The 71,479-nt window shown below is 42.4% G+C and overlaps 5 protein-coding genes across 6 annotated transcripts; 3 read left to right on the forward strand and 2 right to left on the reverse strand.

The window, feature by feature from the left end:
• Positions 1 to 1,288: 1,288 nt before the first annotated feature.
• Positions 1,289 to 27,782, reverse strand: LOC122034156 (carbonic anhydrase 2-like). The gene is made up of 8 exons (XM_042593279.1): positions 27,414 to 27,782; positions 2,575 to 2,627; positions 2,453 to 2,501; positions 2,201 to 2,317; positions 2,061 to 2,114; positions 1,848 to 1,933; positions 1,601 to 1,706; positions 1,289 to 1,507 (listed from the first exon to the last, which is right to left on the reverse strand). Exons 1-8 carry the CDS (start codon positions 27,780 to 27,782, stop codon positions 1,379 to 1,381), a joined length of 963 nt encoding a protein of 320 aa, XP_042449213.1. The 3' UTR covers positions 1,289 to 1,378.
• Positions 27,783 to 44,396: 16,614 nt separating this feature from the next.
• LOC122033496 (GATA transcription factor 19-like) lies at positions 44,397 to 46,197 on the reverse strand. The gene is made up of 2 exons (XM_042592535.1): positions 44,949 to 46,197; positions 44,397 to 44,857 (listed from the first exon to the last, which is right to left on the reverse strand). Exons 1-2 carry the CDS (start codon positions 45,393 to 45,395, stop codon positions 44,564 to 44,566), a joined length of 741 nt encoding a protein of 246 aa, XP_042448469.1. The 5' UTR covers positions 45,396 to 46,197; the 3' UTR covers positions 44,397 to 44,563.
• A 416-nt stretch (positions 46,198 to 46,613) lies between these two features.
• Positions 46,614 to 51,682, forward strand: LOC122035083 (1,4-dihydroxy-2-naphthoyl-CoA synthase, peroxisomal-like). Its single transcript, XM_042594464.1, has 9 exons — positions 46,614 to 47,910; positions 48,897 to 49,019; positions 49,473 to 49,574; positions 50,199 to 50,237; positions 50,317 to 50,415; positions 50,572 to 50,619; positions 50,768 to 50,863; positions 50,998 to 51,120; positions 51,282 to 51,682. The coding sequence occupies exons 1-9, from the start codon at positions 47,650 to 47,652 to the stop codon at positions 51,396 to 51,398; spliced, it is 1,008 nt and encodes a 335-aa protein (XP_042450398.1). The 5' UTR covers positions 46,614 to 47,649; the 3' UTR covers positions 51,399 to 51,682.
• A 3,337-nt stretch (positions 51,683 to 55,019) lies between these two features.
• On the forward strand, positions 55,020 to 56,339 carry LOC122034698 (alkylbase DNA glycosidase-like protein mag2). The gene has a single exon (XM_042594032.1). It carries the CDS (start codon positions 55,055 to 55,057, stop codon positions 56,051 to 56,053), a length of 999 nt encoding a protein of 332 aa, XP_042449966.1. The 5' UTR covers positions 55,020 to 55,054; the 3' UTR covers positions 56,054 to 56,339.
• Positions 56,340 to 61,063: 4,724 nt separating this feature from the next.
• Positions 61,064 to 63,246, forward strand: LOC122035357 (zinc-finger homeodomain protein 6-like). Of its 2 annotated transcripts, none has more exons than XM_042594762.1 (2): positions 61,064 to 61,927; positions 62,012 to 63,246. In XM_042594762.1, exon 2 carries the CDS (start codon positions 62,048 to 62,050, stop codon positions 63,161 to 63,163), a length of 1,116 nt encoding a protein of 371 aa, XP_042450696.1. In that variant the 5' UTR covers positions 61,064 to 61,927; positions 62,012 to 62,047; the 3' UTR covers positions 63,164 to 63,246. The 2 variants fall into 2 exon arrangements, with proteins under 2 accessions (XP_042450696.1, XP_042450697.1); XM_042594763.1 differs by having other exon boundaries at positions 61,064 to 61,889.
• Positions 63,247 to 71,479: the final 8,233 nt, after the last annotated feature.

Raw genomic sequence — 71,479 nt, forward strand, 5'->3', positions numbered from 1 at the left:
GTCGTTAAATTTGAAATAGCGTCTGTTACGTCGCCAGCGGATATCCGCATATCACATCAAACGTGCGGCGGCAAAAAGTGAGACACGTGGTGTTTAGCTAGAGGAAGACATTAATGAGGCTTAATTAAAAGGTATGGTCGTGTGCTCGACCATAATGATCGAAAATTTACACGGTCTTCAAGAAATTTGGATGACGACAGGACGCTCAGCCGAGGGAGCGCAAGGAAAGGAGAAAATTTGCCAAGTGTTGCCACTCATCATCTTGATCGACACAAATAATGGATTGTCGATATCCTTCTGGGAGATAGTGTCGCTGACACGAGGTATGGTCGACAGGCAGATCGTACGACGGAAGTTTCTACTATCTTGTCAAAGATTTGCATGTCCTGTTAAGGTATAGTATTAGAGGAACTTTCCTAACATGTCTCTTCATAGGATATATTGGAGAACATGTCCACGCCTCGAGAAGCATGCACGCCGCCCACTAGGACTCTATATAAAGGGGGGTCCATCACCGACGGAGGTACGCGTTATTCACTGTTTGCGCTAGGGTTACCATTGCTCCACTTTCTTCCATTATTCCGGTCACTGACTTGAGCGTCGGAGGGCCAACACAGGGGACTCTTTCCCTGGATCGGCATTGATGTTACTTGTTTTACAGAGTGGAACGAGATCTACAGTCAGTCAGCGAAGTCGTCACATCCCTAACTTTCCACCTTCTCACTTTCTGACAAGATTAACGACAAAAATAATTTTTTTATCGGTAATGTTACCGACGGAGATTAACTTCCGTCGCTATATTTAGCGACTGAATTTTAATATCATTGCTAATATTAGTGGTGTAAATTAGATTCTGTCGCCGACTAAATTATTTGGTCGCTAATCGATCCCTAAATACGACCGAATATTTCAATCCCCATTTTAGTGTTATTTGTAGTGAGTTCGTCCGTTCCAATCAGTACTAGCATTAAGTCATTATATCCCTTTTAAATATGAAAATACTTGTTATTTTATATGAACCACTAGCATCATTATATTACTTAAAGAAAATGTTGGCAAACATATGGTTCCATTGGAGCTGAAAATTGTTTTATTATCATTTAGCTTAGTCACTAATGATGTTAATTAGCTCTAATCTAGATACTTTGATGACTTTAAAATCTTAATTAACAGGTATTTTGCTAAGCCAACCAAGTGAATCATGATTAATAGAATAATAGAATAAGACACACAAAACATTACATTAATTCAGAGAACATCAATTTTAATACTATGAGTGTTCGTAATTATTAGATATAATAAATGTTCTTATTCCGTCCTTCCATGAACTACTGATACCACTAATTAGTTATATTGCAGGTTTGCCTGTTTCATTCATTCACCATATCTCGAATTTCCCATTCACAAAGTCGTAGTATGCTCCGAAGAGCTTCAAGGAGCCCTTCTCCACCGCGTCCTTCACGAAGGGGTACGTCTTCAGGTTCTCCAAGGAGATTTTCACAGCCGCCTACAACGAGAACAGTATCCAATGGAGTTAATTTAACACTGGCTTCAAGAAGGATATATAGCAGAGGAGAAGAAGAAGAAGAAGAAAGAAAACCTTTTCACATTCGGTGCACTGTTCAGGAAAAGACGAGGACGCGAATTCTTCATTCACCTTCTCCTTCGCTGGTAAACATACTTTCACCCAGTCCTCAATGAACTCGCTGATATATATTATAATAAGATTCAGCACAAGGAGAATAAGGAAGAATAGAATCCACCAGTTACAGGGAATCTCGAGCAGAGAACTAAATTAATGAACTCAATTCCCAACCTTTCCCTTCAATAATTATTAAGTTTCTTACGTTGTGGTATTCCCATCCTCTTTGATGGACATGAGCCCCTTGATCCCACCACAGCAGCTGTGGCCAATCACCACAATGTTCTCCACCTGAACAAAAGATCGATGATAATCTCTTTACATATATAGTAATTATTGTAATCCAGAGGCAATTTAATTTGGATCTTCCCAAATAAACACATCTTTATATATATAGATCAAAAAGAGATCGGATCACCTTGAGATGAAGAACAGCATATTCAATGGCGGCTCCAGAGCCACTATACCTTTTCTGCATCCACAGATCACAAATCGAAAGGTCAACGGCTACGGACTCCTCGACAAAAGGAAGAGAGAAGGAGAGGATCTAAGCATTACTTGGTCGTAAGGCGGAACCATGGCGGCGATGTTGCGGACGCTGAAGGCCTCGCCGGGCTGGAACCCGAGCACCACCGACGGGCACACGCGCGAGTCAGAGCAAGCGAACACCATGTACTGCGATCAACAGCCAAACTCAAATACAAATCATCAGTCAACCTCAACATGAAGCCTCCTCGAAATATAACATTAATTAATTAATTAATGTCGATTTATTTCATGATCATATGTAATCTGTGATTCCTCACTCACCTTGGGGCTTTGTCCCTGCGACAACTGCGAGAACAAGTCTGTGTTTTTGCTGTCAGAGAATTAAAGAAGAATCGGTCATTGCGGGATTCATAGGAATTAATTAAATCAATTTGCAGACTGACTCGTAGACGTCGTTCTTGAAGTTTTCGAAGCCGGAGGTCAACCTCTCCATTTCCTGCACATCCACAGACGACAGAATCAAATTAGAAATCCAACGTAGATTTCCGAATCTATCTATATACGATCTAACGAGGGATCATTGTGTCGAGTGGATTGAAGAGGAGTAGAGATTGTTTCTACGAACCTTGCTTTGGCTGGATCGAAAGATTGCCGAGGGGGGAAGCGTTTCAGATCGTGTGGCTGGTGATGGTAACTAGGAGGGGAGTTATATATAGTTGCCGTCCGGGGAAAGATCGTTTCAAGTGACTCGCAGGAACAAGATAAGTGCCCGATTCTAGGAGAAGGTTATAAAGGCATAATTACTCCAAAATTTAATATTTAATTTCCATTTTTATCTTATTGTTACTATAATTGGGAAATAATTATATAACAAGTATGTAGCAATGAGCATTTAATGTTTTTTTAAAAAAAAAAAAGAAAAGAAAATCCTAAATTCAACGACGTTACCATTTTAAAAAATAATTTTATCGATGAAAAGAGATGCACGACGAAGGCGTAATTAATTAGCAGTACAAACTCAGTTTGCCAAGTGTCAAATCCTCCTGCGACAATGAACGGTTCAACCGCTAACGTGGCGGTTCCACTTAGATTTCTCAACGGTCCGAGTTAAAGATCAGCGTGTCAGCTGACTCGGCTGGATTTTGGGTGTTTGGACCAAAACCTTTGGTGGATCTGAAGTTTCAAACCGGAATCCAAGGAGAAGCCGTGGTCCATATTGTGATTTGGATAACATGCGTATAAAATTGAAGGATCAGATCTCTCTCGATTCTGTCAGCTACTTCATCCACGATTGCATTATGATTAGAATTAACTGAATTTTTGGCCTTCAAATAATCTGCATACCATACTAAGTATTCTTCTGCACTCAGTGCATGATAAACAACAGCCAGCCAATGTCCATATTTGCTAAATTCTATGCTACTGAAAAGTTCATGTGTTTCATCTGGGGATTCAACCTTGATACGGCAACTAACGTGGGACCCTGAACTCGACGTCAAGAAAATTCATTGATAGGATAGTTAAAATTTAGAAGGGTCAACTATCAAATTACATCAGTGTTATATCGAAATAAGTTCAGTATCATCATCGAATACTCAGGTCAATCAGATCAAAGGATCGATCGAACACACTAAGCATATCATCCGGTTAGACCGGACTCTATGTTAAGTAGCGGTCAAGTATATGATGAACTCCTAACATAAAATCCGACATGATATCTTGTCCGAGCAGATGCCAAATCCCCAATATAAACCCTATCGGACTTAGCATTGGTCGGACTTAGTACCGGTCAAACTCACGAGATTCAGCTCCCCACTTTGTAAAGGTAGGGATCCTAGTCTACAGCCTGTCGGCCCACCGCCGATCAAACTTATGGAGTTCTGCTCCCTACTTCAATGTAAGGTTCTCATCATAAATTCGATTGGCCCCAATACCGATCAAATATTTGGGGCTAAACTCTCCACTTCTTCGGAGCATGGCTCCTAGTATATTCTCAATCAGCTAAAGAGTCGGTCAGACTCCTTTTTTGGAGACAACATTGTCAGAGAATCGTAATAACCTATTAGAGAATATATCATTACTCTGGCATATATATGCAATAGAGTCTTCCTCCGCTTATAGGAAGATTGTCGTACATACTCCACCACTTGACATACTCTAACACCAAATATTTTCTGCTACCTCATTAATGCGGAGGTTATAAGAGACAGTATAAAAAGGAGGATCCTCTTCATTGGTCAGGTACACACATGAATGTATACGCATCCACACACTGTCACATTTATACTATTGTTCTAATATTCATTGTCTTCTCAATTTCGCTCAGCTACTGTTTTGACTTGAGCATCGGAATGTCTACGCTAGAGACCCCTTCCCTGGTTCTTGCTTTAACGCTTCCATTGGCTCTGTCTATAGTGTGCGCAGGTTCGCAACTCTTAGCTTTAGGATCGCTTAGAGTCATCTTCTCCCAGTTCAAAGTGTTGGGGTTGCAAGGTTGCAAATATAGTCCCACATTGAAAACACATGAGAAAGATCATGGGTTTATAAGAGAAAAGATATCTCCATTGCCATAAGGTCTTTTGGGGAGAGCTCAAGAGCAAAGTCATGAGGGCCTAGGTCCAAAGTGGACAATATCATGTCATTGTGGAGATATCAAAAAAAATTTCGATCCTATAATTGGTATTAGAGCCTGGACTGCTATGGTCTGATTGAGCCATGTGGGTACAATATTGATCTCGAACAAAGAAAGTGGAGACTCTTATGTTCGGATCAAGAGGACCAGACACTAGGCAGGAAGTCCTAGTTGCAGTTAGGCAAGGAAGTTCTAATAGGTCGGGTGGCCAGTATTTCCCCTGGGCGGATAAGTGTGTCATTCTCGCAAAATAATTTGGAAGACAGACTATCGAGTCACTTTCGCCCTTTGACGATCAGAGAATATGGAGGAGCGATTGACCCAGAAGATCCTCTACTTATATTTGAAAACACAATCATCCTTCATCAATACACAAATGTTGTTAAGTGTCAATTGTTCCTTACCACTCTTTCCAACTCGGCGCAAAGATGGTTCAGCCGACTCCGGGCTGAGTCCATTTGCTGCTTCAAAGATTTTTACAAAGCCTTCCTACACCACTTTGCAAGTAAAAGGAGATATCAAAAGACCAGCCTGAGTTTGTTCATGCTCAAGTAAAGGGTCAAAGAATCCTTGCAAACATGCATCTGGTGATTCAACCAAGTGACACTAGAAGTTCCTTCCGCCACTTCCGAGATATTAATAAACGCTTTCTCCCAAAGCCTTTCAGAAGGAGAGTTTTTTTTCAAGCCCTTGTCAGAAAGCTCCCAAAGGACTTCGACTACCTATTAGGAAAAACGGTCAAATACATTAATATAGAAGAAGCTCAGGCAGCCCAAAAAGAGGTGACTGTCTCAGCTCCGATCGATCAATCCGGTCAGAAACCACCACCTCCAGAACTCCCCAGAGATTCACACTTGAATCGTCCTCCAATCTGGGAAGAATGGGCAGTGCGGGAAGTGGATCAATCACTCCATGAAAGACAAAGACATTTTTGTGAGACTACCATCAATCTCCTCATCATGCTACCAGTGAACGTCATCAGTATGCCAAGAGGCTTCGTCGAATGACTAAGTCAGGAGAAACGAATAAAGGATCATCCTCGCTCTCCTCCCAACTATCTCCTTCAAGAACATAGTAGGAAAGGCCTAGCAGACACTCCGATTAGACATCCAATTAGCATCTGCACATAAAGTCTAATCGGCATCCTCAAGTAGGAGCCGATTGGCAATTAAAATCTGAGTGGCAAGTTCAATCTGTAGCTCGACCATATCGAGTGAGTCATCCATCCCTGCGCAGTAGCTTGAGATTATCTGCTCAGGCCAGCTCAAAAGATAAGTCTAAAATTTGAATTTTATATTTTAAAGTTCAAAATATATCCCTATTTTTAGCAATATAGAAATTCCAGACTCTCGCATCGTTCGGCCGAGTTATAAGTGAGCATGTCCTCGCGCTCATGTTCCAAGACATTCAGGTCATACACTGTGCCTCAAGCTCTCTAAGGTATTTAGGTCATACACTGTGTCTTCAATTCTCTAAGGTATTTAGTGTTGGCACTGGGAGTTTCATTCTGTGTAAATCCCCTGTACAAAAATTTGTACGAGCACAGAACCTTTCTTAGCAACCCACATGCTTGATCATACATGTGTTTGATCAATCAAGCAAATTCTTGATTGATCAAAGTGCACCTTGATCGAAGCACAAGATCGCTAGCCTCTTGTGTTGGTGTTCAGGATCCATACAAAAAAAACAAACTAATTGCGCTGCGGAATAAGAATTAGTTGTACCTTTCCTCGTATGCTAAGACCTCTTGATTTTCTGCTGTATTACTCTCCTCCTCTTGGACGTCGTGTGGGTGACGATCTACCAAGACAAAACCACCCGACTCCTTTTTCTTGTTTCCAAACTTTCGACCACCAAGAGATGCTAGAATAGGATGTCTCCTTCTCTTCTTCTTCTCCTCCAAGCAATCGGCCACAAAGTAAACTCTTCTCCAAAGGGGTGATGGCCCTAATGAAGAGGAAGGGAAAGATGTCGCCGACCCTAGAGAAAGAAGCAAGGGGAAAATAAGAGAGGAAGGGCGCCGGCCACAAGAGAATAGAAGAGGATTCTTAGGTTAGTTTTTGGGCACCACCCTCTTTTTTTTTTATAATCTTTGATGGCATCTAAAAAGGAAAGATTTTAACAAAATTCTGTTTTAAATAAAATTTCCCTTTTATTCCTATTGTGGATGGTTACAAAAGGAAAGATTTTAACAAAATTAAAATCTCTCTTTTAAACTGATCCGGCGGTAAAAATCCGGAACCCCATAAGGAGTCAACGCTGAAGGGAGGTCAAAGGGTCTAGTGGTTCGCCAGAAAAGGGCAAGCCGACCGGACTCAGAAGAAAGGGAAATCTGATAGTAAAAGGCACCCTGGTAGGGACCAGGGTTCCGACGCTCAAATAAAACAGTGTATAATGACCGAGCGGAAGGAGGTGCCGCCCGGACGGCGCAAAGAATCAAGCCCGTCCGGACGACGTTCATCGCCCGCTCGGCGGGCCGGGCACCCCCGTCAGACGGTGGGTAAAAGACGGGGACGTCTGCTGACAGCCGTCAAGTCGTATGGCTATGCCATACTTCTAGTCTGACAACGGGTGGTCCTGCCGTCCCATCAAAGAACATGCTCATTGTGGCGGCATGGTGTCGAGTAAGCTCTCGACAAGTGCATACCGTGATAGGGGTTCTGACACGTCGCACCTCGGTGGCGTGCATCGTTCCTTCTCCATCCTATATAAAGAGGCTATTACTTGGCAAGGTACATAATACAAATTTGGCAGCCACTTTCTCCACCACTTACCTGACTTGAGCGTCGGAGGGTCGTCGCCGGGAACCCCTTCCCGGCTAGACTTTTGTGCAGGATCGCCGGAGCTTCGTTTGACCAGCCGGAAGTTCACTCCAACGATTGGGAGCGTGCCGTGTGCCCAGTGTCCCTTGGTTCAGCGATTCGGACAGGATTAAATTGGCGCCGTCTGTGGGAACGCTCCTGCATCCGATCGGAAACAATGGACGAGGCTGGACGACAACACACGGTGACGCTTTCTAGGGAAGAACTCGACGCTCTGGTCGAGATAAGGGCCGCCAAGATTGTTGAACAAAAACAGAAAGCAGCGGCCGAACGGCCGGAGCAACAAGCAACATCTGCGTCGGGTGGTCGAGCGGAAGCACCTCCAGCCACCGTCGCATTCCACCGGGCCTTATTTCGCACCCCTGAAGCCGGACCAGCTCGGAGAGATAGAGACTCTTCTTCAGACGAAATGCCAAGGCGAGACGACAGAAAAGGGAAAGCTCCCCGGGCGGACCCATCTCCCGAGCGGACCAATCGCCAATTCTCGGAGGCTATTCTACGAGACCCTCTACCCAAGCACTACGTGCCTCCGACGATCGGCGAGTACAATGGAACAACGGACCCGGATGACCATCTGGTAAGTTTGACAACACACCACGCTCCACCAATACACCGATGGAGTGAAATGTCGCGTCTTTCTTACCACTCTCTCGGGTCCGCTCAACGGTGGTTCCGGAGGCTGCCGGACGGATCAAGGAATTCCGAACGGCCTTCCTCCACCACTTCGCCAGTAGTCGGCGGTATCAAAAGACAAGTGTCAGCTTGTTCGCCATCAAGCAAGAGCCGAGAGAATCGCTTCGAGCTTACATTCAGCGATTCAACCAAGTGGCGATGGACATCCCAACGGCCACTTCGGAGACGATGATGAACGCCTTCACGCAAGGCCTTGCGGATGGGGACTTCTTCCGGTCGCTCATCCGAAAGCCGCCCCGAGACTATGATCACATGCTACATCGAGCCAACGAATATATAAATGTGGAAGAAGCGCAAGCCGCTCGGAAAAAGGAAGCTCCAGCCGAGCGGGCACTTACTCATGCCGAGCGGAAACAGCACAGCAGCCACCTAGAGGACCGAGGGCCGATGCAATCCGATCCCCATGCCGGATCTCACGTACAAGAGGTGGCTCCGCTCGGCCCAAGCCAAAGAAGAGGTGGACCCCTATGTTCTGCACCTTCCACCAGACGGATACGCACAACACGAGGGATTGCCGAAGCCTTCCCTTTGTATCCAATCCTGTTCCCAAGAAAGCCGAACAACGGTCTCCTCCCATCGACAGGAGACATAGGACCCATGAAGCTGACCGGACCCGCACCGAGAGACGACATCAGCAGACACCCGAGCGGCACCGATCTCCGAGGCAGGAGAATCCGTCGAGCAGTCCCGAACGTCCGCTCGGGAAGAGGAAAACCGAACAATACTTCCGGGCGAGATCAGCGTTATTGCGTGGACCGGGAGGAGACTCAATCGAGCGGAAAGGCGTCAAGCAGTGCAGATCCACGCGGTCGGCTGTAGCCAAGAGCGAGCAAGTGGACCGGAAATCACTTTCGGACCGGGGACTTGGAAGGAGTAGAAGTGCCCCGACGCGCTGCTCATTAAAGCGGTAATAGCAAATTACACCATTCACCGCATATTTGTTGACACAGGGGCTCGGTCAACATCATATTCAAGAAGGTGTTCGATCATTGCAAATTGATCGAGCCAGTGCTGCCCATGTGACCAGCTCTGGGTTTACAACAGGTTGGCTCGGACAGATCCGGCTAGCCACCTCATGGGAGAGGAGCCGCTCAGGAGGACCAGGACAATAAACTTCGTGGTGGTCGACTCTCCATCATCCTACAACGTCATTTTGGGACGACCAGCGCTCGGCGAATTCCGAGCGGTTGTCTCAACCTTCCACCAAAAGATAAAGTTCCCCGTGGAGGACAAAGTAGGAGAAGTGCGTGGAGATCAGCTAGCAGCCCGGCGGTGCTATATAGAGATGATCCGGGCAGAAGCTGGCTCCGCTCGGAAGGCGCCCCGAATCGAGGTACACGCCATAACCGAGAAACCTCCTGCTTTAACTTATGATGAAAAGGAGGAAGTTCAGATCCATCCGACCCGACCGGAGGCCACGACTTTTATCGCCTCGGATCTGAAGGAAGAGCAGAAGGAGAAGCTGATCCAATGCCTCCAGCGAAATCATGATGTCTTTGTCTGGTCGACACATGAGTTGCCCGGAATTTCGCCAAGCCTGGCGCAGCATGAGTTGCATGTCCGACCAGACGCTCGGCCAGTGAAGCAGAGAAAAAGGGACTTCAGTGCCGAACAAAATGTCATCATCCAGCGGAAGTAGAAAACTTCTGGAGGCCGGCGTGGTATTGGTCTCAAGCCGGGCGGCAAGTGGAGGTGCATCGACTTTCGAGACCTAAACAAAGCATGCCCCAAGGATTTTTATCCTCCGCCTTGGATAGATCACTGGTGGACTCTACGAATTAATTGCATGCTTGACGCTTACCAGGATATCATCAAGTGCCGCTCCCGGGAGGATCAAGAAAAGTAAGCTTCGTAACGGTCGACGGCACATATTGCTACAAAGTGATGTCGTTCGGATTGAAGAATGCCGGGCCACCTATCAACGCTTGATGAACAAGGTGTTCAAGGAGCGATCGGGCGGAACCCGGAAGTTTATGTGGACGACATTCTTATCAAATCCGTCCGAGCGGCCGATCTTTTCAAGGATATGGAAGAAACCTTCCGAACACTGCGCAAATATGGAGTCAAGCTAAATCCCGGAAGTGCCTGGAGCTAAAAGAGGGCGTTCTTGGGGTATATAGTGACCAAGGCGGGAATCGAAGCAAATCGACAAGGTGAAAGCAACCGCAAGACATGCCGCCCCAAGAAATACAAGAGAAGTGCAAAGGTTGACCGGTCGGATAATTGCTTTATCCAGATTCATCTCGAGCCGTGAGCCAGACTGCCATTCTTCAAGATCTGCAAGGCTACTAAGTTCGATGGGATGAAGAGTGTGACCGAGCATTTAAAGAGTTGAAGACATATCTAAATTCTCTGCTGTCTTGCCAAGCCGATCGGGGTGAGTCACTTTATATGTATCTGTCGTCAACCGAGCATGCTGTAGGCTCAGCACTTGTGAGGGCGAGCGTATTTTCTAAGCCACATTTTAAAAGATGCTGAATCTCGTTACACTGGGCTCGAGAAGTTGGCCTTAGCTTTGGTTCTAGCCGCTCGGTGCCTTCGACCGTATTTCTTGGCTCACACCATCATTGTCCGAACGAACAGTCCACTCGGAAGGGTGCTGTTGAATCCAGAAGCGTCCGGACGGCTTATCAAGTGGACGACAGAATTAAGTGAATTTGACATCCAATATCAGCCCCGCTCGGCGATTAAAGCCCAATCCTTGGCTGATTTTGTGACCGAAGTGCAAAGACCAGAGCCGGAAGCTATGTGGAGAATATATGTGGATGGATCCTCCACTCGGCTCGGAAGTGGGATCGGAATATTACTACTCTCACCTCAGGAGGAAAAAATGCACCTATCCGTCCGACTAGATTACAAAGCGACTAACAATGAAGCCGAGTACGAGGCCCTTATAGCCGGATTGCAGGCCGCACGGCATGTGGGGGCCGGTCGGGTGACACTTTATTCGGATTCACAGTTAGCCGCTCAGCAACTTTCCGGCACCTTTGAAATCAACTGTGTTCGGCTTAAGCTCTACGCTGAGGCCTTTGAAAAACTCAAAGCTACTTTCCGAGAGGTGTTTATTCAGAAGATTCCCCGAACGGAGAACCAGGCGGCCGATGAGTTAGCCAAACTCGCGAGCTCAATAACGCCGGTCGCCATTCAGCAACCAATTGAAAAAACGCTGCTGGTGGCGCATGTCGACCGGATGCAAGGCCTCACGTTTCCAAGAGACTGGAGGACACCTATTATAGAATTCCTCCGTTCGGGCACCACACCATCCGATGAATATGCAGCCCGGCTCCTCAGAAGAAGAGCCGGTCGGTTTACACTCATCGGAGATCAGCTTTACAAGAAAGCTTTCTCGCGCCCTTTGCTGAAATGTGTAAGCTCGGAGGACTCAGCTTACATCCTCCAGGATGTACATCAAGGATCATGCGGAGGTCATCCTCGTTAGCCAAGAAGATCCTCTTGGCCGAATACTTTTGGCCAACTTTACAAACAGATGCCGCTCGGATAGTAGCTACCTGCCTTTCGTGCCAGAAGTATCACAACTTCTCCCATCGACCGGCAGAGGAGATGAAGGCATCAATCGTCTCATGTCCGTTCGATCAATGGGGAATGGATATTGTGGGTCCATTTCCGATGGCGGCCGGGCAGAGGAAATTCTTACTAGTGGCGGTAGATTACTTCTCCAAGTGGGTGGAGGCCGAGCCGCTCGCAAAGATTACTGAACAAATGGTTAAAAAATTCATCTGGCAACACATCATTTGTCGGTTCGGCATCCCTCGCCGACTAGTGTCCGACAACGGGCGGCAGTTCACGGGGAAGATGTTAGAGGATTGGTGCAAGAGCTACGGCATTGAGCAACATTTCACATCGTGGCCTATCCTCGAGCAGCGGTCAGTCAATCGGGAAATTCTTCGTATTCTGCGTACTCGGCTCGACCATTTGGGAGGGAGTTGGCCGATGAAGTGCCGAGCGTCTTGTGGGCCATCCGAACGACGCCAAAGAAGGGACGGAGTCACACCGTTCCATTTGGTATATGGCGGTGAGGTGTCATTCCGGTCGAAGTCGGAGTCCCGGATCCAGAGCTACGATGATGACAATGCCGAACGAAGAAACATGGAGCTGGACTTGGTGGAAGAGGAGAGGGCAAAGGCGTCCGTTCGGCTGATGGCATACCGTCAGCGGATGAAGCAAAACTACAACCGGCGCGTCATTCCCAGATCGTTCCAAGTCGGCGATCTTGTTTGGAAGAAGGTCAAGCCGGTCGGTGACGTCGGCAAGCTTGAAGCTCCATGGGCGGGTCCTTTCAAAATCATCGAAAAGCTCCGCTCGGGCGCGTATTATCTGGAGGATGAGGACGGGCGGCAGCTAGATAGACCGTGGAGCGCGAACCACCTCCAGCCTTACCGGGCGGGGTGAGAGGTGTATCACTGAAAATCACCATGTGTACATTTTTCGACTGATTACTGAAAATGCAGAAATGAAAAGTCAAAAGAGCGAAAATAAGGCATTATCATCGAAAAACGAAGGCCCCGTGCCGCTCGGCCGGAGGTATATGGGTCGAGCCAAGCGCTCGAAAATCGAAGGCCCCGTACCGTTCGGACGGAGGTAAATTATCTGAGCCAAAATGCTCAACGAAATAGACCATGAGCCGTTCGGCCAGGAGTACGTTCTCCGCGCGGGGTGACAGGTGCGCTAAATATAAATGTATACACTTTTTCGTCGCCTATATGCTTGCGATGCAGGAAGCAAAAAGATAAAAACACATTGAGCATTCTCCGATGAACGGTTCACCGTTCGGCCGTGAGGTTCATATCCGAGCCAGGAGCTCGGACTCGAAGACCCCAGGCCACTCGGCCGGGCTGCGTATAGAATATAAGCACCGTTCGAACTTGAAGACCCCGAGCTGTTCGGCCGGGCTGCTTACTAGTGTGGCAGGAAGGAAAACCAAAACCCTGCGCTGATCAGGGCGATAGAGGGAGGTTATTGCCTGGAACGAAGGCCTGAGCCGTTCGGCCGGGTGTGTAGTCTCACTGGGACGCGCCGACGAGCCCCGTCGATAAAAATCGAGAGCCGCGCCGACCGGCTATAAATATCTGCGTCGTCGAGCTCCGACGATAAATATCGAGAGACGAGCCGGCGTCTATAAATAATCCGAGCGGACGTACCGACGAGCCCCGTCGTTAAAAATCGAGAGCCGCGCCGACCGGCTATAAATATCCGCGCCGTCGAGCTCCGACGATAAATATCGAGAGACGAGCCGGCGTCTATAAATAATCCGAGCGGAACGTCGACGAGCCCGTCGTTAAAATCGAGAGCCGCGACCGACTATAAATATCCGCGCGACGAGCTCCGACGATAAATATCGAGACGAGCCGGCGTCTATAAATAATCCGGGCGGACGTACCAACGAGCCCCGTCGTTAAAATCGAGGCTGCGCCGGCTATAAATATCCGGCGTCGAGCTCCGACGATAAATATCGAGAGCGAGCCGCGTCTATAAATAATCCGAGCGGGCCGGCGAGCCCCGTCGTTAAAAATCGAGCCGACCGGCTATAAATATCCGTGCTCGGCGAGCTCCGACGATAAATATCGAGACGAGCCGCGTCTATAAATAATCCGAGCGGACGCACCGACGAGGCCCGTCGTTAAAAATCAAGAGCCGCCCGACCGGCTATAAATATCCGCGTCGAACTCCGACGATAAATATCGAGAGCCGCGCCGATCAACAATCGGCGGACGTCTGGCGAGCCCCGTCGTTAAAATCGAGAGCCGCCCGGATATAAATATCCGCGCCGTCGAGCTCCGACGATAAATCGAGAGACGAGCGGCGTCTATAAATAATCCTAGCAGACGAGCCCCGTCGTTAAAAATCGAGAGCCGCGCCGACCGGCTATAAATATCCGCGCCGTCGAGCTCCGACGATAAATATCGAGAGACAAGCCGGCGTCTATAAATAATCCGAGCGGACGTACCGACGAGCCCCGTCGTTAAAAATCGAGAGCCGCGCCGACCGGCTATAAATATCCGCGCCGTCGAGCTCCGACGATAAATATCGAGAGACGAGGCGGCGTCTATAAATAATCCGAGCGGACGCGCCGACGAGCCCCGTCGTTAAAAATCGAGAGCCGCGCCGACCGGCTATAAAGATCGGAAGACGAGCCGGCGTCTATAAACGTCCGAGCGGGAAGCCAGGCGAAAATCAAGCAAAAACCCCTTTGAGGCGAGGCGCGAAGTAAAAGATGGTTAGTCAGAATTAAAAAATGCGAACAAGTGAACGAGCGCCATCAGTGGTGCCGAGCGGAAGAGTTTAAAAAAAAAAAAAAAAAACACTTAAAGTTGGGACGAGGGAAAAATTTCTCGCTAAAATAGGAAGGAACCGAAGATTGTCTAATATGCAAGCCAAAAAAGTCATTACACAGATAATCGGGGCCGAACGGCGGGAATTCAAAAAGAAGTTAAACAGAAACGCTCCTCACACATCAAAATCAAAAAGAGCGTCGGGGATGGTGTCCATCACGCTCGCCAGGTCCTCGTCGGGGATGGTCAGCTCGGCAGGCAGATGACCTTTGGTCTTCAGATAGCCCACCGCCGCCTTAATGGCCTCCTCGAACGTGAAGGATATCTTGTCGGTAAACTTCTCTCCGAAGTCTTCCGAGCGGAGGAACGCCTTCCTCACTTCGTCCGAGCGGGCCGACTCCCCCTCTTGATATTCCTTGAGCGCGGCATGGGCAGCGTCGCTAGCAGCTTGGAGATCCTTCAAGTCCCCATCGAATCTTTGGAGATCAGCCGAGCGGCTCTCTTTTTCGGTGGCCAGCAAAGCGTCGAGGTCCTTGATGCGTTGCTCCAGCCCACGGATCTCCACCTTCATGTGGTCCATATCGTTGATGGCCTGTCGCTTCCGAGTGGTCGCCGTCTGGATCTCCTTGTCTCGTTGTTTAATCATTGTTTCGAGCCGAACGACCTTGCTCGCCAGATCAGCAGCTCGTTTCCGCTCGGCTTCTAGTGATTTCTTGGCCTTCTCCAGAGCGGCCGTCGACTGCCTGGCATCCCCCGCCGTTTTTTGTTTCTTCAGTTCCTCCTCCAGCTCGGCCAACCGATCGCTAATGGCGATCTGCTCCACCCAGTTCTGCTAGCAAACATGAGCAGGTTAAAAACTTCAAATAAGAGAGAAAGGAAGGGGAGGGGCTATACCCCGGTAGCCGATTGAAGGTTGCTGTCGCCGAGCTGCCCGGGAGTCAACTTGGCTATACGACTCCGAGCATCTATCCAAGCTTGCGCGAGAGGACCCGTCAGGGTGATCATCTGCTCAGGAAACACCGGCCGATCGGCGGCAGCCATGTACGCCTCTGAAGGGAGGCGCAGAACGGTTTTAAGGCCCGCCCTGAGATGGCCCGCCAGCAGAAGAAGTGGGTAGCTCGCCTAAACGCCTGAGACGTCGTCTCGAAGGGCCGGACGGCGGCACTTCCAAGCTGGCCCTCAGAGAATCCTGAGGGGTAGGGGTACTCTCGACGGAAACTGTTCCGGACAGCACCGGCGCATCTACACCCTGCTCAGGTTGTGGCTCATCAAGTGTAGAGGCAGGTGCAGATTCCGGTCGCCGGCGTTTCCGAGTGCGCAGCGGCACATCATCGGCCGAACGGCCCTCCACTTCAGCTTCATTCGCAGGTTCCGTATTGCCCGTGGCCTCATCAGGAGGGGCGGGGGCGTCCGGGGCTTCTGGGACCGTTGGCGTCCCCTCACATTCTTCGCCAGCCGGATCAGCCGGAGCAAGACCCCGTTCGGCGGCCTCCTTGCTCGTCACCGCCTCAATCCGAGCGGCCTTCAGTTTGAGCTTCTCGGTGGCTCTGGCCTTCCACATGACCTCAGCTGCAGAAGCAGAGAATAAATAAGTTAGAATAAAATAAAGGGGGAGATAGGGAAGCTTACTCATGCTACAAGGCAGATCGGCTGGTGTAGAAGACAAGCCGAATATATGCATTACTCCTGGGAGAAGCATCTTGTCAATGTGATAGCGCTGACCGACTAGCTGTTCGGCTGCGTGGAGATAGTCTGCGTCACCTCTAAACTTGCCGAGCTCCGGTTGCGCAGGCATAGCCGTCTGCCACTTGGTGCGGAAAGTGGGCCGCTCGGGAAAGCGTATATAGAAAAAATGCTCCTTCCAGTGTTTGTTGGAGCTCGGCATATTATCGAAAAGGACGAAGCCTATCCTAGATTGGAAAACAAAGGTGCCCCACTCGGCTTGCTTGGGATAGTAGAAGTAGTGGAAGATTTTTGGGGTTAAGGGAATGCCGTTCAGTTTGAACAAAACTACCACTCCGCTCAGCAATCTAATAGAATTGGGAACTACTTGGCCGAGCGGAATGCGGAAATAGTTGCAAACTTCTAAGAAAAATTTGTGAGGAGGAAAACGTAGTCCGGCCAGGAATTGATCACGGAAGAAGACAACAGTGCCGGACGGAGGATCATTAGGCCGATCGGAAGGCATGGCTAACACTATTTCGTGGTCGGTCGGTAGGTCATATGCTCGAGTAAGGCGCATGGCGTCTTCCTCGTCGAACCGACTTTCCATGTTCGAGTACCAAAGACCCGGAACACCGCCGGTTGACTGCGAGGTACTGGTCATGATCGAAAGGCCAGAATGCGGGATAGAAGAAAATGGTTCAAGCGATGGAAGAAAACCGACTGACAAGGATGATTAACAGAAAGAGGAATGCGTCTGGAGCGAGAAAAAGGATCTTACAAACGAGGGAGATGATCGGAAGTTGCCGTGTGATCGTCGGAAAATCTGAGCACGAAGTCGCCGGCGAAGGGAGGAGTGACAGGAATCTGGAAACGAAGAAGACGAAATGCGGCGGAAACGGAGTCAAGGGTCTTATATCGCCGCCCGGAAACGATCTCCACCGTCCGTTTCAAACAGCGGTTGTCCCATCGGAAGTGACGCAACCGCCATACTCTGACAAATGCACGGTCGTCACGTGTCAGCCGGTTACTAGCCGCATTTAATGAGCTCCTCTTACCGTGCGCAGAGCGCGTGATGGGTAGTGTGGGAGCACAACGGACATCGATTCCAAGAAAATACAAGGCCTGGACAAAGTATCGCCGAACGGACAGATATCGCCGCTCGGATGAGCATCCTTATGCATGGCCGAGCGGCCTAAGGCAATGATCATTATTCGACAGATCGGCGGTCCAGTCAGTCGGACTTTGCCTCCTTCGACTAGACTCGAGGGGAAGGCAAGTGATCCGGCGGTAAAAATCCGGAACCCCATAAGGAGTCAACGCTGAAGGGAGGTCAAAGGGTCTAGTGGTTCGCCAGAAAAGGGCAAGCCGACCGGACTCAGAAGAAAGGGAAATCTGATAGTAAAAGGCACCCTGGTAGGGACCAGGGTTCCGACGCTCAAATAAAACAGTGTATAATGACCGAGCGGAAGGAGGTGACGCCCGGACGGCGCAAAGAATCAAGCCCGTCCGGACGACGTTCATCGCCCGCTCGGCGGGCCGGGCACCCCCGTCAGACGGTGGGTAAAAGACGGGAACGTCTGCTGACAGCCGTCAAGTCGTATGGCTATGCCATACTTCTAGTCTGACAACGGGTGGTCCTGCCATCCCATCAAAGAACATGCTCGACTGTGGCAGCATGGTGTCAGGTAAGCTCTCTGACAAGTGCATACCGTGATAGGAGTTGCTGACACGTACGCACCTCGGTAGACGTGCATCAGTTCCTTCTCCATCCTATATAAAGAGGCTATTACTTCACCGAAGGTACGCATAATACAAATTTGGCAGCCACTTTCTCCACCACTTACCTGACTTGAGCGTCGGAGGGTCGTCGCCGGGAACCCCTTCCCGGCTAGACTTTTGTGCAGGATCGCCGGAGCTTCGTTCGACCAGCCGGAAGTTCACTCCAACGATTGGGAGCGTGCCGCGTGCCCAGTGTCCCTTGGTTCAGCGATTCGGACAGGATCATAAACCATTGTAAATAGCTATAAAAATAAAAATTTTAACAAAATTCTGTTTTAAATAAAATCTCCCTTTTATTTCTATTTGTTAGGACCAAAAGTAGCTAGAGGGGGGGTGAATAGCTCGTCGCGTTCGCTTGGTGCGCTTCGTTGCTTGGCGTTGCTTGTTTCTTCTTGGATGTGCAGCGGAAAATAAAGAAACAAATACAACCACGCTAACACTAGGATTTTACTTGGTATCCACCTCCAAAGGAGGTGACTAGTCCAAGGATCCACACCACGCACGCACCCTCCACTATGAAACACTCCTTTTCGGTAACTACCGAGGGCGGAGAAGCCCTACAAGACTCTCAGTACAAGAAGAAGAAAGGGTAGTAATGATTAAGTACAAGCTTACAAGAAATGCAGTGAAAACCCTAACCCTAACTTCTTCCTCTTGCAATGGATCCGCCTCTTGACTTGGAAAGCCTCCAAGAACCTTCAAGAACTGGCGATCACGTGCTTGTAGAGAGCTGTGGAGAAGCTGATGAAGAGCTGGAATGAATCGGTTAAGAGATGCTCGCAGCCATCGCACGCCTGCAGCTATAAACGACGCCAACGGTCGGATCCCGATCGATTCAAATGTTCCGAATCGATCGGGGAGGCTTTGGATCGATCCACGGATCGATCCAGAGCGCCTCTGTGCTCTGGAATCGATCCAGCGCTTATCGCGCGAAGCAGCATCGTCCCGATCGATCGGCTGATCGATCAGGACCTCTGGATCGATCCACGGATCGATCCAGAAGCTCTCTGTTCGCTGGGAAGAATCTGGATCGATCCACTGATCGATCCAGAGCCTGGATCGATCCACGGATCGATCCAGCACTTGGTTTTTGCCCAAAACCAAGTCCCAAAACTCCCTAACCAACATCCGGTCAACCTTGACCTGTTGGTACATCATGCCTAGCATCTGGTCACTCCCTTGACCTGCCAGGACTCCCCACCAAGTGTCCGGTCAATCCCTTTGACCCACTTGGACTTTTACTCGTCGTGCCAAGTATCCGGTCACTCCCTTGACCTACTTGGACTTCCCAACACCAGATGTCCGATCATCCTTGATCCATCTGGATTTCCTTCCTTGCCTGGCTTCACTCACCAGGACTTTCACCTAGCTTCACTCACTAGGGTTTTCCATCTGCCTAGTTTCACTCACTAGGACTTTCACCTGGCTTCACTCACCAGGACTTTCACCTAGCTTCACTCACTAGGATTTCCTTCTGCCTAGCTTCACTCACTAGGACTTTCACCTGGCTTCACTCACCAGGACTTTCACCTGGCTTCACTCACTAGGGTTTTCCATCTGCCTAGTTTCACTCACTAGGACTTTCACCTGGCTTCACTCACCAGGACTTTCACCTAGCTTCACTCACTAGGATTTCCTTCTGCCTAGCTTCACTCACTAGGACTTTCACCTGGCTTCACTCACCAGGACTTTCACCTAGCTTCACTCACTAGGATTTCCTTCTGCCTAGCTTCACTCACTAGGACTTCCCAGTCAAGTATCCGGTCAACCTTGACCTACTTGACTCTTCTTCGATCAATATCTTATTGTCAAACATCTAAACCCAAACCAAGACTCAGCTTGGTTAACCAGGTCAACCTTGACCTGAGGGATGTTGCACCAACAATCTCCCCCTTTTTGATGTTTGACAATACCACAATAACACTTACAATCCCACATGTAAGTTAGGCTAATCCTATAGCCTCCTTCTTCATGCCACTAGGTAATGAAAGCATAAGTTAAGCTCTTCATTCTCCCCCTAAGAGGGCAAACTCCCTCTAGGTAATGAAAGCCTAACTTACTCCCTTTCACAAGCCCTTTCATTCTCCCCCTATTGGCACACATCAACCCCTTACTAATAAAACACATCAACCCATCTTTGGACACACATCAACCGATGCTCCAATTTTGGGCACACTTCAACAAATCCATTGTTGAAAAACTCTCCCCCTGAAGAGTTGCTCATCGTTGTTCACAACATCACTCGTTGTGATCAACACGACAATGAAGGTCCCATACCCTTCATTTATCCTTAACTTCTCCCTCAATGTAGACAAATACCCAACCTTGAGCATTTTCTAACCACTTGAGTTTCCACTTGAAATAATGAGGATATCCACTCCCCATTTTAAGTTCAAAAGCTCGTCCATGAGCATTTTCTTTAAAGAAGGTTAACCACCTTTCAAGGTTCATGAAAAAATAATTTTCATGCCTTTAAAGAGTCCCTCCCCCTAAAGACATGGTGGTAAACTTCTGTCATTGCACCAACAATGACTTGGAATCCCTAAACCTTTAGGAAACCCAGATTTAGAAGTTTTGAGGTTCAAATGTTCAAAATTTGAAACAAACCTCAACCTAAACTTCAATGAAGTCTTCCTTAACCATTCCATCCTCGTTTTCAACACGAAAACACCCTTTTTATGTATACAAATATATTTTAAGGGTTTGGAATGGTTACCTAGACTAAAATAGGTTTAGAGTGCGGAAATCAGACATTCCCAGCCAAAATCAGCGTCCTGGATCGATTGGAGTTGGGTTCCAATCGATTGAACCTTTCTGAATCGATCCACTGATCGATTCAGACTACCTGGATCGATCGGCTGATCGATCCAGCGAGCTTCTGCTCGCGGGAGACTTGCCTTCTGAATCGATCCACGGATCGATTCAGGCGCTCCAATCGATCCATGGATCGATCGGAGCTCTGATAGTTGCTGAAATTCCATTTCAGTCAACTTCAGAAACCCCTAGAAAATTCTACAAAAATTCAAAAATTATGAAATTTCGTGTAGACATTGTTTAGGGCATATATTATCAAGGAAAAATAGTTTTCTATGAAAATACATCATATTTTCAAAGATTGACACAAACTTGAAAACTTGCAAAAACTTTAGTGTTTTCTTCAAGTTTGTGTCTAACTATTCAATGGTGATTACTATCAAAAGATAGCCTTCACCAAGGTTTTCCAAAATCATTTTGAAAACTTTTTCAAACCAATATCCCACCATATTCCTTGGGCTTAATGCACATGACTTGTACATTAGCTTTCCCAATGATGGGAAAACACATATCTATGTGTTTTGATGAAACTAAACTCAAAAGAATGCACTAAATCAACATCTTGAGTTTTGTTCATCATCCTAACATCTCACTTGTATCTAATGTGCACTAAAACACATACAAGTCATCTTATAGGTCTTTGTGAGATGTAGAGATTGGTTTTGCCCTAATCTAGGGATCATGCATACTATCTAGGTATTTTGGAGATATTAGACACCCACCTAGGATGTCACTTGTTAATAAGTGTTGTTAAATGTCTTTTGTCCTTGATTACAAGGAATTAAACTTAATGCATGATAATGTTATGGCATACATCAAAAGGAAATAATTTTCAAAAGAAAATATCCTATAACTACATGATGTATGAATGTCATGACATGGTATTTTTGTATTTTTCATAATAAGTCATGAATGCAAAAGTAGACATAAGATAAAATATGATGTCATGGCATATTTTGAGCAATCAATCATGGCAAGGTTTAGCATAAATAAGATATACCTAGATTACCTATCTAAGTATCGTTAATCTTAGCTAATCCTAAAACTTAAACCTAGATTGCCCTAAAGTGCTTAAAGAAAATGCCAAAGCCTAAATTGGCATTTCTAATTCCCTTGATTAATGTATGCCAATTGAAAGTAAGCATATCCTCAAATGTTGGCATATTTCATTTTTCCACAAGAGTAGCACTTTTAAATTAAGGCCCGGATTGCCTTAAATTTCCTAAGAACATACCAAAATCCCAACTTGGTAGCTCTTATGAATTTCCCAATATGTGCCTTTTAAGATTAAAGTCAAAGTTTCACCACTAGGCACATTTTACTCTTTCAAGGAGTAATTAATTGTTCCATTTCATTTTCGAAGGTTAACAAAAACCTTGAAAATGCTCCTTGAGTGTCAATTTCCTCAAGGTTGGGTTAACTGCCCTTCCAATCGGAGTTGACACTCTCTAACCCCCTCTATGGGGTAGAGAAGATGCTCCTAGGAACCCAACACCTATTGGTGCTCCTTGGATGCTCTAGGTACTCACTAGGGATAACTTCCCTAGATACCTTCCTAGTGACCTTGTTAGGCTTCTTAGAAGCCTTGGTCACATTTTCTAGGTCAACCCTAGGGATAGCCTCCCTTGTGACCTTGTTAGTGACTTTCTTAGTCTTCTTAGAAGTCTTAGTCACTTTGGTTGCAAAAATACTCTTAGGGATGACTTCCCTAGTATTTTTGACTTGACCACTAGACCTAGGGTTTGTTCCATAACTATATGGAACTCTATGGTAACTGGACACATCCTTCTTAGCCTTTGGTTTGTATCCCAAACCTCTATGGCTATTTGATGACTTTGATTTTCCTAACCCTAAGTTATGCTCATTTTGCCCTAATAGGATATTTTCCATCCTTTTTAGGGTCTTTTCCATTTTATCAAGTCTTGATCTCAAGACTTGATTTTCTATCATTAAATCCTTAGATTTTGATTTTCCATTACACCCATGAGCATTTTTGTTTCTAGGCTTATAACTACAATCCTTAGTGTGATTGCCTAGATTTCTATCTACCTCCCTAACCTTAGGTGTGGTAGTCTTAGCATGTAGGGCCACATGCTTTTCCTTAAAGCCCTCATGCTTTCTATTCTTATGGTAAATTGCATTAAAATGATATAAGTTAGAACTAGCATGCTTTTTACCATAATGTAAAGAATTAGGCTCAATAAAAGATACCTTCTTCTTTACCTTGGAGGCTCCCCCTTGACTAGTGCCTCCTCGAGCCTTGACCATCTTCTTCCCCTTGGGGCATTGACTACGATAATGCCCCTTTTGATTGCAAGAGAAGCATATAATATGCTCCTTGCTCTTCTTTGTGTTGGGGATGGTCTCCTTGGGCTTCACCTTGCCCTTTTGTGCCACTTGGCCCTTCTTCTTGGCTAATTTAGGGCACTTGCTCTTGTAGTGCCCATGTTCCCTACATTCAAAGCATATAATATGATTTTTATTATTAATTGAAATATTTATACCTTTGCTCATAGGAGTGGCATCTTTTTCTTTGGATCCGGAGGTAGAAGCTTCCTCTTGATCGGACCTTGATTCTCCTCCATTTGATTTTTCTTGACTTGTGGAGGTAGAAGCTTCTTCCTCCTCTTCTTCTCTTGACCCGGATGTAGAAGCTTCTTCTTCTTCTTGATCCGGTGTCACCAAGGATTGCTCCCCCTCAATCCTAGAGGTGGAGGCTTCATCATCTTGAATATGAAACAAGGAGTATGCTCCCTCCTTGTTCCCTTCGTTGCATTCCCTTGAGGATGAAGCTTCTTGGATTTCCTCTTCTTCGGAGGTTGAGCATCTCTCAACCTCGGAATCCTCCTCTTGGTCTTGCTTCAAAGAGTCACCCTCTCTGGATTCTTCTTGATCTCGTACAGTGGAGGGGATCTCTTCATGAAGCTTGGCCAATTTGCTCCAAAGCTCCTTGGCATCTTCGAATTCTCCAACTTGAGCCAAGATGTGGCTAGGCAATAAGTTGACCAAAAGCTTGGTCACTTTGTCATTGGCCTTGCACCTTTGGACTTGCTCCGGGCTCCATTTGCTTTTCTTTAGAGCTTTGTCCTTGGAATTTGTTGGAGCTTCGAAGCCTTCCGTAAGAGCAAACCATTGCTCTATCTCCATCATAAGAAAGTTTTCGATTCTTGATTTCCAAGAATCGAAGCTTGTAGAGGTGTATGGTGGAGCCACCCTTGTGTCAAATCCAAGTCCATCTTGGAATTGCATCTTGAAGTTGAGCTTGATAAAATCTTGAACTTGAAGAATTTGCTTCAACTTCTTCACCCTCTAGCTTTTCTTGTTACGCTTGACCCTTCCGGCGATGATTCCGGTGAAGAGCGGCCTCGCTCTGATACCACTTGTTAGGACCAAAAGTAGCTAGAGGGGGGGTGAATAGCTCGTCGCGTTCGCTTGCTTGGCGTTGCTTGTTTCTTCTTGGATGTGCAGCGGAAAATAAAGAAACAAATACAACCACGCTAACACTAGGATTTTACTTGGTATCCACCTCCAAAGGAGGTGACTAGTCCAAGGATCCACACCACGCACGCACCCTCCACTATGAAACACTCCTTTTCGGTAACTACCGAGGGCGGAGAAGCCCTACAAGACTCTCAGTACAAGAAGAAGAAAGGGTAGTAATGATTAAGTACAAGCTTACAAGAAATGCAGTGAAAACCCTAACCCTAACTTCTTCCTCTTGCAATGGATCCGCCTCTTGACTTGGAAAGCCTCCAAGAACCTTCAAGAACTGGCGATCACGTGCTTGTAGAGAGCTGTGGAGAAGCTGATGAAGAGCTGGAATGAATCGGTTAAGAGATGCTCGCAGCCATCGCACGCCTGCAGCTATAAACGACGCCAACGGTCGGATCCCGATCGATTCAAATGTTCCGAATCGATCGGGGAGGCTTTGGATCGATCCACGGATCGATCCAGAGCGCCTCTGTGCTCTAGAAACACGCCTGGATCGATCCACGGATCGATCCAGCGCTTATCGCGCGAAGCAGCATCGTCCCGATCGATCGGCTGATCGATCAGGACCTCTGGATCGATCCACGGATCGATCCAGAAGCTCTCTGTTCGCTGAGAAGAATCTGGATCGATCCACTGATCGATCCAGAGCCTGGATCGATCCACGGATCGATCCAGCACTTGGTTTTTGCCCAAAACCAAGTCCCAAAACTCCCTAACCAACATCCGGTCAACCTTGACCTGTTGGTACATCATGCCTAGCATCTGGTCACTCCCTTGACCTGCCAGGACTCCCCACCAAGTGTCCGGTCAATCCCTTTGACCCACTTGGACTTTTACTCGTCGTGCCAAGTATCCGGTCACTCCCTTGACCTACTTGGACTTCCCAACACCAGATGTCCGATCATCCTTGATCCATCTGGATTTCCTTCCTTGCCTGGCTTCACTCACCAGGACTTTCACCTAGCTTCACTCACTAGGGTTTTCCATCTGCCTAGTTTCACTCACTAGGACTTTCACCTGGCTTCACTCACCAGGACTTTCACCTAGCTTCACTCACTAGGATTTCCTTCTGCCTAGCTTCACTCACTAGGACTTTCACCTGGCTTCACTCACCAGGACTTTCACCTGGCTTCACTCACTAGGGTTTTCCATCTGCCTAGTTTCACTCACTAGGACTTTCACCTGGCTTCACTCACCAGGACTTTCACCTAGCTTCACTCACTAGGATTTCCTTCTGCCTAGCTTCACTCACTAGGACTTTCACCTGGCTTCACTCACCAGGACTTTCACCTAGCTTCACTCACTAGGATTTCCTTCTGCCTAGCTTCACTCACTAGGACTTCCCAGTCAAGTATCCGGTCAACCTTGACCTACTTGACTCTTCTTCGATCAATATCTTATTGTCAAACATCTAAACTCAAACCAAGACTCAGCTTGGTTAACCAGGTCAACCTTGACCTGAGGGATGTTGCACCAACACTATTGTGGTTGACCCCTTGCTTAGGCACTAAGCAAGGCTTGGCCGGCCCTTATCTTGGGCACCAAGCAAGGCTTGGCCAGCCCTATGCTTGAGCAACAAGCAAGGCTTGGCCGACCCCTTGCTTGCGTAAGAAGCAGGGCTTGGGTGGATGTGAGACTTTATATATATAGATTCTACAACAGGAACCGAGAGGAGGAATTGGTTTTGGCCTCCTGATGGACTTGAGCTTCCTATGTTCGACCCGAACACTCAACTCAAGTTCATCAATAATAACTCATACCACTAAAGGGTCATTATTGAACTACTGCACCAATCCCATATTACAATATAGGATCCTACTTATCATGAGTGTGTGTTAATCTCCCTGTGTTTAAGATATCGTATGTTTGTTAATTAAATAAGTTACTGACAACTCATTTAATTAACATTTGACTCCAAGAGTAGTACCACTCAACTTTATTATTTTGTCGAACTAAGTCCACCTGCAGGGTTTACATGATAATCTTTATGAGCTTCTCAATGGGGCATCATCAACCTAAATAAATAGAACACAGTTTCCCTTTATAATCAACAACACACCATATAAATGGTATTATCTCCCAACTTATCGGGCCTATTGATTTAACGAATAAATCTCACTCATTGATAAGTTAAAGAAATAAATACTAAATAGATGTGTTTGTTATTATATCGGAATTAAGAGTACGCACATCCATAATAATAGAGGTTCTGTTCTTTTATATAGTTAGTATAAATCGAACAACCTCAAATAGTCATGCTCAATATACACATAGTGTACTAGTGTAATTATATAGTCAAGACAAACTAATATCAAATTATACTACAACCGTTCCAATGGTTTGTACCTATCCATCTTGGTTATGAGCTACTATTTATAATTTATAAGGAACCGATAACATGATCTTCTGTGTGGCATCACACACCATGTTATCTATAATATAAATTAAATGAACAACTGCATCGACATATATATAAATATAAAATACAGACATTTGACCAAAGTGATTCTCATTTCAAAATATTTCAAAAACAGATGTTCATACAAAGGCTAGGCTTATAGTATACATCCCAACATTTAGGTCATACACCGTGCCTTCTCAGCTCTCCAAGGCATTTAGGTCATACACTGTGTCTTCTCAGCTCTCCAAGACATTTGGGTTATACACTGTGTCTCCAGACTCTCATGCTGACTGACCGAGTTATAAGAGAGCATGCCCTTGTATCTATGTTCTAAGGCATTCAAGTCATAAACTATGCCTCTATGCTCTAAGGCACTCGGGCCATACACCGTGCCTTCACTCTTCAAGGCATTCAGGTCATACATCGTGTCGACCGGTTAAGTTATAAGCGAGTCTTCTATCGCTCCTGATATGGATATGGTAGAGGGGAATGGGAGAAATTAAGAGATAGAGGAGGGGCAGAGTGGTCTTTTCACTGTATAGGGTTTTAAGGAGGAAGTGGGAACATTGTACAAGGGGGTTTTTTTTGTTGTTTTCGGCCCGCCGCCGGGAGAGGGGACGAAGGAGTCTCCACCGCAGCCCGTTCCTCACCGGCGTCGATGGTCATTCTTCTCCTCTCCTTCTCCTCCTCTCACCGCATCCACCGCGAGCGGGGGGAGAGCAGAGGCTTCTTCGTGCTGGGTTTTTCTGCCGCCACCGAGCAGAGAGACAGGGAGCTGCTGCCTCCGCCTAGTTCGTCGCCGACCCCACTCACTGCTCCTCCTCCTCGTTTCCGGCGGCGGCCTCCCTTGGTTGACGAGATTGCCTCCTCTCTTCTCTCCCTCTCCTCTCGTCAGCAACGCGTCACAGTAGCCTCTCGTCGCTTGTGGGCTGAGATCGTTTTCTTCTCGTGACGCCGACCACAACATCTCCTTTTCCATCCTCCTCTCCATATCTTTGTCGTCGCCGGTCAGACCGAGGTGTGTTGCCACCGCCATAGTCGCGAGGTGCGGTGCCGCCGCCATAGTTAGCGTTGCCTGGCCTGAGGGTCTCACCACCGCCAGGTCCTTCTCGCGCCACCTATGCCCTTCCTCTTCTCTCTCTCACACAGTTGCCTCCCGCCGTTGCCGCTGGCGCCTTACGCTGCCGACGTCGCCTAGGAGGATCGCCTCCACTTCCAGCAACCATCACCGCAGCCGCCTACATCGGCTGCTGCCATCGCTGCCTCAGCCTCCTGCGGTCGTCGCCACTGCCGCCTCCTACGGGCACCACCGCCATCTCCAGTGGACGCTATCACCCTTCGGGCAGTCACCACCTGCGTATTGTTTGTTTGCTCCGACCTACGAGTCGAGATGGGGTTCCGGCCATCGAGTCGTGTTGTGTTTCGCTATTCATATTGTTATTTTTCTTGTGAGTTATTTGTATCATCCGGCCTGCGAGCCGCTATCATATCCGACATGCGTGTCGTGTGTCGGCCTGCGAGTCGTTGTAGTATTCCGACTCAGGAGCCGTTGTCATATTTCGGCCGACATGCCGCCCCTGGGATCCATGCTACACCGGATTTCATGTTGTCGCCCTCAAATCTGGCTCCTCAGCTAGCTCACACCCATCTACTCGTCCGGGCCGTTACGACTCGATCAGCGTCACGACAAGCTAAACGACCCATCCGAGGGCGCCCCCCGGGGCCAGGGTACGTCACTGTACTCGTCCTGTATTATTTGGTTGTGTTATCATTATTCAGCTGCTTATATATTTGTGGGGCCCACCTCCAGCATCGGGGTACTAGAGACTAGGGCGACCCGGTCATTAGCTGCAGGTAGTGTTGACCAGAGGACATCGGACGACTTGGTCAACACAGGAGGCAACCCACCATCCAGGTCATGGAGATGCAGTCAACATTCCAGACATGTCGTTCCGGTAGGTTCGTCTTCTCAGCTTCCCGACAGGAACAACTCCTATCCCAGATTCTCGTACCGACCGATCGAGTTATAAGCGAGCATGCTCTCATGCCCATGTTGCAAGGTATTCAGGTCATATACTGTGCCTCCACTCTCTAAGATATTCAGGTCATACATTATGGCTCCAGACTCTCGTGCCACCCGGCTGACTTATAAGCAAACATTTTCTCACGTATATCCCAAACTCTCATGCCAACCGCCCGAGTAATAAGTGAGTATGTTCTCATGTATATCCAAGACTCTTATGACGGCCAGTCAAGTTATAAGCGAGCATGCTCTCGTGCCCATGTTCCAAGGCATTCATGTCGTACACTGTGCCTCTATTCTCCAAGATGTTTAGGTCATACACCGTACCTCTAGGGTCTCATGCTGACAAGCCAAGTTATAAGCGATATGCTCTACGTCTATCCCAGACTCTCGTACTAATTGGTCTAGTTATAAATAAGCATGCTCTCACTCCTATCCCAGACTCTTGTGTCGACCGGTCGAGTTATAAGCAAGCATGCCCTCGTACCCATGATCCAAGGCATTCAGTTCATACATTGTACCTCTACTCTCCTATGCATTCGGGTCATACATCGTGCCTCCAAACTCTCATACCGCCAGGCCAAGTTATAAGTAAGTCTGCCCTTGCACTTGTTCTAAACTCTCATGTCGCTCGGCCAAGTTATAAGCGAGCTTACTCTCATGCCTATCCCAGACTCTCGTGCCTCTCGATCAAGTTATACGTGAGTCTCTCTCACACCCAAGTCCCAGACTCTCGTGTCATCTGGCCGAGTTATAAGCAAACCTGCTCTCATACCATTGTTAGTTGCTACTCGGAAAACCTAACGGTTCCACTGTACAAAAATTTTGTACATAGGTCTGAACCTTTTTCTAGCTACCATGTGTTCTTTTAAATTAAACTTGGATCGCCTGCGGAACTTAACACATTTGATCCTAAGTTTAATTTATTTGTTCTTTTAAGTTTAGACTTGGATCTTCTGCGGAACTTAACACGTTCGATCCAAATCACCTAGGTCACGAAGACAATTAAATATCTATTTCCAAAATCGGCTTCCAGTACTGCATGGCGAGGCATATGACCTTCTTGGATATGGGAGCAACCACCACCGACTAGACAAAGCCTTTTAAGGAAATTAAATATTTAACCTTCCCATAGTAACCCTAGGTTAACCACTAAGAACAATCAAATCACAAGGAAAAGAAAAAAAAACAAAAGAACACAACTTCGAAAACTAATTTGAAAAACTAGAATCGCATGCCTCTTGTATTTGGTATTTTTACAAAGAAATAAAACTAGTATGATGTGGAAAATAATTACTAGTTATACCTTTCTTTGTGAACTTTTAATGACCTCTTGATCTTCTACCGTATTCCTCTTCTAACCTCGGACATTGTGTGGGCAATGATCTTCCAAGATGAGAACCACCAAGGCACCTTCTTCTTCCTTCCTTCAAGTTTCGGCTAAGCAAAAACTTCCAAAGGATGAAGAACTTTTTCCACCAACCAAGCTCCAAGGGATGCAAGAAACAAGCCTCCTTTTTCTCCTTTTCTCCAAGCTAGATCCGGCCACTTCTATGTCTCCAAGAGCTGATGAAGTCTCGGCCACAAGAAGAAGAAGAGAGAAGGGGAAGGGGAACCTCTAGGGGCCGGCCACACCTAGGAAGAAAAGAGAGGAAGAAAAAAATAGAGTCGTTAGTCATTAAGGCACCTCTACCCCCTCTTTTATAATCCTTGGTCTTGGCAAATAAGGAAATTTTAATAAAAACTTCCTTAATTCTTTTTCCATGAAAAAGAAAAATTAATTAATTAAAAATTAATTTTCTTTTTCCAATTTTCTTGGCCGGCCACTTTCTCCCCAAAACAAGGAAAGTTTTAATTAAAATAAAAATTAAAACTTCCTAATTTGTTTCTGGAAATTTATAAAAATTTCTCCAATAATTTTTATCCCTTCATGATTGGTTAAAAGGAAATTTTATAAATTAAAATCTTTCTTTTAAATATGTGGATAATTTCCAAAAAGGAAAGTTATCTCTAAAAATTAAAATCTCCTTTCAATCTACAAATAAGGAAAGATATTAAATCTTTTCTTAATCTTTTGTAGAAACTAATAAAAGAGAATTTTTAATTTTTAAACTTTCTTTTAAATCATGAACATGATTAAAAGGAAAGTTTTTACCAAAATTAAAATCAACCTTTTAATCTACAAATAAGGAAAGAGATTTAGCTCTTCTCTTAATCTTTTGTAGAATCTTATGAAAGGAAATATTTAAATTTTTAAACTCTCTTTTAAATCATGTTATCCACATAAGAAAAATTTGTAAAATTAAAATTCCTTTTTATTTTAATAGGGCCGGCCACCTAAGCTTGAGTTCAAGCTAGGGCCGGCCACAAGAATTCACCCATGAACCTAGCCATGGCCGGCCCTAGCTACTGTTTATAATTTATAAGGTACTGATAACATGATCCTCTGTGTGTGACACCACACACCATGTTATATACAATATAAATTAATTGAACAACTACATTTATCATAAATGTAGATATTTGACCAATGTGATTCTTATTTCTAGATAAATGTTTATACCAAAAGCTAGGCTTTTAGTATACATCCTAACAATACCAAGTCTCAGACTCTCGTGTTTGTTTGATCGAGTTATAAGTGAGTCTGCCCTTGCACTTGTCCTAGAATCTCGTGTCATCCGACTGAGATATAAATGAGTATGCTCTCGCGCATGTGTTCCAGACTCGTGTGTCGCTCAATCGAGTTATAAGCGAGCATGCCCTCGCACCTATGTCTCAGACTCTCATGTCGTCCGGTTGATTTATAAGTAAGTATGCTCTCGCACCTATTCCAGACTCTCGTGTCGCTCGACCGAGTTATAAGCGAGCACGCCCTCGTGCCTGCCCCAGATTCTTATGTCATCCGGCTGAGTTATAAGCGAGTCTGCCCTTGTGCCTATGTTCCAGACTCTCATGCCTCTTGGTCGAGTTATAAGTAAGCATCTCCTCACGCCTATTGTTAGATTTTGAGCGATGTCCTAAGGCAATCGCCCTACGATTTTTACTAAATATAGATTCATTATTTGAGTGCATATTATATGTTTGATTGTCTTAAACTCACTTACTGAATGTCCGCAGTACAATTCATAGCATGAGAGAAATTATGATTCGATCACAACTAGTGATTATCTCTACATATGCAATTATGAATGTATTGGAATTTTCTTAATCTTCAGATTGATGTATTCGGACATCATCAATTCTTAAGACTAGTACGGGTTATACTCTTTGGTTCGCCAAACAGTTATTTTCTCACTGATAGAGACATGAGATGTCAAGAGTTAAATGTGGATGCTAGTTATAGTAACTATTTCATTGGAGTGACTCGCTGTAAGACTTCATATGGTTGTTTACATATATATAAATATGTCTGCGAAGTTCTTACTGCAACACCAGTGTAAGTTTCCTTCGACTTGAGGTATACAAGTCATCTTGGTCATAGAGACTTATACTTTGACATCTTAAGCAAGCATCTCATTGAGGTATGAACTCGGGATGATTGGGTATAAGTTGAAGTACCCGAAGGTGTTTGGATAGCTCACAAAGGATCCACCTCTCCTTACAAGGAGATGTATATCCTATGGCGACTCGTTAGGATTATTACTCAAAATCTTTGGCCAAAGCATCACATGTTAAGAGTACGAGACTTTTGTACACCTGTACGAGTAATTTGAATCCATAGAATGAGGAAGTATTACTTGAGCTAGGTGTGACGCAATCAGTCTAGTGGGGGCAGACATATAGATCATGCCCTAAACCAAATGAGTATAAGAGAATGAAAGGAACAAGGCACGACTTACTATAGCTACTGAAGCATTAAGAATTAGTTCTAAGATCAACTATGATTTTTCGACTAATTAAGGATCATGATGTATGATAAGCCCAAAACTAGTGTCACGAATGAACTCCAAATTAATTCAGTATTTGAAAACCCTAAATTCACTCAAGAAATAATGTAGTATAGGATCCAAGTCAATTTTCTCAAGGAAACTAGTAGATGAGTGCTTGATTTAGATCCAAATCTCTTCTTGAGGTTCTTTTTTGGGTTTTCTACTTAAAAGTGGGGTGTTGTGTTTTTGAACTAAATCCTAGATTAAAAATCAAAATGCAATCTAGTAAAAGAGAAGAAAATTAATTATATCTAATCTAAAGCAGAATTTAAATTCACTAGGAAAGTTAAACTTCTTAACAAGGAAGAAACTTACTCTAAAGTAATTAGAAGATCAACTAAGCTTAAAGATCAACACAACTCAACTTGAATTTGCAGAAAATTACAGAAACAAATAACAGAATTGAAAAGCAGAATAAACACTCAGAATTACAATTTTCAGAAATAGAATTTGCTGAATTAAGTGGGGAACAAAATGTAGAATTTCAATCTAATTTGCAGAATCACATTAGCAGAAACAAGACAATTGAAGAAACAAAAGTTGCAGAATCAAAATTTCAGAAAGTAGAAATGCAAAAACAAGATATTCAGGAACAAAAATTGCTTGAACAAAAGTGCAGAAATAAAGAAATTACGGAAACAAAACTATCCACACTTAATCACAATCAATCCTCAAACTACACACTCTTGTTGTCACACAAGAGACCGGAGATGCAATCTTCAACTTCAGAAATCAGACAGGAAGAATAGGGAAACTTCTGAACTTGGACTCAATTTGAATCTTGCGAACTCCACCAAAGAAACCCTCTTCAATGCCGAAATTAGATTCAAATCAAGGCTGAAAATGCAAAAAAATTGGAATCTATAAATCTGAGTTAGATGAGGAATTGCAGAGCTGTGGATGATTGGGAATGCTGATGGAAACCACCAGAGAATCCCTCCGATGATCGCTGATGAAGGATTGAGTGCCAACTTTGATTTCTTCACCGTTTCAATCAAAATCGACGAATTTTGTGATAGAACTCAGATTCGCATCGACCTCGCCGTTGAGACCTCTCCGGCGAGATTCCAACTGCAAGAGTGTTGTCCAGTAGTCGCCTTAAGCTTCTGCCATGATCTTGTAGCTTAAGATGAAGGGAGGAAGAAGGATAGGGGCTACGATGGAGAGGAAAACACGAATGCAAGAATTTGGCACGATGAACAGTAGGCGTAGCCATTGTTCATCTATGATTTCTCTAGGTTTTATACCATTGGTTTGAACTGGGTTTATTTGGGGGTTTAGGTCTAGTTCAATGGAGAAATTAGGGATTCAGTGTAGGGGTTTGACTTGAGTTGAACACAATGAGTTTGCTCCTTTAGACGAGTTGCTTCTATTTGGTGGAACTTCTCTTGGAATTGAGTTGCTCCCTCTTGAATTGGCTTGACTCAATCAAATCATGTATCAATTTCAACCTCCTACAAGACCAAATTCAAATTATGAGGACTAAATCATGAATTAAGATAAACAAATCATCATTAAGCTCATATCGGACCTTACTTTGTAAACATGACAAAAATTGTAATTTAAAACATATAAATGTATGAAAAACATCAAATAACAACCCAAAAATAATATGTATAATCATTCATTATCAATGTACTATTAGGTGTCACTCATGATCGTTCTATAATTAAGTAGTTAATTATGGATGACCAAGATAAACCGGGAACCTATTGGGTTACACGCACTAACGAGTGTCTAAAAGATGTAAAACAAGTTAAAGAATATGATTTTTATATCAAGAGATAAATGTTAATTGGTTGGACCATACACAAGATAAATATGAAAATATTTGTCATAATGGAAGCGCAGTCATGAACCAACTTGATTTAGTTGTGAATCAAACCAAGGGGTTAATGGGCTAATTTTTTGTTAAGAGATAATAGGTTGGATTTGGGCTTTCTAATCCAACTCATTAAAGAGAATTATATATAGATGTAATTAAGATAGATACAAGATTCATTATTTGGTTGATTGCCTTTTGGAAACTCAATCCTCCTCTCCCTCTCCTCTCTCTCCCACCGCCAACAAGAGGGTGCTCCCTCCTGTTGTCGTGACCACCACAAGGGAGATTTTTTTCTCCCTTATGTGCTTCTCTTCTTCTTCCTCTTGATCCCTCTTCTTCGCTCGTGGCTAGTAACTTCCCAAAGATAGACTTATATACTCAAGGAGTTATCTTGAGGAGCTTGGCGTGGATACGAATAGAGGCGAGGTTCAACAACATCGCTACAGTTGATGTCCTTCTCGTTACAGGTCATCCGTAAGGTATACCTAGCGTAAATTTACTTCCCATAAAATTTTAATTATGTGATCATATTTGGCATGTTGTATACTTGTATGCATGTGGTGTGTATGATGTAATAATTATGAATTATTATTATTTTATTTTCCGCTGTGCATGTTTATGAAACATGTTCTAGCACGCACCCGCATCAGGCATATCCCAACACCTATGTCCCAGACTCTTGCGTTGTCTGGCCGAGTTATAAGATAGTCTGCTCTCACGCCTGTTCCAAACTCTCATGCAGCTCAGTCGAGTTATAAGCGAGCATGCCCTCATGCCTATCCTAGACTCATGTCGCTCGATCGAGTTATAAACAAGCTTGCCCTCATACCCAAGTTCCAAACTCTCGTGCTGCTTGGCCGACTTATAAACAATTTGCTCTCGCATTTGTTCTCAACTCTTACCACAACTGTGAACTATTTGAATGGGCAATGCTCCCTGCATAAAACTCAAATGACAGAACTAGGATCAAGCGTCCAAGCCAATGACACTAAAGAACACAAGTGTCTAGTCAATCGAGCTTGCAGCCTCCGTCGACTAGACTTGAAATCGAGGCTAGTGATACGACAAGTATGATGAGACTCTCGAACTGGGGTTCAATGTCAAGAAATTCTGCTAATATGGTGGTCAAAATCATGAAGGGATTAACTCTCGGGTTGTATCGGTGCCATGCTAAAATAAGTCTAGTGTCACCGTCGAATGCTCTGACCGATCGAACACGCTAGGCACATCATCCCGTTGGACCGGACTCTATCTTCAAGCATAGCAGCCAAGTGCAAAATGAACCCCTAACATAAAGTCTGACTGGATATCTTGTCCAGATGGATGCTAAATCTCCAACATAAACTCTGTCGGACTTAGCGTCGGTCGAACCACAGGGCTCAGCTCTCCACTTTACAGAGGCAGAGATCCCAATCTATAGCCTATCTACCTAGTGTTGATCGAACTTACGGGGCACTACTCCCTACTTCAATGTAAGGTTCTCATCATAAACACAGACGGCCCTAGCGCTGATCAAACCTTAGGAGCTCAGCTCCCCACTTCTCTAGAGCATTATGTTGGTGCAACATCCCTCAGGTCAAGGTTGACCTGGTTGACCAAGCTGAGTCTTGGTTTGAGTTTAGATGTTTGACAATAAGAAATTGATTGAAGAAGAGTCAAGTAGGTCAAGGTTGACCGGATACTTGACTGGGAAGTCCTAACTGGGATGTTAGGTAGAATGAAAGTCCTGGTGAGTGAAGCCAGGTGAAAGCCCTAGTGAGTGAAGAGTGAAGCTAGGCAGATGGAAAACCCTAGTGAGTGAAGCTAGGTGAAAGCCCTAGTGAGTGAAGCTAGGCAGATGGAAAACCCTAGTGAGTGAAGCTAGGTGAAAGCCCTAGTGAGTGAAGCTAGGCAGATGGAAAACCCTAGTGAGTGAAGCTAGGTGAAAGTCCTGGTGAGTGAAACCAGGCAAGGGAAAATCCAGATGGATCAAGGATGATCGGACATCTGGTGTTGGGAAGTCCAAGTAGGTCAAAGGATTGACTGGATACTTGGCACGAGGAAATACAGATAGGTCAAAGGGATTGACCAGACATCTGATGGAAGTCCAAGTAGGTCAAAGGGAGTGATCAGATACTTGGCATGAATAGAAAAGTCCAAGTGGGTCAAAGGGATTGACCAGACACTTGGTGGGAAGTCCTAGCAGGTCAAAGGAGTGACCAGATGCTAGGCATGGTGTACCAACAGGTCAAGGTTGACCGGGTGTTGGTTTGGTAGGCTTGGGACTTGATTTTGGGCAAAAACCAAGTACTGGATCGATCAGTGGATCGATCCAGGAGCTAGATCGATCAGTGGATCGATCCAAGCCTTTCCTAGCGAACAGAGAGCCTCTGGATCGATCCGTGGATCGATCCAGATGTCCCAATCGATCAGTGGATCGATTGGGACGCGGCTGATTCGCGCGATAAGCGCTGGATCGATTCATGGATTGATCCAGGCATTTTTCCCAGAGCACAGAGGCGCTCTGGATCGATCCGTGGATCGATCCAAAGCCTCCCCGATCGATTGGGAACATTCGAATCGATCGGGATCCGACCGTTGGCGTCGATAAAGGCCGCAGGCGCATGATTCCTTCGGCATCTCTTCTCCGATTCACTCCAGATCTCTCGCCAGCTCCTCCACAGCACTCACAAAGCTCAGATCGCCAGTTCTTGAAGGATCTTGGAAGTTCTCCAAGTCAAGAGGCGGATCAAAGCCAAGAAGAGAAGCTAGGGTTAGGGTTTATACTCATTGTAAGCTTGTATTTCTTGTATCCTTTCCCTCTCTTCTTGTATTGAGTCTTGTAGGGCTTCTCCGCCCTTGGTAGTTACCATAAAGGAGAGTTTTATTTAGTGGAGGGTGTGTGTGTTGGTGTGGATCCTTGGATTAGTCACCTCTTGTGAGGTGGATACCAAGTAAACCAACCGTGTTAGCGTTGTGTGATTGTTTCTTTGTATTTCCGTTGCACATCTTTGAAGAAACAAGCAACGCCGAGCAACGAGCGAACGCGACGAGCTATTCCCCCCCCCCCCCCCCCTCTAGCTACTTTTGGTCCTAACAAGTGGTATCAGAGCGAGGCCGCTCTTCACCGGAATCATCGCCGGAAGGGTCAAGCATAACAAGAAGAGCTAGAGGGTGAAGAAGTTGAAGCAAAATTGTCAAAGTCAAAGAAATTCAAAAGCTCAACTTCTACAATGGAATTCCGAGATGGGCTCGGATTCGACACGAGGGTAGCTCCACCATATACTTCCACGAGCTTCGATTCTTGGAAATCAAGAATCGAAAATTTTCTTATGATGGAGATAGAGCAATGGTTTGCTCTTATGGAAGGCTTCAAGGTTCCAACCAACTCCAAGGGCAAGCTTCTCAAGAAAAGCAAATGGAGCTCAGAGCAAGTCCAAAGGTGCGAGGCAAATGACAAAGTGACCAAGCTTTTGGTAAATTTATTGCCAAGCACCATCCTTTGCAAAATTGGAGAATTTGAAGATGCAAAGGATTTATGGAGCAAATTGGCCAAGCTTCATGAAGAGATCCCCTCCACTATACAAGAGCAAGAAGAATCCAGAGAGGGTGACTCTTTGGAGCAAGACCAAGAGGAGGACTCCGAGGTTGAGAGATGCTCAACCACCGAAGAAGAGGAAATCCAAGAAGCTTCATCCTCAAGGGAATGCACCGAAGGGAACAAGGAGGGAGCATACTCCTTGTTTCATATTCAAGATGATGAAGCCTCCACCTCTAGGATTGAGGGGGAGCAATCCTTGGTGACGCCGGATCAAGAAGAAGGAGAAGCTTCTACATCCGGGTCGAGAGAAGAAGAGGAGGAAGAAGCAACTACCTCTACAAGTCAAGAAAAATCAAATGGAGGAGAATCAAGGTCCGATCAAGAGGAAGCTTCTACCTCCGGATCCAAAGGAAAAGATGTCACCCCTACACACAAAGGTATAAATGTTTCAATTAAAAATAAAAATCATATAATATGTTTTGAGTGTAGGGAAAATGGACACTACAAGAGCAAGTGTCCTAAATTGGCCAAGAAGAAGGGTCAAGTGGCACAAAAAGGCAAGGAGAAGCCAAAGGAGACCACCCCCGGGATAAAGAAGAGCAAGGAGCACATTGTGTGCTTCTCTTGCAATCAAAAGGGGCATTACCGAAGTCAATGCCCTAAGGGGAAGAAGGTGGTCAAGGCTCATGGAGGAAGCTCTAGTCAAGGGGGAGCCTTTAAGGTAAAGAAGAAGGTAACATTCATTGAGCCTATCCCTTTACATTATGGTAAAAAGCATGATAGTTCAAATTTTTATCATTTTAATGCAATTTACCATAAGAATAGGAAGCATGAGGGCTTTAAGGAAAAGCATGTGGCTCTACATGCCAAAACTACCCAACCTAAGGTTAGGAAGGTAGATGGACACTTGGGCAAGAACACTAAGGATAATAGATACAAGCCCAAAAACAAAAATTCTCATAAGTGTAATGAAAAATCAAAATCTAAGGATTTAATGATAGAAAATCAAGTCTTGAGATCAAGACTTGATAAAATGGAAAAGACCCTAAAAAGGATGGAAAATATCCTAAAAGGGCAAAATGAGCATAACCTAGGGTTAGGGGTACAAAAGCCATCCAATGACCATAGAGGTCTGGGATACAAACCCAAAGCAAAAAGGGATGTGCCTAGTTATCATAGGGTTCCATATAGCTATGGAACAAACCCTAACTCTAGAGGTCAAGTCAAAGATACAAGGGAAGATATCCCTAGAAGTATCTTTGCAACCAAAGTGACTAAGACTTCTAAGAAGTCTAAGAAAGTCACAAACAAGGTCACAAGGAAGGCTATCCCTAGAGTTGACCTAGAAAATGTGACTAAGGCTTCTAAGAAGCCCAACAAGGTCACTAGGAAGGTATCTAGGGAAGTTATCCCTAGTGAGTACCTAGAGCATCCAAGGAGCACCAATAGGTGTTGGGTTCCTAGGAGCATTTTCTCTACCCCATAAATGGGTTAGAGAGTGCCAACTCCGATTAGAAGGGTAGTTAACCCAACTTTGAGGAAATTGACACTCAAGGAGCATTTTCAAGGTTTTGTTAACCTTTGAAAATGAAATGGAATTATTATTTACTCCTTGAAAGAGTAAAATGTGCCTAATGATGGAAGAATTGATTTTAATCTTAAACGGCACATATTGGGAAATTCATAAGAACTACCAAGTTGGGAGTGTGGTATGTTCTTAGGAAATTGAAGGCAATCCGGGCCTTGTTTTAAAAGTGCTACTCTTGTGAAAAATGAAATATGCCAACATTTGAGGATATGCTTAATTTCGACTGACACAAATTAATCAAGGGAATTAGAAATGCCAATTTAGGCTTTGGCATTTTCATGAAGCACTTTAGGGCAATCTAGGTTTAAGTTGTAAGTTTAGCTAAGATTTTAAGGATACTTAGATAGTTAATCTAGGTATATTTTAGTTATGCTAAATCTTGCCATGATTGTTTGCCCATCATATGCCATGACATCATGTCTATTTTTGCATTCATGTTTTATTATGAAAAATCCAAAAATACCATGTCATGACATTCATACATCATGTAGTTATAGGATATTTTCTTTTGAAAAATATTTCTTTTTGATGTATGCCATAACAGTATCATGCATTAAGTTTAATTCCTTGTAATTAAGGACAAATGGCATTTAACAACACTTATTAACAAGTGACATCCTAGGTAGATGTCTAATATCTTTAAAATGCCTAGATAGATATGCATGATCCCTAGTTTAGGGCAAAACCAAAATCTACATCTCACAAAGACTATAAGGTGACTTGTATGTGCTTTAGTGCACATTAGATACAAGTGAGATGTTAGGATGATGAACAAAGCTAAAGATGTTGATTTAGTGCATTCTTTTGAGTTTTTAGGTTCATCAAAACACAATAGTTATGTGTTTTCCCATCATTGGGAAAGCTAATGTACAAGTCATGTGCATTATGCCCAAGGAACATGATGGGATATTGGTTTTGAAAATGTTTTAAAAATGCTTTTGGAAAACCATGGTGAAGGCTATCTTTTGATAGTAATCATCATTGAATAGTTAGACACAAACTTGAAGAAAACGCTAAAGTTTTAGCAAGTTTTCAATCTTGTGTCAATCTTTGAAAATATGATGTATTTTCATAGAAAACTATTTTTCCATGAATAAGTATGCCCTAAATAATGTCTACACGAAATTTCATGATTTTTGGATTTTTGTAGAATTTTCTAGGGGTTTCTGAAGTTGACTGAAATGGAATTTCAGCAACTATCAGAGCTCCGATCGATCCATGGATCAATTGGAGTTCCTGAATCGATCCGTGGATCGATTCAGAAGGCAAGTCCCCCGCAAGCAGAAGCTCGCTGGATCGATCAGCCGATCGATCCAGGTAGTCTGAATCGATCAGTGGATCGATTCAGAAAGGTTCAATCGATTGGAACCCAACTCCAATCGATCCAAGTTGCTGATTTTGGCTGGGAAGGTCTGATTTCAGCATCTTTGAACCCCTTTGAGTCTAGGTAACCATTCCAAACCCCCCCAAAATACATTTGTATACATACAAGGGTGTTTTCATGTGAAAACAAGGATGGATTGGTTAAGGAATGCTTCATTGAAGTTTAGGTTGAGGTTTGTTTCAAATTTTGAGTATTTGAACCTCAAAACTTCTAAATTTGGGTTTCCTAAAGGTTTAGGGATTCCAAGTCATTGTTGGTGCAATGACAGAAGTTACCACCATGTCTTTAGGGGGAGGGATTCTTTAAAGACATGAAAAATTATTTTCATGAACCTTGGAAGGTGGTTAACCTTCTTTAAAGAAAATGCTCATGTATGAGCTTTTGAACTTGAAATGGGGAGTGGATATCCTCATTATTTCAAGTAAGGAACTCAAGTGGTTAGAAAATGCTCAGGGTTGGGTATTTGTCTACATTGAGGGAGAAGTAAGGATAAATGAAGGGTATGAGACCTTCATTATCGTGTTGATCACAACGAGTGATGTTGTGAACAACGATGAGCAACTCTTCAGGGGGAGAGTCGTCAACAAATGGATTAGTTGATGTGTACCAAAAATTGGGGCATGGGTTGATGTGTGCCCAAAGATGGGTTGATGTGTGCCAATAGGGGGAGAATGAAAGGACCTGTGAATGGGTGTAAGTTAGGCTTTCATTACCTAGAGGGAGTGTGCCCTCTTAGGAGGAGAATGAAGAGCTTAATTTATGTGTTCATTACCTAGTGGCATGAAGATTGAGGCTATAGGATTAGCCTAACTTACATGTGGTATTGTAAGTGTTTTTGTGGTATTGTCAAACATCAAAAAGGGGGAGATTGTTGGTGCAACATCCCTCAGGTCAAGGTTGACCTGGTTGACCAAGCTGAGTCTTGGTTTGAGTTTAGATGTTTGACAATAAGAACTTGATTGAAGAAGAGTCAAGTAGGTCAAGGTTGACCGGATACTTGACTGGGAAGTCCTAACTGGGATGTTAGGTAGAATGAAAGTCCTGGTGAGTGAAGCCAGGTGAAAACCCTAGTGAGTGAAGCTAGGCAGATGGAAAACACTAGTGAGTGAAGCTAGGTGAAAGCCCTAGTGAGTGAAGCTAGGCAGATGGAAAACCCTAGTGAGTGAAGCTAGGTGAAAGCCCTAGTGAGTGAAGCTAGGCAGATGGAAAACCCTAGTGAGTGAAGCTAGGTGAAAGCCCTAGTGAGTGAAGCTAGGCAGATGGAAAACCCTAGTGAGTGAAGCTAGGTGAAAGTCCTGGTGAGTGAAACCAGGCAAGGGAAAATCCAGATGGATCAAGGATGATCGGACATCTGGTGTTGGGAAGTCCAAGTAGGTCAAAGGATTGACTGGATACTTGGCACGAGGAAATACAGATAGGTCAAAGGGATTGACCAGACATCTGATGGAAGTCCAAGTAGGTCAAAGGGAGTGATCAGATACTTGGCATGAATAGAAAAGTCCAAGTGGGTCAAAGGGATTGACCAGACACTTGGTGGGAAGTCCTAGCAGGTCAAAGGAGTGACCAGATGCTAGGCATGGTGTACCAACAGGTCAAGGTTGACCGGGTGTTGGTTTGGTAGGCTTGGGACTTGGTTTTGGGCAAAAACCAAGTACTGGATCGATCAGTGGATCGATCCAGGAGCTAGATCGATCAGTGGATCGATCCAAGCCTTTCCTAGCGAACAGAGAGCCTCTGGATCGATCCGTGGATCGATCCAGATGTCCCAATCGATCAGTGGATCGATTGGGACGCGGCTGATTCGCGCGATAAGCGCTGGATCGATCCATGGATCGATCCAGGCGTTTTTCCCAGAGCACAGAGGCGCTCTGGATCGATCCGTGGATCGATCCAAAGCCTCCCCGATCGATTGGGAACATTCGAATCGATCGGGATTCGACCGTTGGCGTCGATAAAGGCCGCAGGCGCATGATTCCTTCGGCATCTCTTCTCCGATTCACTCCAGATCTCTCGCCAGCTCCTCCACAGCACTCACAAAGCTCAGATCGCCAGTTCTTAAAGGATCTTGGAAGTTCTCCAAGTCAAGAGGCGGATCAAAGCCAAGAAGAGAAGCTAGGGTTAGGGTTTATACTCATTGTAAGCTTACAAGCTTGTATTTCTTGTATCCTTTCCCTCTCTTCTTGTATTGAGTCTTGTAGGGCTTCTCCGCCCTTGGTAGTTACCATAAAGGAGAGTTTTATTTAGTGAAGGGTGTGTGTGTTGGTGTGGATCCTTGGATTAGTCACCTCTTGTGAGGTGGATACCAAGTAAACCAACCGTGTTAGCGTTGTGTGATTGTTTCTTTGTATTTCCGCTGCACATCTTTGAAGAAACAAGCAACGCCGAGCAACGAGCGAACGCGACGAGCTATTCCCCCCCCCCCCCCCCCTCTAGCTACTTTTGGTCCTAACACATTACTCCTAATATATTTTCTATCGGCTAAAGAGACGATCGAACTCCCTCTAGAAGACAACATTGTCAGAGAATCGTAACGACATGTCAGAAATATATCATTACTCTGGCATATACATGCAATGTTACCTTCTTCCGCTTATAGGAAGATTGTCGTACATACTCCACCACCTGATATACTCTAGCACTAGACATTCTCTGTCACCTCATTAACGTGAAAGTTATGAGAGTGTATGAAAAGAGATTCTCTCCATTTGTCAGGTACACGTGTGAATATATACACATCCGTTCACTCAGGCATTTATATTATTATTCTACTATTCATCATTTTCTCTATCTCGCTCGGCTACTATTTTGACTTAAGTATCGAAATGTCTACATCAAATACTCCTTTATTAATTTTTGTTCTAACATTTCCGTTGACTCTATCTATGATCTATACAAATCCACAACTCTTAGCTACAAGATCATTTAAAGTTATCTTCTCCTAATTTAAAATCTTCTTCCTGACAACATACAAATTATCACGACATCAGTCCTAGTCAACATACCATCTCCCCCACTCTGAGAACTGATCAAACCTCATACATAATCTCATCGGAATCAACCTCATGCAAGCAGAAATCCTTGAGTATTGTGCCTCATTAAAGCAAAAGGTTGATCAACCAAGTTCAGCTGAATCTTATTCTGTGACTCTTGAAAGAGCTTTTTTCTACCTCATATGATCTGTCAGTTGAAATATTTGTGTTATATTATTATTAAGATGCAAATATTTCAAAATAAATATTTTAAATGAAAATAAACTTACAAGTTATTCGCGAGTGTTTGATGGAATTTTGCAATGTAGAGTGGGAAAACGGAAAATAAAATTACAAAATGCATATTATCTCTTAAACATAATAAGATTCAACACGATCTCATTTAAGTGTTCCAGAGAATCTGAAAAGGAAAAAAAAATAGAAGGATTTCATGATTGGTAAATTAGTAAAAACAAAACTTAATAATTTATATTATATCGATTGTGGTGGCTGCAAATGTGGTATTGATTGAAACTTAATGCTGCTTCTATGGGGCTTTTAATCGAACACTTGGAGTACTCGCACATCAAATTTTTTTCTAGCTAATTAATTGTATTGGAAAAGGCTGGGCCGGTCTCGGACCGGGAACTGAGCCGAAGGCGCGATGTTGAACTGCCACGGCCGGTACGGTGCCTCCCCGGCGTCCGCCACGTCATCGTACAAGGTCAGTGATGAGCTGTTCTTGATGGCGGACGAAGCGTAGCAGCTCCACGGTGACTGGTGCTGCCGGTGGTGGTAGCCGTACTCACCGGCCGCCGGCGACGACGAGGGCGGCGCCGTGGACGCTGCCGCCCGGCGCTCTTCCTTCTTGAAGCGAATGCCGCAGGCATTGCACAATGACTGCATGGAACCAAATCAGTTGGGCATTAGGAAGAGGCAACGAATACAGTACTGGCATTGGCGAAGTTAATGTGAGTTTGTGATCAATTACTTTAGGTCCGCGCGGTCCATTTCTCCACAATGGCGTGGAGGTGGTGTCGCAGTTGGCACACCGGCGAGCGAGGAGCAGCGGGTCACCGCCCAGAATCGATGTTCCACCATTCGACGACGCATTGGAGCCCATGGAGGAGTTCTTGGACTGAGATAGGATATCCCACATGCACGAAGACGGCCGTTGGATCTTGGCGGAGGACGGCGCCGATGTCTTGTGCTCTGTTTGACGAGTGGAAGGGGTCCCCAGCGACAAGGTGCAGTCCACCGACGAAGGCGAAGAGCGACCGGAATACACGTCCGCATCGCAGCCTTCATCCATGAACTGCTTCGTCGTCGTCACTGGATAAAGAAACGAGAAGGCGGCGGCACCGCCGCTGCTGCCGCCATTGGCGAACCCGCAAGAGCAGGGGTACGCGCTGCTCTGGTGGTCGCACTGGCGCAGCATGGCTAGGCACAAAGAAAGAGAGCAACAATAAATCTGAAACAAGGGTAAGGGGAGAATAATGAAGGAGTGGAGTGGGGGAACTCTTTTAACAACGGAACAGAGCACGTAGTACTGCGCCTGTGGCTGTGAGGAAGACTAGCATCCAGATGGGAAAAGTGAAGACCAAAATCTGAGAACTACAAAGTGCAATATACAGAGCTAGTGCGTCCTTTAAAGAGGAAAAAGGTTTTCTATAATGCAACCTACTGATGAGGCTTTGGGGCATAAATTAAACAATGTAGGTAATAACGTGCGGTTAACTCGGGAAGTGGGAGATCGGGGTCTGTCGATTCTCAAGCAGAGTGAGGATGTTAAACAAATGAATGGGATGAAGGGTACTTATGTTTGATAATGGATACTAAAATGCATGTTTTGCATGGGGGGTAGAGAAGCGCAGGAGGAGGAGCAGTATGATGGCGTCGTGTTGTGGTGCAGATGGAGAAGGGATCCTCCTCCGGGATGGGTGCAGCGCCAGTGTTGGCGCTTCAATTCGCTTCACCTCCTCCACGTCACTCCTCAGTGAGCGGGGTGGATGGATGCCCCCTCCTCGGGTTTGCAGAGAGAGGGAGAGAGATGCAAGTTGGCGGTCTGCGTTGTTGCCTTCTCTGCTCTGCGCCTGCTCTGCTTCTTATAATACGAGCACTGCCAGAACAACGACGTATGCGTCGGGTTGGCGGTACGCGAGAACAAGGCGATGTGTGATGACACGGCGGTGGTGTCACAGTCTTAAGAGGGAGAGGCGCAGCAAACCATGGCGATGCCGGTCAGAGGAGACAGATCGAGTTGGTCATTGGGCGGTCAAAAGAGGCCACGTGATTCAAGGAACAGTCTTCCATGCATGTAATCTATGCAACCATCTCGCACTTCTCCCAATCACGAGGCTGATCATAATCCAACAAGCACAACACAAAACAACATTAAGCACGTGATCCTTCCAGCCTCCTCACGTGACGTTTTACGTTGCAGGGGAGGGTAAGGTAAGAAAGAAAAAGAAAAAGAGCTCAAATAAAAAGAAGAGATTTTCAAATAGCTGCGTCTTTTGACAAACTACCAATCATTCTAACGTTCTACCTGGTGCGATAGAGTGAGTCCCTCCCTCTCTCTTACTCCTACCATCTTCCTCAAGTCAAAGGTCGAAAGAAGAAAGTTAAAGGAGGTGGAGCCCAACGGTACGAGCTGATGTGGCTTGGGGGGCCGGGAAGTGGAACAGTTGATGATCCATATCAGGAGATCGTCGTCAAAAGTTTGCTCCGACAGAAGCAGACACGTCTGGAGATTGGAGATACATGGAGGCATCTTTTGGAAAGCGGAGACGGGCGGGGAGATGGAGAGAGAGATGATCGCTGCGGCATCGTCTGACTACCAAATCCAATCGGCGCGAACTTCGAGCGAGGCGGCGGCCCCGAGAAAGAGAGCTTGGAAGCGAGCAAAAGAGAACGACCGACGTCGCCGATTCGAGCATCATCATCCCCGTCGCGCTTTCCGATCGCGCTGTCGCGCCTCGAGGGCGGAGTTTCTCTCGCTTTCTTGACCACTACTGCTGGCGCCCCCTCGCGCTGTGGCCGTCGGCACAGGCAGCGGCTGCAGGAGGGCGATGGAGCCCCGCCACGTGTATGATTCCGTCGTCAGACGGTGTTGGCTGTGATGCCATAGATGGTTCGGGACGGGTGGGCGCCAACTGGCGACGCTTCTTTTGGATGGAATAGTAGTTGCAGTTGAATTTTCTGGCGACGGTGTGATGCGACGGGTCTTGTGAGGTGGGTGATGGTGGTCCCGAGCGTAACGTAGCGCCACCGCTTTACGCGTGGTGGCGGTGGTGGCAGCAGCAGCAGCGGAGACCATCGCCGGCTTTTGACGCTGGCCGAGCCGGACCGGGATTGACCGACACCTCGGACCGCGGGGATCCTGGAGCTCGCTTCCACTGGAGGCAAGCCAGGAGGTGGTGGGGCCGAATAGTTTGTGTCCCGAACCGGTCCGGTCAAGGAATGTTTTTAAATTAGACCGGTTGATTTCGAATAAAAAATACGCGATGGAAAATTCGGCCCGGCCCAGACAATCTTCTTCGTCCCGTTAGACAACACTTCACCGTAGTAGCCTGGTCGGTGTCCCTCTCGTTGTTGCCTTATCCGATATCGTGTGGTCGTCGGCGGCTCCATCTGTCATCCTTTATGTATTCCAGATCCAACGACAAGCCTCGGCTCCGTGGACTCCTCCGATGGCTGACATTCCGGGAACGTTGCTCGGCGACGCAGAGAGAAGGATCGCTAAGATCACCGTTCACCTATCGCCCCTCCCGTCCCCTTCACCCCCGGCTTCGATTGTCCGGCGAGCGACCGCTTCGACTGGAGATAGTTACCATCGGGTCCATGGAGAGGTGTCGATGCGAGTAGCGACGTGGAGTCCGGCCCGCGACGAGTCCGGGAAGGAGTACACTGACATTGTGTACGAGAAAGCCGTAGGCGAAGGAATTGCAAAGGTAACATCTTTTCCAATTTAATTTTGCAATTTGTAGCTGGTTAAATTAGGATATGCGATTGAAACAACGTCTTGTCTGTATTCAAGTTAAACCTAAGCTAAGCCCTTACTAAATCCAACTTGGAGAACTTTTTTGATCAACTTATGGTTTGCGATCATGGAAAAATAACTGTTCTTGAGTAAAATGTGCTCTCGAGATGAGCTTATGGTTAGTGCAATGCAGAATTCTGCTTCATGTTAATTTTTTCTGGTTCTTATGGTTCTCGATTACGACTCTTGAGAAACGCTTACACCTCGAGCAATTAGAATTAGCAACTAGAGGTTGAGCTTCCTGCCTCTAGATAAGTTTCTCTTACGGAAAGTTTACTGGATGACCTTTTTCTTCTCTAATTTTGACAAACAACGGATAATGCAATTTCTTGTATAGCAAACTGATGCTGTACAAAAAAAAAAAATCACATTCCAAGGACTTGAAGTGAACAACTGAATTCACGAGTAAAAGTATTTGTGAACTGGAAGATAATTCAATACATAAGATCTAACCCCTTTTATACACTTAGTCATCTAAGAAAAGCATGTCTTATCTCTAAAATTATAATCACTTTTTTAAATGCCTAATTTATCTATAAAAAGATTTTGACAACTCTAGCAATTAAGGAACATATAGAATTTTTAAACTTTAAATCTTTAAAGGAATTTTCTTAATTACCCCTAATTTTTTAACTGCATTACATACTCTCTTCAAATTAATAAAGTCTGATGTTTTTCCTGTAGAAAGATAATCATGGCTTGTCGATTAATCAGAAGTGTTTTGATCGTACATACAATTCAAAGTTGAAAATTTCTTTTTATTCTGAAAAAAGGATTTATATTCTTCTTTAATCTCTTGTTTGCTGTGAATTATTGTGTTTGGACTTGTGGATATAAGCATTCGTTTATTTCAATCAACATCATAGTGCAATTTCAAGCATTCCTTTACTGCTACAGATCACAATCAATCGTCCAGAAAGAAGGAATGCTTTTAGGCCAAATACTATTAAAGAGCTTATTCGGGCATTTAATGATGCTAGGGATGACAATACTATTGGTGTGATCATTCTTACTGGAAAGGTACACAATAGATGTGAAATAAAAGCCATTTTATTTGATTATTTGATATCGTAACATGACTCAACTATTGAAATGAAATTTATCCCCACGGGCTGACATAGTTGGCTCATGCAAGGATGTTACTGCTAATAGAACTAGGGTTTCCAACGGGTGTGGAATACCCATTAGTTATCACAATTCCTCCTTGCATGCGCTATTGTTGTTAGATGAAGCCCCTTATGATTTATCTCCCTTTCAAATAGTGGGGGGTTGCCGAGGTGACGGTTTCACCTATATGCTGCCAACTATTGCAATGAAACTTGGCATTTATGATGTATACACAGTATCAAATAGATAAAATATTGGGAAAGAGGAAACCCTCAAAAAATTACTTATTGGCTGTGGATTGTGGAGAGATACATCTTCATATTTTCCTTTATTCACATTTTTCTTTTGTTTTTTCACTTTAAATAGGGAACAAAAGCTTTCTGTAGTGGTGGTGATCAGGCATTAAGAGGTCCCGATGGGTATGCTGATTTTGGAAATTTTGGCCGTCTTAATGTGTTGGATCTCCAGGTGAATGTTTTTTCTTTATCTATTGGATTAGATGTAAACCTTGATCCTAACCAACATTTTAACGCTGTGGTTCTTCCATTCATATTTTAATGTGCCTGTAAATTTGTGGGACAACTATAAATTAGAACTGTAGGTATAAGAGAAACCAAAAGCATGTTGAGATTGTTTGGAATCTAATGTTTCATACAATCTAAATACTTTTCTCACAAGATTCTATGCACCATGAGTTTGTTTTCAAATGCAAATCTTGTAAGCCTAGTTTTTGTTTTTTTTTCCCTTCTTTTTCATTGTTTTGTATGTTTACAATTAGTTACACTGGGTTCGTTTATGGTAAGACCTAGAGTGTAATTTATCCTTGTTCGGATACTGGATCGAATATACAATGTGCTTGAGTGAAGAATAGTTACTACTTAGGCTTCTTGAAACCTCAGTAGTTTCTAGTGTCTAACGAGATTGATACTCACGTTGAATGAATATTAAATGTTGCTACATAATGAATCTGTCAATTCTTATGGGGGCATGCTTGGATTGCAGTATGGCATGAAGGTTTTCTGAATATTAGCCCTGCATTATCCAGTTATCGTTTGTTAAGAGCACTGCTAGCCCACTTTCATTTTTTTTCAGGTACAGATACGCCGGCTTCCTAAACCAGTAATAGCAATGGTACACTACTTTTAAGCTTTTCTTTCTAGTCTTGGTTCTTCCACCTCTAAACATATGTTCTGTTTTGATTTGAAATCAGGTAGCAGGTTATGCTGTTGGTGGCGGTCACATATTACATATGGTTTGTGACTTAACTATTGCAGCTGATAATGCAATTTTCGGCCAGACCGGGCCCAAGGTACTAGTTTTTTATTTTATTCTTGAAGACTTATTCTTATAGTTTCATCTATTTTTGAGCCAAAGAATGTTTCTTATATCAATAATAATAATGTTAATTACCTCATCCTGAAAGGTATTGTGATAATAACAGCTTCAACCTTGATGTATGTTACAGGTGGGAAGCTTTGATGCTGGTTATGGATCTTCAATCATGTCCCGCTTGGTAAGACAATTTTGGTTGTCAAGAAATGAGCTATGTTTACTCGAGATAAAAGTTCTCACTATGGTTATTTGGTGAATGCAGCATCTTTATTCTCTTCAAACCTTCTTGTTTTTGTGAACTGATATTGCATTTTGTTGGCTGTAAATAGATCGGTCCTAAGAAGGCGCGCGAGATGTGGTTTTTGTGCAGATTCTACAGTGCTTATGAAGCAGAGAAAATGGGACTTGTTAACGTAGTAGTCCCAGTAAGTGCATTAAAATAAGTTAATCGCCTCTTAAAAGTCTAAACTGTTACAGTTGCTTAAACAGAGTAAAGTACGAGTCTTCATTCTCATCAGTTATGCTGCATGAAAACTAAAAACCTGCTCTTTCTTTGAAGTTGGAGAAATTAGAACTTGAGACACTGAAATGGTGCCGTGAGATTTTGAGAAACAGTCCAACAGCAATCCGGATCTTGAAATCTGCTCTTAATGCTGTAGACGATGGCCATGTTGGCCTGCAGGTATCGGCGTAACGTATCTTTTTGTTCTTTGAATATGTTGTTTTTCTACATGCAAGTGCCTATTTGATCTAAAACAAGAACAATGAGAAATGATATTTAAATGCAAAGAATTATCGAGAAAGACTACTCACTAGCTCACTGTTATCTTCTTACCTTTTTAGGAGCTAGGCGGAAATGCAACGCTCGTTTTCTATGGTACTGAAGAGGCTAATGAGGGCAAGAAAGCATATATGGAACACCGGCGACCAGATTTCTCTAAATTTCCGCGAAGACCCTGATCTCACTTTCTTCATATCTCCATATCAATTGACACCTTTCTAGATATAATTTCAAAACATTAAAAAAAAAAGTGAGAAATGATGATTTTGTTCAACGTAGTCGAGGATTCAACTTTGGCCTGCCGTCCAAATATTCTTCTTCTTGGACTCTGTATAATCATGTAAGATGTGCAGGGATAATGCAAATATACTCTTAAATTAATATCCAATGCTGATAAGTATCGAGTAGTTTATCATTTGACATGCATTCATCAAAGCACAAACTCAATGATAAGTTTATTCTAGAGTACTAGTCATATATATTTGTTTTATTGCTATCTTCTTCCGTAGTTGGGTCCAGCTATGCCTTATTATAGTTGGAGATGCACATATACTAAGCCAATGGGCAAATTTCCTGAAATAAATAATGGTTTAGAATTGGATAAGTTGGTTAAGGAGAAGAGACAAAGGACACATCCTCCTCTCTTCTCTTCTTCTTGATGTCTCATGTGGTACATGGTAGGTGTTTGCTGCAGTGTTCATGTCTTTCTTTCAATCAAATGTTTCAGTCTTTCCCAGAATGTCGAAGCCACTTCAAAACTTCCTAGCAGATACGCACTCCGTTTCATCTTAATGAAATTTAGCCCATTAAGGTAGATTTAAAAATAGAAAAGAAGCGATAAAAGGGAAAAGGATCGCTTCTTAAATTTTTTTATTTTATCAAAATAAATTGATCAAAATAAAGCAGCAGAAATTATTAAAGCTAATATAGATTATTTAGATGGTTACTTAATTCGGAGTTTATATCGACTCTTACTCTAAGACCTGTGATCCTTAATCATATTATTGGGCAATTCACTATAATTTTTCCTCCCGAAATCTTCGAAAAAAAAGTAATTCATACAGATGAAAAGATAGTAATATGCTACTATCTTTTAGAAAGTAAACAATACAAGCTTAACTAAAATATACTAATAATAAATATACTAATAATAAAAATAGATGAAAAGATAGTAATATGCTACTATCTTTTAGAAAGTAAACAATACAAGCTTAACTAAATTATACTGATAATAGAAATAGATGTTGAAGCGCGTTGGCACTTCTTCGCTAATAGCTTGCATATGAAGTTGAGGCGCTGAATGACAGAAGCACAAGCAGAGTAGAACAGAGAATTTGCACAGCCGAAGTTCATTTTGTAGGCTCAGATCTTTAGGTCCTTTTATAAGCCAGGTTCGATCGACCGAAAAGCCCTTCGGTCGACTAAATACTGCGCTTTCCTTCAGTGACAAGATCTGTTCTTGGCATAATTAATGTCATTAAAAGTTCGGTGGACTAATCACCTTGTTTGGTAGACCTATCCCTCAAATTGCTTTCTTCGCTGGGATCCAAATCTGCTTCGACATCAATGCTAATTAATGTTCAGTCGACCGATCATGGGTTCAGTCGACCGATCCCCTTGCATACCAAATGTGTTCTGCTATATCACTCTATATTGTGTCAACTTGGTTCAATCGACCAATCCACCTGAATTCTACAAAACAGAGTTAGTCTACACAGTAGTATAAAATATCTCTGTAACACAAAGTTAGCACAGTCGTAATGTATGAATAGTAAAATGTATGAGTAGTAATTGACAGTAAAACTATCTTGATCTCAACTTAGAAACTTTCTTGATTTCGAGAACACGACCTCATCGACGCTCACTCCAGTTGCTTATCTCAACATACCTACCAAATATGGTTCTTCATACCTATTTGGACTTTCTCTGCTCAATGTCTGATCTCTGATCCATTAATATTTTTCCTGTAATACGATATTAGTCAACAGTAATAATAGTAATACAGAACATTATGAAAAAACTAAATTTAGATTTACCAAAATCCGCTGGTCTAGTCGGGATCGACCGAAAATCATCTGATCAACTTTGTTTGTTGTTCACTCCTCCAAGACTTCCCGTTATCTAAGAGTACCTCCTCCTAGGATTTTCTCTATCTAGCTTCACTCACCAGAACCTAGAATTATCTCCCTCTAGGGTTTTCTCCACCTGACTTCACTCATCAAAACTCAACATTGAATCGACCCACTAAAGATTCGATATCGGATTCTCCGGACCTATCAAATGCTTCTACCTGACTTCCACGATCTACCAAGATTTTTCTTATCTAGCCACAACTAAGACTTCCGTTGTCTAACTGTAATTAAGACTTTCCTTACCTAATCGTAGTTAGAACTAGTCACTAGATTAATTTTTCATCTTTATTTAGTCACAATTAAGACTTTTTTTGATCCAGCTCTATTATATATATATATATATATATATATATATATATATATATATTACAATTTTAGATGTTGATTGCATCATCAGATTTTCCTATGATATATTTAGGAAGAAAATCTAGTTTGCTTTCAGAGTTTAGAAAATTTTTTGACCACCCATTTCCTTTCACTGTTTTATATATAAAAAAACATTTGAATTTTATCGCATTTCAAACTTAACGAGGAAAAGCAAAATGAAATGTCTTTTGAATTTATTTGGAATAAAAAGCAGTAAATATATACTATGCGACTGAGTGAGGAGTGTCTAGAGATAATTTTGGATATACTAACTGAGTCGTAGTCGGAGTATCCGAATCATTTCTGGATGCTCTGGTTCTAAGTTGCACAGCGGAGTGCACACAGGTGGTGCCTAGGATATTAAAATTTATATATGTTTGATACACTGCACATTTTATACACATCTAAATTTTTTTTAATTTGAAAATATTTTTATATTTACTATTGTAACTCAACCCCTAAATTATAAAGATAAACCCTTAAAAGACATAACCCCATGCTAAAAAGTAAACAAAAAATTCAGAAAAAAAAACTATAACCACGGCACGACAAAAGGGTATATATGTATAAAAAGAGAAATGTTACATTGCACATCTTATCTTACGCATCCATCCTCAATAATACAATAATTTAATCCTGAATATTAAAGTAAAATCAGCTTAAAAAATAAAGAAAAAGAAAGAAATCAAATGTCACACGGTATGCCTGGGAGCCCACATTAATTCTCCATTAGAGCTAATAGAAAGTTAAAAAAAAATCTATAATTAAAAAATTTTCATAGTTTATCTTATTAAAATTGTAAGAGAGAAAAAATATAATCCATTAACAAATAATTTTAAAATTAAAATTGATCATCTCAAAATTAGATGAAAAATAACGGATGAACAAAAATATTACATGTATCTTTTTTATTCACAAAACTATATCATATATAAAAAAATAACGTATGTATTATTTTTAACTCAAAATTATATCATATATCTAAAAAAAAATTGATTTATATATCATTTTTTTAATTATAAAAATATAAGGAAAAAAATTCTCAATTATATATCCACCTTCTTCAATAAGATAAATAAAATATGAAAAAATTAATAATTTTTATTTATTCGTCTACTCTTTTACTAAACCGAGCGTAATGGACTAATGGTTGCGTATTGTAGTGCAGAGAACCGGCAAGAAATTACCCCTTTTATATTTTTCATTTTAAACCTTTTCAATTAGATTGAAAGAAACAAATTTCAGGGGCTTAACTAAAAACTGAGCAATTATTATCAGATAAATAGTAGAATGGTAGAAGGCAAAAGGAAAAGGGCGAAGCCAAAGCTTGAGCTCTCATGGGCGAACGATCTACCTCTCAAACCCCTCGTCTGGTCGATTCTGCTATCGCGCCCGCTGGCGCATCCACCAACGCGGCCATTCGCGCCGCCGCCACCTCCAAGATCCCCTTTCGCCCTCGGAAAATCCGCAGAATTTCTTCCTCCGCCCCAGAGATGACCAACGACTCGCCGAAGAAGACCCTCGCCGTCCGCGTGATTCCCCGCCCTCTGTCTTCTGAAGGCGAGGTCTCCGTCTCCATAAGCCACCTCCGCGCCGTCGATCCCCTCCTCTCCGCGGTGATCGATGCCCATGATCCCCCCACCTTCCAGTGTCTCATCTCGCCGTTCCACTCTCTGGCCCGCAGCATTCTCTACCAGCAGCTAGCCGTGAAGGCGGCATCCTCCATCTATGGCCGCTTTGTCGCCCTTTGCGGAGGCGAGGCTAGCGTCGTCCCCGATGTGATTCTCTCTCTCACCACGCAGCAGCTTCGCCAGATCGGCGTCTCCGAGCGCAAGGCGTCATACTTACACGACCTTTCGCGAAAGTACCATGGGGGAATACTGTCTGACGCAAGCATAGTCGCAATGGATGATAAGTCTCTCTTCTCCATGCTCACCATGGTCAAAGGCATCGGCGCCTGGTCCGTCCATATGTTCATGATGTTTTGCCTCCACCGTCCGGACGTTCTTCCCGTTGGCGACCTTGGTGTTCGCAAGGGCGTTCAGATTCTCTACGGCCTCGATGAGGTCCCGCGGCCTTCGCAAATGGAGCAGCTTTGCGATCGGTGGAGACCTTATAGATCTGTCGGTTCCTGGTATATGTGGAGAGTGGTCGAGACCAAGAACAATTCCAACTTGGCTTCGCCAAACGCTGGAGCACTCACTATGTCAACCGTAGCACTGGCAGATGTGCAACAGCAGGAACATAAACAAACCCTACAAGAGCAAATGGTTGACTCATATCAGATGCTTCCGCAACCTTGGTCGAAGTCCATTTCACCTACTGGTACTGCCTAGATTTATCCTCTCGGCCGCTTGTTGAAATGTGATATTTATTTTGTTTCTTGCGCTAGAGTAAAATGCATGTTATTCGTAGGCGTTCTGTTATTGGTCTCATGTGCGCGTTGTGCACTCATTGCTAGTAACTTTCATATTCTGCTTTGAACTTCGTCTTGTGGTTGTTACCTTGGCCTTTCATTTGTTTATGTAGTTTAATTTAGCTTCTATTGCAGTTGCGAGTCAACTTGTTAATTGTGACAGTATTTTCAATTTGAATCTTATATGCAGTTTTTTCCATCTAAAATATCACATCTTAATGGTACCTAAGGTCCTAAACAACTCATGTCGGCCCAAACAAGATCAATCTGCTTGGAACAAATTTGCAAAGTATGGTCATCATGCCGATTTTCACTTGAATTTGACTCAAACAAGTGAATCTTAAGATCAAGTGGCAAGTTTGTTTTAAAATCAGCTTGTGTCTGATTCATTTGGAGGGAAAATTGAAATGGAAGGATATAATGGGGAAAAAGTGTTAGGGGTGCATTTTGTTAAGAAAATTGAGGGATGTGTTTCCTTGAATTCAGAAAGCCAATGGTGTGTTTTGGTAAATTGCCAAGGCTTTATGCTAACCATGCTCTATTCACACTGATCTATGATGTCATAGAACTATTTGAGAACAATACATAAATTGCTGTACATTCATTCTTTCTTGTTTGTCTCCTGTCCAAAAAGTTCTCTAGTTTAGTTATCCTTGGGATGACATGGGAGTTGCTTTGATACTTAAGCATAGTACTATACAGCTTGTAACTCTGCTAGAAGTTTTTTTTTCCTGAAAATTTATTATTAACAGTGAATTCTTATATTTGTCAAAATGTTGGCATTTATAACTTATTTATTTGATATGGTTTGACTGAATTATATATGATACCTGGAATATGTCTGTACAGATCTATATGCATGAATTTATGAAATATAGGAGATAAGTCTTGCATCTATATAACCCTTCTTTCCAAACCAATTGACAGATTGTGTATGTGAATTTCACCTTCCTGAGGGTTGTGCTCATAATTCACGCTCTTCATTTATTTAATTTTGCACACTTGTTTATAAGAATATTTTTTATGTTTATCTAGTGACACTTATATTTGTAAAACACACTTGGAAAAAGTCATTAGGTTTTTGTTCTCAATCATTACGGATTCCACTAAGATGATTCAATGCCACACTATAAATGATAACTCTCATGAATCTATAAGAATGACAACTGTCATTTTATAAGTTGTTTGCATCATCTACGTGATCCTGTAACCATATTCAATTAGTGTTTTTTTTTTTTTTGGAAAAACTAGTTCTCTGCCGACCTTTTCAAAAGAAACCTCACAACAGCTCATAGACGTTAGTTGAAACACTGTTATGCATATATATCAGCTAATTAAAAATATGATTTTTGAGCTTTCCCGTTTCAGGTTCTCTCGCAGATTAAAAAGAAATAGGTTAGCTCTCATTACCTTTAGTTTACTTATTGCCTACTTATGAACTTAATCAACTCGAGGAGTTGAGTTTGTCAGCATAGCCAATAAACAGTTATTTTGGTTTTGCTTATTCAGAATATTGTGAAAGTTTGGCAGTATAAGAATCTCCACTCACTTAGCTCCTCTTTCCTGTGTTTTTCTGTTGCGTTCATAATTTTCATTTGGCACTCAAAATGACTACATCAGTGTGTTACGATGACTTTTCTGAAATGATATGCTACTATGCTAGGTTACCAATTAGACAATCTTTAACTCTAGTAATTGCCCTTACCAATGCACGTTATACTTCTAGTATTTGCTTGGTGTAAATTGTCATTTTAATCAATTATAAATTTTTTTACCATTGACTTGGATTCGATGTATTAGTTGGGGCTAGTAATATGACAATTGGTACTTGATAATTGGATATTAATAATTAAAGAATTTGTCATCAGTGTGTTACGATGACTTTTCTTGAAATGGTATGCTAGGTTACCAATTTGACAATCTTTAACTCTAGTAATTGCCGTTACCAATCCACATACTTCTAGTATTTGCTTGGTGTAAATTGTTATTTTAATCAATTATAAGTTTTTTTACCATTGACTTGGATTCGATGTATCATTAACCTTATTTTTGTTATTGCACTTAGATTTGTCAATGCATAAAGTTGTGTTTGCCTTTTAAGCACCTACTCTCTCTCTCCTTCTGACATTTTGTTGTGCAGTATTTGTTGGAGCTAGTAATGACAATTGGTACTTGATAATTGGATATTAATAATTAAAGATACACGGTGGGTAACACGTACTTAACTTTCATAAGTATTTGTTAGACAGGAATCCATTTCTGATGGGTGTGTATGAAAAAATTCCTTCCATCTATTTGATAGTCTATTATAATAGTCCCTTCGGGATGGTTAGTGATTAACGTATGAGATGTTATGATCATGAGATCTGAGATTTGAACTTATGAAAATAATTTATATCTCAAAAATGTATTAAACTCTTACACACCGCGAGGAGCTCGCGGCAGCCACAAGTGGTTGCGCCTAGCCGCTCTCGCTGGACACTGTACGTGACTATGCACGGACGGTGGCTGTGATTTCATGGTTGTGATTTTGTGGCCATGTGGTCCCAACGGCTGCTTTCTGCCGTTTGATATGTTGATCACTATAAGGTCAGAATTGGCTATCACTTCTATGTCAGGAAATTGCTGTCGTTTGATAAACTGTCAAGTCTTTTGATGAACCGAGAGATCATCATACAGCAGATGCATGAGTACTTGTTTGATTCTGTTGCTGGAGCGACACAGACGGGTTGCATTGGATATTATGTCAACGTGCAAAAATAACTTGGATGGTTCTTAATTATCACTCTCTGTTTCTGGCAATCACGACTACAGGAACTGTACGATATGAGGAAGGCGAGGTACATTAAATCACTGTAAGTTTATGTTTTGAGTTCATGTGTCTGTTTGTTTCCTGAGGAAGATGAATTGGATCAGCAAGGCTTGGAATGATTACTTCCTTTGTCATTTACTCTGGTAATAACTGGCCATGCATTATCAATATGACTTAGTGACTTTATGTTTTGAGTTCATGTGTCTGTTTGTTTCCTGAGGAAGATGAATTGGATCAGCAAGGCTTGGAATGATTACTTCCTTTGTCATTTACTCTGGTAATAACTGGCCATGCATTATCAATATGACTTAGTGACATGCATCCCTTTATCACACAAAGGTCAAGTTTATCTATCAAGTTCATAATTTGTCTTAATTTTCAATTATGGCCGTTTTAAGAAGTTGGTCAGTTGTGTATTAATGAGACCAAAGTGTTGAAGGGAACTATGATAAGACACTCAAAAGGAGTTTATATGGACTAAAAAGATTTTTGAGTCTCAAGTAGCACTTAATATTACCTTTCTTTAACTTGCTGTTGGTACGTAGAATAACACTGTAATTTTGTAGTGTTTAATGAAAAAATATATAGGGAAAATGTTGCTAATTCTATATGTAATTTACAAAAAAACTAGGGGCTTTATTAATGCCAATTTGATCTAATAGATGAGTGTGGTCAGCTAAGTCCACTCAAAAATTAACCTTATTTAAAATTTATAATGCACTTGGTGTAATATAAGATTAAATGTTAAATTACCATGAAGAAAATATTGAATTAATTTGCATATTTCTTCATCACAATATTTATTTTAGTTATCGTATTGTTATATCAAAAGTCAGATGGTAACTGAATGGTGGCCTATTGATTTCTATGTTTTATTAAATCCAGTCAAAATTTGATCTATTAAAACTATATCGATTAATTTTTAATCTTAAGGAATTAAACTAATTTGAGAAATCTAATTTAAAAAATAGCATTAAAAATTCGGCAAATAATATTAAATTTTCTTAATTAAAATTCATTGTTTGACATATTATATATATATATATATATTTATTGGAAAGCGCATGTGACAGGTAGCTAGAAGCCGTTGTGCATCTCATTAGAAAGAAAATTTTTTATAAATATGTTATAAATAAGGATCATGAATATTTATGATAATTTGAATGTTCTATTACTTTATCATGTCTAGAGGATTAGAGAAGAATTTAATAGGGTTTACGAAGAGTAGCTGTTCGAAATCAATGCAGACGTAAATTTTGACATTTCCACACATTGTAGAACAATTAATTAGTAAAACTTGTTTGTTTAAAAACAATAAGCTTACAATTTAATTTTTTTATCCACCTGCGCATGATTTAACAGTTTAATTAGCATTCAACAACCGAAAGGCCGTAATTAATTTCACATTCTCACGTGCGAGATCGATTAACTGTTGATTAAAATAAACTTAATGGTGGGATTAGATCGCAATCTAATCGAATGTTATTAGATCGGAGCGAATCCCGAGGCAAATATTTCTTCACGTTGACGGCGACCGGCGAGGTCCCCCCCTTTCCCCAGAGGAGAATTTGTCTTCGTACACAATATAAACTACACTAATATTTTAGTAGTTTTAACTAATTTCAAAATATTTTTAAAATGAAAAGTGCGGAAAGTATATTATATGAGTTCTAGCTAAAATTACTATCCTAATTTTTTTTTTTAAGAAAAACACATATTTTGAGATAAAGATACGAATTACAAAGATAATTTTGTCACGTTGTGTGATGTAAAGTGCGGAAAGTATTGATTATAAACTAAAGAATTCAATCATCATAATCAATGACACTGTACGATCATGGAGCAGCAAAACCGAACATCTTTTTTCAAAAAAAAAAAATTAAGGTAAAAGTATGATGTAATTAACTTGGTGGTCACTGCATGTGAATTCTGAAGGAAATACGTAGCATCCAATGATGAAATTGAAGTGCATTGATTAGTCCATTCAAGTCGTAGAAATGCTGCCTCATGCGTCGCCATCAACAGCATCATCTATTATGATGGGTCGGATAGACGTACTCAATGCCTCCTCCCTTTTGACCGCATTTTGACTTTTATTAGTTGACTCATCCAAACATCTCGACTAAGCGTGTGTTTACATGCATAAACAGAGCAGGCAATTGAGTTCTTCGAATCAGCAGTGGCATTGATGGATCGATCGATCGGGCATGCACGGTGAGTTGACAAGTAAAGCAACCGAGAAAGAATTGATGATTTCAATTTTGCGTAAGCAACAAGGAGCAGAAATCAAACTTTCAAAAGATCGATCGAGGAGGAAAGGGTAGAGCACCGAGGAGTTCTGACAAGATCACACGACGATCGCTCCAGCAATGCAATGAAGAGAGAGGGGGGAGGGAGGGCTTGGGGTCCCTCCTCCACTCCCGCTCCTGTCCCAAAGGAACTGGCGGGTGCAGTTCCTGGAGTGGATGGGGAGCAGCTGAAGGAAAGCAACGGGGAGGAGGGCGTGGAAGAAGAGGGTTACAGCTGTGGTGGAGGTAAAAGCAGCAGCGAAATTGAGATCATACGCGTAGGCGATCGATCGATGCAAATCTCTGGGGGAATAATAAATGTCAGCAGCAGCAGCAGTATGCAGCTAGCGTTAATTATTGAGGGGCTGGACCAGTGTGCAGGGCGTGAGAGGGGCGAAGTGTAACCCTGTCGGTTGTTCCCAATTCCCCTTCCCTTCTTTCTCTCTCTCTTTCTCGTCTCGTCTCGCTCTTGAGTCGTGATTTGACGAGCAGGGGAGAAGCACCAGCCTTTCTCCACGCCTTTCCCCTTTTCTCGAACAGAATGGGAGTTGGGAGACCATGGACAACGCATCCCACGCCACGCCCACTGCTACTCCTTCCTTTCCTCTTGTTGTTGTTGTTGCTCTCTCTGTAGCTCTTCTTTTGGTGCCTGAGAGGTTCCAGTCGCTGCCGCTTTTAGTGTTTGCATTTGCTCGTTTAGTCCCTCTCATCTCCCTTTGTTTTTTTCTCACTGTGTGTGTGTTGTTGATGATTTAGTAGTCCTGCTTGCATGTTTTAGGTGGGAAGTGATATCGATCGAAGTTCGGCGAGTTTGATGGAGTTTAGGCATAATAATCCGAATGAGATTGGGATCGGTTCCTCTTCTTCTACCGCTTACAATTCTTCTTTGGTTAGAGGAGGATCCGCCTTCTCTAAACCGACTCTTTCTTCCTCTTCGTCTCTTGTTTCACCGAGAGCAGTAGCGGGAGGCGGCGGCGGCGGAGGGTTGAGAAATGGACACGTCTTTGGTCATGGTCAGACGCCGCCGCCGCCGTCTACTCTTGAGATGGCTCCCGCCGTCATCGATCGCGCGCCGCAGTCTGTCGCGAAGAATACGGATCAATCTTCCGTCTCTAACTCGCCTCCTCCGGTGGGGGAGACTGGTGTGGCTGCGTCGGCGAGCGCGAAGGCGAAGACTTCGGCTGAAGCGGATGTGTCGGGGAAGTACAAGGAGTGCCTCCGTAACCACGCGGCTGCGCTCGGCGGCCACGTCCTCGACGGCTGCGGCGAGTTCATGCCCGGCGGTGAGCCCGAGACGGCGGACGCGCTCCGGTGCGCTGCCTGCGGCTGCCACCGTAGCTTCCACCGGCGGGAACAGGACGGCGGCGGAGGGAGCTCGTTCTTCCATTGCGCGACGCGACTGCCTCTCTTGCTCCCGCCTCCCCAGGCTCACTCGCACCACCAGAAGCAGTTCCAGTTCGGCAGGTTCCCAGCCAACCCCTCCCCGGCGGCCGGCATGCCTGGCTTCGTTCACTTCGGCGGCGGCGGCGGAAACAACCCCAGTGGGAGCGGCGGCACCACCACCGAGTCGTCGAGCGAGGAAAGGATTCGCACCGGGACCCCGACGCCCCCCGCCGCCGCCATGCCGAGGAAGCGGTTCCGGACCAAGTTCTCGACGGAGCAGAAGGAGAAGATGCTGGCTTTCGCGGAGCGAATCGGGTGGCGAATCCAGCGGCAAGACGACACCATGGTGCAGCAATTCTGCGCAGAGATCGGAGTGAGGAGACAAGTCTTGAAGGTGTGGATGCACAACAACAAGCACGCAACGGTGAGAAAGCAGCAGCGACCGCCTACTCCGCCGCCGCCGCCGCCGCTATCTCCTCCACCGCCGAAGCAGGAACAACAACCCATGGTGCAACAGAGCAACCATCATCCGCAGCACCTCCAGTAGTCTCTAAACTTGCTCGGCGATGTTCAAAATCTTGGCTCCCTCCTCTCATTATTCATCTAATTGCTGCTTCCCTTTTTATGCTACAACACAATCTGCATTAATCTTTGTGGCCATTTTAGCTCGATCCAACAAAATCAAACCTAACAGAAATCGAGATTGTCGCACGATGATTTCAGCAAACATTAATTACTTCTCAGAACCTTGGCTCGATCGATCGTCTTGAATCTGACTGTGACTGATACTGAAAACTATCAATGAAGCGGCTCAATCAAGAACACCATCATCATCATCTCCATTCGTCTGTCTCTGTCTCTGTTCCTCTCCATGAATTCAGCATTCTTCTTCTCGGACTGTCTCTTGCTTACAAATCTGTCGGTTATTTCATGTCAAATTCACATCATGCTGTCCCTATAACAACTGCAATCAAGAAGCCGTAGATCTATGCTCACTTTTTCTCCTAGTTTATGAGTTCGAAGATCACAACGGATAAGATTGAAAAAGTGGATAAAAACAAAAACTCTTCCCGGCAGCCCATGCTCTGCGTTTCTGCGAGGTGAGTAGATCTCGGATATTTCAGACTTCTTTCTCATCGAATTTATTTAATTCATGCATGCATTTAATATTAATTTGCATTTATATTTCTGTACTTGGAATTGAATCTAGCTCCATGTTTGTAGTTGGGAAGCGATCGATGTAAAGAACAACATGGAGTGCAATTAATTATATTTATACAGTATTAACTTGTTGTTTAAGATTAATAACGATGGCATTTTACGTGCTGATAAATATGCTAACACTTCATTTGAATATTATTTTTGTAGGAGTGTACATAGATAATATATTTTTTTTCTCATTGAAAATTGCGTAACATATCTAATCAGTCGTGTGACAGGGGACAGCAATGGGTCATCACGTCATGTCAATCTCCTAGTGCATCTACAGTAGATTACAGCTATTATTTTGCAACAAGATAATTAATGAGGTTTTGATCAACAATTAGACATTTATATTATTTTTATGGTCTACATTTTCAAAAGTGAATAAATGTAGAGAAAATGGGGATAAAAAACATGTGTTTTTAAAGGAATATATTTAGCTGTAAATTGTTCTAAAATTTTTAATAGAAAAGTCTCTACATTACATTAGAAAAAAATTATTTTTATTGTCTATATGTAAATTATTCTTTATTTCAACTCTCTATTAGATATTAATTTATTTAATTTCTTTTATTTTTTAATATAAAATGTTTAAAATGAGATATAAATTTTTATAAATGTAGCATATATAATTAGAAATTAATATATTTTTTTATTAAATTAAGTATGACTTTTTGGTCTAATCAATCATTGATATATTTTATTTTAATTAAATAGTGTTGAGTTTAGAAAAAAATATATCTTATTTTTTATTTTCTATATCTATTAAAAAATACGGAATTATATTCTATAAAAAGAATGGTATAACTTCTTAAAAATTTAACACCATTTAATTAGAATCTAGTTTATCAATTGATTAGATGGAAAAATAGTTTTACTTAATTTAATATAAAATATATTAAATTTTAATTTAAATATATTATATTTAAGAAAAATTATATTTTATTTTAGACTTATTGTATCTAGTAAAAATAATGACAATAAGGTAAATTAATAATTTGGTAAATAGATATATAGTAGAGAGTGAAAATAATTTTTTTTTAATAAAGGGACTGAGAAGGAAAGACAATTATCCTTAATATAATATTTTTTTTATTACCCCCGGGCGTAGCATAGACGATGGACGCATAATATCTCTGACGTAATGGTCAGGGGTCGATTCTCATAAACTGACGACATGAGTTTATCCTATCATACGCCTATAATTTGTCGGATCAATACTAGGGAGATCGCTAACGTAGCGGCTCTATCTTTTTTTAAATAAATTTTTTATTGAAAAATTAAATATATAGATGCAATTTAGAAAGTCAATTCATAGATTTTAGACGTTGCAAAATTTAAATTTAGTCAGAATTCTTAATATATATATATATATATATAATTTTAATTAAAAAGTTGACGATTTTACTACTTAATTATTTTTAAATTTTAGTCGAAACTTACTACATTAATCATTTTGATATTTACTTTTAATTTATATATATATATATATATATATATAACGCGCACAGAACGCATCGCGTAGGATATCAGCGTTTTTTTTTTCTTTTTATTTTTTTTAAATTTTTGAATTAAAAAAATAATTAAATATTTTTTAAAATTTTTATTTTTAGGGTTCAGGTTTTGGGTTATAGTATCAAAGCTATTTTTTTTTTTTTTACCTCTAGGGTTCTGGCTTTGGATTATAGTATCAAAGTTATTTAGGGTTCAGACTTTGGGTTATAGTATCAAAGCTATTTAGGGTTCAGGCTTTGGGTTATAGTATCAAAGTTATTTTTTTAAGATTTTACCTCTAGGGTTAAGCTCTGGGTTATAGTATTAAAGCTATTTTGTTTTTTAGATTTTACCTCTGGGGTTCAGATTTTCCAATTAGATTATAGTGTTTAGTTTTTTAAAAAAAATAAATTAAATTAATTTAAATATTTATTGAATATTGTAATATGTTGAGGGGATATATTAAATGTATTAGAAATTTATATAAGGAAATGTGAATTTTTTCAATTGATTTTTTTAATTTAAAATATTTAAAAAAAAAAAAAAAACAAAGCTTGATCTCCTGCGCGACGCGCACAGTCACGTGCACGTCGCGCGGGAGATCAAAACTATATATATATATATATAATAATTATTTATAACTTTAATCAGAGCATTTACTCAAGCACGAGGTTGATTGACTGATTTATATGTAAGGTAATAAAAGTGGATAAATTTATAGCATATACAATTCAGCAAATAACGCTAGACATTTTGTAACGCCCTTTGAACCATAAAAAAAAAAATATTCCTCTGATAATTCTTTTAAAAGTATTGTTTTATTATTTATTTTGACTTTTTTCAACCTAATTCTTTTAAAAGTATTGTTTTATTATTTATTTTGACTTTTTTCAACCTACATTAATTCATATATTCAAATTTAAAATTTAAACACAAAATGAGCATATAACAGTTGGCATCTAAATTGTTATATGATAATGCTTAAATTATTTAATTATTTTAAAATATAAATAAACTCTAATAGTTCACAGAATGCATTTATATATTTTAGATTCAAATTTTGAGAAAAATACCATGTGGCAATTTTGTATTAAAATATTCATATAATAATTTTAGTTAAAATTGTTATATATTATTTTTAAGTTATTTAATCATTTTAATAGTGTGGTTGGACTGTAAGGAGTTAGAGAGTGAATCTATATATTTTATATTCATATTCAAATTTAGAAAAAAAAATTCTTAACCAAAGGTTTTTGAATCATTTGATAATTTTAAAAGTAAAATTGAACTCAATGACCTGCATCTATATTTCAAATCTTTAATATATATACGATTATATATCAATTTAGATCAAATTTTCCATATGATCATTTTTTAAATATATATTTTATTTATAATTTGTATGGTAATTTTTAAAACTTTATAATAAAATTTATATCATTTTCTCTCTATTTAAAAAACTTAAATTTTAATACATTTCTTAAATTATAATTTACATAATAATTTTGATAAACGCAGATAATAAACTCACATGGTAAAAAATAATTGCATATATATGTGTTAAATATTCAAAAATATTTTGAAAAGAAAATATACATTAAAAAAATGGAGCAAATAATATTTCCCCTGGCATCTCTTCTAGTTAGGAAAGTAACCTGAATTTTTCTTACGATGTTCATGGTGGTAAAAGATGAATACGCTCGTCTCTAGCGCTCCCACCAACCCGTCCCAGGATCAATACAGAGAAGATAAATCACGGACGGCTATTATCCTTGGGAATAGTGACTAGCACATAAGGGAGGCATTTATCTCGACTTTGTCGAGATTCAAACCCCGGACCTCATGGTGACAACACCTCATGCACTAGTCACTATACCGTTCCGAGGGGACTCCTTGCAGCGTTCATGAACATATGACACATGACACCGGATAGAATAATAATTAAAGGAGAAAACAAAAAGAGAATCCAAAGAAACAAGGGGAAAAAGTTATTGTTTGCTAAACAAGGAAACTTTATTAATAATAAGGGAGGAATTGTCATACAACTAGGAGTGTAATTGAGCCGGGCCGAACCGAACTCTTGAATGTTTGAGCTTGGCTCGTTTATAATCGAGCCGAGCTCGTGCTTTATTTAACGAATATATTCATGGCTCACGAGCTTATTCGAACTTTTATCGATCCTAAACGAGCTTAATAAATATAAATTATAAATTTAAATATTTATTAAAAACTAAATTATATAATTAGAGAAAATTATAATATTCTTATTATAATTTATAATTTTATTCTAATAAATAAATTTAATATATGTGTCTATATTTTTCATAAGTAGAGCGTAAAATATATAAATTCAATATCAAAATTTTATAAGAAGAGCTTAACGAATGTGTTCACGAGCTAACAAGCCGAGTATTGTGAAGCTTGAGTTTTGTTTGTTTATCTTAATGAGTCTCATTAAACGAGCTCAAATGAACTTTTATCGAATCGAGGTTTAAATAGCTCACGAGCGACTTGGTTCATTTACACCCCTATACACTGTTGGAACTTTGACGCCGCTAGAGGAGGGTGAATAGCATCTCACCAAAGTCATCACTTTCTATACTTGTTAATACGCAACGGAAAACAAAATATAAACTAACAAGAAGAAAGTTAAACCCTATAAATAATAAGGAAAGATATCAAACCAAAACAAACGGTAACTCAAGAATGTCCGTAAGGTGGACGATCTCGATTCGTCGGTGGATGACTCCCCGAAGAATGTCCGGCTAGCTCAATCTCCTTGTGGGTGGAGAAACCTTACCACAATCTTGATCACGTACACACAAATCACACACAGGAGCTTGGAAGACTACTAATAGGGGTTAACAACCTCTATTTAGTCAACCATGCTCAAGCACCCCGAGCTCTATTAAATAGAGCTCGGGAGGAAAACACCAAGCTGTTTTCCCACCACCAGTCGACTGGTCCTAAGTGAAATTCGACCATTGCAAGCCAACGGCCGACTACCAGTCGGCTGATGAAAACATTAGTCGACTGCTATATTAACGCTACAGTAACACTAAAATTTTACCCTGGATGCAATCTCTCATGCACTCATCTTTGTCTACACAACCTAGACCTACCCTTCTAGCCTCCTCCATCAGCCTCGCGCCCATCGGATGCCTCCCCATCCTTCACGTATTGCCTTCTGGAGCTTCCATTGATCTTGTCATTGTTGTTGGGTCTTCCTTTGCCATGAGGTCGCGCCTCTGGGACTTCACCATTGCCAAGGCACACTTGGACTTACATTGTTATACTTGTATCCTGCGCACTCACAATACATATCAAATACAACAATAAACCTAACTTAAACCTTTGTCCAAACATCAAAACCTAGGGCACCTATATTGCTCCAACAATCTTCCCCTTTTTGATGTTTGGCAACCCGTTTAAGTTTGGGAAACATAAATGCAATAACAATGCAAAGTAACTATGCAAATCACACATGCATAAACATGGAATCTAACCCTAGGCTCCCCCTTCACCTAAGCTCCCCCTCGAGCTAGGATTTTTTGCAAAGTTAAACTTCTCCACCTTTTCCAACAAGTGAGAAATTGCTCCCCCTTCACCTAAGCTCTCCCTTGAGCTAAGTTTTCTTACAAGGGTGTGTAGGTTTCCCACTTAAACCAACACTTCTCTCCTTTTATCATATATCAAAAAGAGCTCCAATAATATCCCAATTATTGGACTCTTTGACCTCTAATGGCGATAAACATTATGTATTAATCCCTCGTAAGATTACATCCATGTATACCATCCTTTTGATAAACTTCTAATGTTGAAAAATAATTTCAGACTGTATCAGTCGACTGACATAGGCCTCAATCGACAGCTCTCATAAAAAACGAACTCACAGAGACATTTTGTGCTAAAAAATATTGTTACCAGTCAATTGGTATAAACCCCAGTTGATTGACCTCATCAAAATGAGTTCACAGAAACATTCTATGCTCAAAAATACTGTTACCAATCGACTGGTATAAACCCTAGTCGACTGACCTCATCAAAATGAGCTCACAAAGACATTCTGTGTTAAAAAATACTATTACCAATCGGCTGGTAACTGCACCAGTCGACTGGTACTGTATTTCAGCAAAAATAAACCTTTCTGACCCAACTTCAGAAATGTACAAAAAATTCTACTGACCTCAAAAAATTCTCAAATTTTGTGAATATGTTTGTTTTACCAATGTCTACTTGGAAAAATATATACAAAAATATATTTATCACGAATCTCAAGATTGATATAAAACTCAAAACTATCTAAATGGTTCAATTGAACCTTAACTTAAAGTCCTAATTTTGGCTTTCTCTTGATGATCTATCTATACTAAACCATAATACATGTCTAGCATTAGTTTATATGACATCTATACATTAACAACTATTTTTCATGTAATATAAACCTAAATCATATTTTCATGCATGAAACTCAACCCAATTGTGCTAATTTCTTATATTTGAGACTCAAATCCGTCTCTAAATCACTTTGGTACATTTGATGACCCATCTTGAGGTCCAAGCATGGTCCATTTGAGATTCATTTATCATATATTTCAAAGACTCTTTGAGCTCTTAACTTTAGGGCTCTTAACCTTAGTCACCTTCTTAGGTGACTTATCCTCTATGGCTAGGCCACTACAGTGCACCTCGGGTGACATTTGACCTATAAACTTGACTTTCTTAACCTTAGACGCCTTGTTTCTGGTTAATTTCTTCTTATCCTTAACCTTGGACACCTCATCCTTGCCATAATTATATGCCACCTTAGCATATTTATTCTTATTGGCCTTGGATGACTCTCCCTTGTCATTATCATTTGCCACCCTAGCATATAATTTTTCCTTTGCCTTAGAGAAACCCAATTTAACATTTTTGGGTCTTTGACCCCCAAACACATGTCAAGTCCTTTAGGTCCAATAATGAACATATCTAGGACTTTATCTAACCTATCAAGTTTTTCCCTTAAGCTTAATTTTCCAATTATAGGTTTTTAACCCTAGAATCAACATGTCCATCATGGACATTCCTAGACATATCCTTCCTAGGCATGTGTCTCCCTTTCTTGGGATTAATGCTTAGGCTTTTACCTATTTTTCTTCCCTTATGCAAGGTGGTTTGGGTCTTATTAGATCTAACCTTAGTACATGATTTCCTAGGTTATATACCGTGTTAACCTATTCCTATCATTATACCTAAATTCATAATTATGCTTGGGTAAATAATCTACATTATTTCTAATAAGCATGTAAGGATTAGATCTTGGATTAAACTTCAAGTTAGATATTACCTTCCCTTTTACCTTTGAACCTACCTCTTGACTTAGGTTTCTCTCATTTCTTCAAGTGCACCAATTTCTTGAGCTCTCCTCTCCTTGGGCATTTTGTATGGTAGTGACCTCACTCACCACATGTAAAGCATCTAATGTGCTTATTCTCCTTATTCTTTCTACAACTCACATTAGTTTCTAATTAAGTTAACTTTAGTGAGTTTAGGGTTTACCTCCTTTACTTTCTTGAGCGAAGGACACCTACTCTTGTAATGCCTCATCTTACCACACTTAAAGTATTTGATGTGGTCCTTTGTGCTCTTCTTGGTAGTTGAGATAGAGGGTTGAACTTCTAAGATCTCCTCTTCCTTAGATTGCTCTTCTTCCTCTTCACTTGATGATGTGGACGGTTCCACTTCTTCCTCCCTTAAAGATGTGGATGATACCTCCTCATCTTCCTTCTCCCCCTCGGATGTTGAGCACATGTCAACATCCGATTGGTTCTTCTTCTTTTGGACTAATGAGTCATTCTCCTTGGGCTCCTCCACTTCTTGGACTTGTGTAGGACTCCCATGAAGTACAATTATTTTTTTTCAAAGGTCACTTGCGTTCTTGTATTCACCTATATTCAATACCAAATTAAGAGGTAACAAATTAATCAAAATTCTAGTTACCTCCTTGTTCGCCTTTGATTGCTCTCTTTGCTCCTTAGTTCAATACCGAGGCCAGAGGAGCTTTCCCTTCTTGTCCGTTGGAGTTTCAAACGGTTCCTCCAACATAACCCATTGGTTCTAATCTATTTGGAATCACATCTCCAAGCGCTTCCTCTAATAGTTGAAGTCCTCGCGCTCATATGGA

Source organism: Zingiber officinale, chromosome 11B (assembly GCF_018446385.1).
Source record: "Zingiber officinale cultivar Zhangliang chromosome 11B, Zo_v1.1, whole genome shotgun sequence".
NCBI lineage: Eukaryota > Viridiplantae > Streptophyta > Magnoliopsida > Zingiberales > Zingiberaceae > Zingiber > Zingiber officinale.

Coding starts and splice junctions, on each gene's coding strand:
- LOC122034156 (XM_042593279.1), bottom strand. CDS start 27,782: ATGGCGGCGGCACCGCACCTCGCGACTATGGCGGTGGCAACACACCTC. Junction 2,115..2,200: donor TGGTTCCGCCTTACGACCAA/GTAATGCTTAGA, acceptor CTGTGGATGCAG/AAAAGGTATAGTGGCTCTGG. Junction 1,707..1,847: donor GAGGATGGGAATACCACAAC/GTAAGAAACTTA, acceptor AATATATATCAG/CGAGTTCATTGAGGACTGGG.
- LOC122033496 (XM_042592535.1), bottom strand. CDS start 45,395: ATGCTGCGCCAGTGCGACCACCAGAGCAGCGCGTACCCCTGCTCTTGC. Junction 44,858..44,948: donor ATGGACCGCGCGGACCTAAA/GTAATTGATCAC, acceptor GGTTCCATGCAG/TCATTGTGCAATGCCTGCGG.
- LOC122035083 (XM_042594464.1), top strand. CDS start 47,650: ATGGCTGACATTCCGGGAACGTTGCTCGGCGACGCAGAGAGAAGGATC. Junction 49,575..50,198: donor TTAATGTGTTGGATCTCCAG/GTGAATGTTTTT, acceptor ATTTTTTTTCAG/GTACAGATACGCCGGCTTCC. Junction 50,238..50,316: donor CTAAACCAGTAATAGCAATG/GTACACTACTTT, acceptor ATTTGAAATCAG/GTAGCAGGTTATGCTGTTGG.
- LOC122034698 (XM_042594032.1), top strand. CDS start 55,055: ATGGGCGAACGATCTACCTCTCAAACCCCTCGTCTGGTCGATTCTGCT.
- LOC122035357 (XM_042594762.1), top strand. CDS start 62,048: ATGGAGTTTAGGCATAATAATCCGAATGAGATTGGGATCGGTTCCTCT.